The sequence below is a fragment of the Helianthus annuus genome, chromosome 11 (genome assembly GCF_002127325.2).
Source record: "Helianthus annuus cultivar XRQ/B chromosome 11, HanXRQr2.0-SUNRISE, whole genome shotgun sequence".
Lineage (NCBI taxonomy): Eukaryota > Viridiplantae > Streptophyta > Magnoliopsida > Asterales > Asteraceae > Helianthus > Helianthus annuus.
The window spans coordinates 108615970-108688058 of record NC_035443.2 but is presented as its reverse complement, the minus strand read 5'-3'; the positions used below and the strand labels follow the sequence as shown (position 1 = coordinate 108688058).

At 39.5% G+C, this 72089-nt stretch overlaps 1 protein-coding gene, 1 long non-coding RNA gene and 1 pseudogene across 3 annotated transcripts; 1 reads left to right on the top strand and 2 right to left on the bottom strand.

Annotated features, from left to right (window-relative positions):
* Positions 1–31163: 31163 nt before the first annotated feature.
* Positions 31164–33146, top strand: LOC110890409. Its single transcript, XR_002564484.2, has 2 exons — positions 31164–31501; positions 31738–33146. It is a non-coding gene; the product is annotated as an uncharacterized LOC110890409 (long non-coding RNA).
* Positions 33147–33302: 156 nt separating this feature from the next.
* On the bottom strand, positions 33303–35535 carry LOC110890408 (annotated as a pseudogene).
* A 19735-nt stretch (positions 35536–55270) lies between these two features.
* LOC110890407 (putative protein phosphatase 2C 76) lies at positions 55271–59423 on the bottom strand. Of its 2 annotated transcripts, none has more exons than XM_022138013.2 (6): positions 59108–59423; positions 57343–57520; positions 56593–56695; positions 56393–56507; positions 55970–56126; positions 55271–55784 (listed from the first exon to the last, which is right to left on the bottom strand). In XM_022138013.2, exons 1-6 carry the CDS (start codon positions 59388–59390, stop codon positions 55487–55489), a joined length of 1134 nt encoding a protein of 377 aa, XP_021993705.1. In that variant the 5' UTR covers positions 59391–59423; the 3' UTR covers positions 55271–55486. The 2 variants fall into 2 exon arrangements, with proteins under 2 accessions (XP_021993705.1, XP_021993706.1); XM_022138014.2 differs by lacking the exon at positions 59108–59423 and adding an exon at positions 58895–59093.
* Positions 59424–72089: the final 12666 nt, after the last annotated feature.

Here is a 72089-nt window from a genome sequence, read left to right as displayed (position 1 = left end):
CCGGAAAAGGAGATGTGTTATCCTTATACCTGGCGGTATCCTCAACCGCTGTAAGTGCTGTCCTTGTTAAGGATCACGAAGGTACACAACATCCTATTTACTATGTAAGTAAGAGTTTACTTGATGCAGAATCCAGGTACTCACACCTTGAGAAACTTATTCTCGCATTAATTATGGCATCAACTAAGTTAAGACATTATTTTGAAACCCACACTATTATTGTTAGAACTAATTTTCCTATCAAGAATGTCCTCAGGAAACCAGAGATGTCCGGAAGAATGGCTAAGTGGGCAGTAATGTCACACCCCGAAATTATCAGAGCATTGGCATGACTGGACTGGTATCTTCATTGCACAGCGGAAGCAAATAAGCTAAGTCTTTTAGAAAATGAACGCCACTAAGTACTCGACTCTTCATGGTCATCCTATTCCAACCGCGCCTTGTCTTAGAATGCGACCTGAGAAAGAACATGCGAAAAAGTCAACATAAAGTTGAGCGAGTCCATAGTTTGTTTGTAAAAGATTTGAAATAAATCTTTTGAGTTGTGAAAGGTTTGAAATAAATCTTTGTAATATCCGGTTTTCGAAATGGTATCGAGAAAACGAATTTAAAAATCATTTTCTTGTCCAGTTATATGAGGACTTTGTATTTGTAACGATCTATGATCGTAAAACCATGTTTTTGTAAAGTATGTATAACCGTCAATGCCCACCCTGACTTTGACTCTATGCCCGTATAATCCAATACTTTGAATTTGTATAAAGCATGGTTTTTATTTTGTATAAATCAAGCATTTTGTAAGTGTGTACGATAAAAATCCCTGGTATGTAGCAAATAAGGAAAAAGAGATCACCAATGGTTTGCAAGGCCATTGATATGTGTGAAGTGCAAGTAGGAAGACTCAAACCTAGCGGATTTTGCGTTGGGCACAAAGTCACCCCAAGGTCCGTTCTGCTGGGCCTGGGATTGGGCTCGCTACACCCAGATAGATCTACCGCTTACGTCCCTCGGTCCTACAATGAGGATTAATGGCCTCCAGTTCCCGCCTACCCACTCACATGATCTAAATAGTAACCCTCCTTACGCTAACCATACCATGTAAAAAGTATTCGTAATTACTGTAACATATATTCCACCCCAGCCACCCTGGCTGAACCTCCCCAGCCACCCTGACTGAACCTCCCCAGCCACCCTGGCTGAACCTTCCCAGCCACCCTGACTGAACTTCCCCAGCCACCCTGACTGAACCTCCCCAGCCACTAAGGCTGACTCCTTAGTTATGAAAAATCATTCATATTTCGAAAATAAGCATTTGTTTTGTAAAAACCGGTATGTTTAGTATAAACGTTTCGTAAATCATTTGAGTTCCTCGAAATCCATTCGTGATATGATTTAGAAATACGAGTTTTACGTTTGTTCAAAACTTTGTATGTTTCTGAAAATCGTGCATGTCTTTCCACCCCGAAAACATTTACAGAAAGAATGTAAAACAGTAAAAAGTGGGGGTTATGAACTCGCCTGAATATTCCTGTGCAAAGCTAGCTAATTACGACTTCGTGATGTCGCTTCCAAGTTGAGACTTGCTAGCGTGCATTCTACAATATTCCTAACATGGAATATCTAATAAGTTTCTAAGTAAATGCGGTAACTACACTACGTGTCACCGAGCTCTACCGAAACGTTAATCGAACGATTCAACGATAAGTTGTTAACTTAATGGAAAAGATTAGGTTATACGTGTTAAGTCTCGTTTAATGTCAGCAGAAATTTAATAAGTCTTGAAAAAGACTTAGTTTCCGAGAGACTTAAAATAAATAAATATTTATATAAAAATATATAAATATATCGTTGTAAGTGTGTTAGTCGTCTCGAGTAGTCATACGTGTATAAAAGAATATTTCTATGAAAATATCATATAACAAACTCGTATCGCGCTTCGTATAATAACTTGTATTATATATATCACGTCTTGTGTATATTTGCCAAAAATATACGTATATGCCGTTTAGGCGTATAAAATAAATATAAAAAAAAGTTATATTTATTGTGCGAAAGTATCATCGCGTTGTTTGAAGTTTGAAATAAATATACAAACTATATTTATTTTATAAAAGGATTCGTGTCGTATATAACTTCAAATAAATATATAAACTATATTTATTTAGCGAAACAATCGTCGTGTCGTTTGATATGTGGAATAAATATAAACTATATTTATTTTGATGAAACGACTTCGTGTTACGCGATGCTTGAAATAAATATATATACTATATTTTTTTTTATAAAAGATTCGAGTTTGTTTGAAATAAATATAATAACTATATTTATTTTTGTTGTCAAAATAATCTCCGTATCGTTGTTGTCGTAGGTTGTAAGTTGTTGATAAAGAAACTTTATATTTGTATCTCGTTTTATAAAAGTCGCTTTATAACAATAATCGTCGTTTTACAAACAAGACGCGTTTTGTTTTATAAAAACTCGTTTTATTTTACGGGTTTTCTCGAAAAACGGACAGAGTTTCCTCTGTTTTTGGACGCCCCGACAACACAAGTCGTCTTTATATTTTCAAAATTCAATCAATACTCAAACAAGATCCATTTACTAATGTATAACTTTCGTAGAAACGTCAAAATAAAAGCTAAAACTAATATGAATCGGTTCGAGCTCGTTCACGAAATTATATAAAATTATTAAAAAATATAACGAAACCGCATCTTTAAACCATTACCAAAACTCTTGTGTCGAAAAGCTGAGTTGACCGAGTCGACTCACCGAGTTGACTTGGTTTGACCGAGTCAACCCAAACCGCTTCACACCCGACCCGTGCCGACTGACTCGAACCCCACCGTCAACTGAGTTGACTCGGTTTGATCAAGTCAAACCGAGTTTAGCCAACATTAGCCCGAACACCGAACCCGAGCCGCACCGAACCACCATCCAGATTCTGACCGGGACCTGTGCTTGAACCGTAGTGAGTCCGAAAAAAATTCATTAGCCGCTTATGTACATCGTCTCTATCATCAACAGCAGCCAACATAAACAAAATCATCATCATCACCTTCAGTTTGCAAGAAGTAAGGAGAATGAGAGGTGATTACCGGGATATTCGTCGGACCGAGACAAGGACCGCCGGTCCGAGTCAAGGACCACCGGTCCGAGAAGCAACCGCCGCCGTACTCCACTGCCACCGCCGTCACCGCCGGTCGCCGCCGCATACGGTGGCCGACACCTCCGTCGTTCCATCTCCTCTTTCTCTCTCTCATCTCCATCTCTTCTCTCTTACTGTCTCTCTCTCTCTCCTGTTTGTGGCCGCCGCACCACCACCGGTTAGTGGTGGTGGTGGTTCGTTTCAGAATCAGAAAGCGGGTGGGGGTGTGAATGCTTGCCGACGGGAGTGGTGGCGCCGGAGTTCGGTCGGACCTCCGACTCCGGTTGCCTGGTAATATGTCGAGAGAGAGAGAGAGAGCTCATGTGGGTGAGTTTGTTGTCTGTGAAGAGTAGACATGTTGTTGTTCTTTATGTGGGTGTTTGTAGCAAAGGAATTGAGAGGGAAAAAAAAGATGATCGAGATGAAGGCTGTGATATATCTGTGATTTCAACAAAAGAGGATAGAACTTGTTGGTGTATGTGTATATACAGTATATCGAGAGAGAGGGGGGAAAGCCCACTGAAGTCTGTGTTTTTGATTTCTCTGTCTTTGGTTATGTAAGTGAGAGAGAGTATATGTTATGTTTGTGTGTATATGAATGTGCAGGCAATTGGGGTCATTTAAATAGAGATTTGAGGGTTCAAGTTTCTTTTATGTATTTATTTTATATGCAGGTCATATATGTTACCCTTTGAACTAAAATCTTATAAAGAGATTTTGCAAGATTATGAGAATCTTGTTTAGATTATGTAAATCTTAATAAGATTTTGATAAGATTTTCAGGGGACGATCTAATATATTATGTGCAAGTTTAGGCTTGTGGGTTTTGGGCTTGAGCCCAGGGCCCACAAGCCAATTTCATGTGTTAATGGTCCGTAATTACAACGAGACCCGATATTGCAACGCAAACCCCATAAGCATGTGTAACATCCATATTTGTCGGTGTCGTCTGTATTTTGCACGGTATCAGTTCGTTGTCGCGTAATATTTAGCAGATTTTCAGTAAATCACCACACGCGCATTGTATAGCTGAACAAGCGTTCTAGGGCACACCAAGGGCCTAAATTAAGTTTATTTGCGCTGTAATCACTATTTACTATCGCGTTAACACCTGTTAATCACGTAATTAAGAGCCGTAAATTACCGGTTGTCACATTCTCCCCCTGTTACAGAAATTTCGTCCTCGAAATTTAGATTGTGTTATCTCTTCAGAATTGTGTTTCAAGAGTTGATGTCAAGGGAAACAAGATGTATAGATACAGTCACTATTTTAACTAAGTTAACAGGATCCAACAATGAACAGGAACTCCGACCAATCGAATTCCATACGAACGTTTATAACATGTAAACGAGTTCTAGCAGCAATGACATCCACTGGATGAACTTAGAATCAATAATCTCAAATATAATAGTTTGCATGAAACGCTCGATCGTGATCAGCACAAGCTGCAAGTTATACCGACGGCTCAAGGTGTCGTAGTGAACGAAACAATTCAATAATATTGGTGATCGAACAAGTATCACCTGTGTTTTGCATGAAACGATCGATCATGATTAGCCCAAGCTACAAGTTTGTACCAACACCACAAGGTGTCGTAGTGATTTAAACAATCCGATAATGGCGGTGATCAAACAAATTCACCGTGTTTGAAGTCAAATGAATGCGCAGTAATGGGAATCTGAAAGTTTGTTTCAAATGACATCATAGAATTTTCAATTGAAAATGAAATCCAAGAATAATGTTCTCGATCGAAGATGAAGAAGCAATGAATATCGCAAAACATTCGATCGATGTTGAAAGGACCGTTAGGAGGTACACAGGAATATAAAAAAATGAATTGGTGTACCATTGTCTTAACACACTATTGTATCAAGACAGCTTTGATATAATAAATCGAAGTGGATTTAAAGCAATCAATAAATAAATATTTAAATCCGTGCATGAGATGTCTAAACGAGTTTAGCGCAAGCCTCAAATAAGTGAAAGATACCACCACAAGGTGTCGAAATCAACAAACAATTTAGTGGAGTCGAATGTCAAACAAGTTTACTTCGACTCGGAACAAATAAAACATTTGTTAAAACGAATTTTGAATATGATGCCCTCAACACATCATATGATACTCTGAACTGAATATGTGTAATGGACAAGTTCAAACAATTGAACTTGGTTTTAGCGCAATCCGACAAAAATATATATGTTCCAAAGAGGAAATTTCGGCATGGTGACGACGAAAACCATGTGTGTAACTTGAAGAGGAAAGAAAATTTCAAGAGAATTTGTTGACTTGATAACAAAGGAGCCAACAGTTGCGATAATGCGGGTCATTCGAATCACAAATCGATAATTAGATTTAGCGAAGCAATATTTGAACTTTAATGAAACGCTTATTCGAAACGAAACCACATGCGTAGCAAACGATGCATGTGTAACATATAAATTTTCCAAGAAATCAAGCAATTAGTGTTCGCTATACTGAAAGAAATGATCGTGACACAATGACCATTAAGAGGGGTAGAGATACGAAAATCTACTCAGTAAGTGTGAAAGTCGAAATTTCAACAAAAGAAATTTGAGGACTTTACCTGGGGTTTCGTGTGACGACCAATTGTTAGGTGACATTACCATGGAATGTCGAACATATCGTATTCATCGTTAACCGAAATAGGGGGATGTGGAGACATACGTCTTTCCCTTGGAGTGATTCGTGTCGTTGCAGGATCGCGTGACAAGTTGCCGTTTTCCTGGCCGTTAGTTCTCCTGCTGACAGGAATCTAGCGTTGTCGTTGAATTGCGCCATCGTGTCTTTTCAAAGGCCTCGCCTTGATAGACGTATATGACGTACTTCAACCTCCGTTGGTGTAAGCTTAAGTTTCACGTATACCTGTGCACCAGCGTCGTGTGCCACGTAGAAGGTGATGTACCCCGACATCCGTTGACGTAAAAATTGAGTTCCATGTATTCTCGTGCGCTAGCGTTTTGTTATGCGTAGGCTGCCTGCTCGGGAAGTTAAAATATCATAGATAATATGGATAATAGTGTGTACCCGAGTTAATACTCGCGGTTCCTATGTGATGACCATGCATAAATAATCGATCATATAATCAAATAAGCATGTTAGTCACCAATAAGCAATCAAGTAATTCCCCTAGTCCCACTAGTCTATCCTCCCGGCCTCTCAGACCGAACTTCCTAGTCCCACTAGACTATCCTCCCAGCCTCTCAGACTGAATCTCCTAGTCCCACTAGACTATCCTCCCAGCCTCTCAGACTGAATCTCCTAGTCCCACTAGACCGTCCTCCCAGCCTCTCAGACTGAATCTCCTAGTCCCACTAGACTGTCCTCCCAGCCTCTCAGACTGAATCTCCTAGTCTCCCGACCAGATCCAGCCACCCGGCCGAATTCCCCTTTCCGAAGGTCTTAAATGCATGTTTCCTAAACTCGCAGAGTGTTGTGTACTGTATGTAATTGTTTTATGCACCGTGTATAAAACACCACTTTAGCGTGTGTTTGGAGACAAAATTTTGACTGTTTGTTTTTCGGCAACGGTTGGAGACCATATTCGAGTACTAGGCGTTCTATATGTGTTCAATGTCTCAATGATCTAAGTCCCCAGGGGGAAAGGTGAGGTTAGAGCCTAGGTATCACAACAGAAACCTAATTCGTTGTAACCTATAGCTCTGATACCAATCTGTCACACCCCGAAATTATCAGAGCATTGGCGTGACTGGACTGGTATCTTCATTGCACAGCGGAAGCAAATAAGCTAAGTCTTTTAGAAAATGAACGCCACTAAGTACTCGACTCTTCATGGTCATCCTATTCCAACCGCGCCTTGTCTTAGAATGCGACCTGAGAAAGAACATGCGAAAAAGTCAACATAAAGTTGAGCGAGTCCATAGTTTGTTTGTAAAAGATTTGAAATAAATCTTTTGAGTTGTGAAAGGTTTGAAATAAATCTTTGTAATAACCGGTTTTCGAAATGGTATCGAGAAAACGAATTTAAAAATCATTTTCTTGTCCAGTTATATGAGGACTTTGTATTTGTAACGATCTATGATCGTAAAACCATGTTTTTGTAAAGTATGTATAACCGTCAATGCCCACCCTGACTTTGACTCTATGCCCGTATAATCCAATACTTTGAATTTGTATAAAACATGGTTTTTATTTTGTATAAATCAAGCATTTTGTAAGTGTGTACGATAAAAATCCCTGGTATGTAGCAAATAAGGAAAAAGAGATCACCAATGGTTTGCAAGGCCATTGATATGTGTGAAGTGCAAGTAGGAAGACTCAAACCTAGCGGATTTTGCGTTGGGCACAAAGTCACCCCAAGGTCCGTTCTGCTGGGCCTGGGATTGGGCTCGCTACACCTAGATAGATCTACCGCTTACGTCCCTCGGTCCTACAATGAGGATTAATGGCCTCCAGTTCCCGCCTACCCACTCACATGATCTAAATAGTAACCCTCCTTACGCTAACCATACCATGTAAAAAGTATTCGTAATTACTGTAACATATATTCCACCCCAGCCACCCTGGCTGAACCTCCCCAGCCACCCTGACTGAACCTCCCCAGCCACCCTGGCTGAACCTTCCCAGCCACCCTGACTGAACTTCCCCAGCCACCCTGACTGAACCTCCCCAGCCACTAAGGCTGACTCCTTAGTTATGAAAAATCATTCATATTTCGAAAATAAGCATTTGTTTTGTAAAAACCGGTATGTTTAGTATAAACGTTTCGTAAATCATTTGAGTTCCTCGAAATCCATTCGTGATATGATTTAGAAATACGAGTTTTACGTTTGTTCAAAACTTTGTATGTTTCTGAAAATCGTGCATGTCTTTCCACCCCGAAAACATTTACAGAAAGAATGTAAAACAGTAAAAAGTGGGGGTTATGAACTCGCCTGAATATTCCTGTGCAAAGCTAGCTAATTACGACTTCGTGATGTCACTTCCAAGTTGAGACTTGCTAGCGTGCATTCTACAATATTCCTAACATGGAATATCTAATAAGTTTCTAAGTAAATGCGGTAACTACACTACGTGTCACCGAGCTCTACCGAATCGTTAATCGAACGATTCAACGATAAGTTGTTAACTTAATGGAAAAGATTAGGTTATACGTGTTAAGTCTCGTTTAATGTCAGCAGAAATTTAATAAGTCTTGAAAAAGACTTAGTTTCCGAGAGACTTAAAATAAATAAATATTTATATAAAAATATATAAATATATCGTTGTAAGTGTGTTAGTAGTCTCGAGTAGTCATACGTGAATAAAAGAATATTTCTATGAAAATATCATATAACAAACTCGTATCGCGCTTCGTATAATAACTTGTATTATATATATCACGTCTTGTGTATATTTGCCAAAAATATACGTATATGCCGTTTAGGCGTATAAAATAAATATAAAAAAAAGTTATATTTATTGTGCGAAAGTATCATCGCGTTGTTTGAAGTTTGAAATAAATATACAAACTATATTTATTTTATAAAAGGATTCGTGTCGTATATAACTTCAAATAAATATATAAACTATATTTATTTAGCGAAACAATCGGCGTGTCGTTTGACATATGGAATAAATATAAACTATATTTATTTTGATGAAACGACTTCGTGTTACGCGATGCTTGAAATAAATATATATACTATATTTTTTTTTATAAAAGATTCGAGTTTGTTTGAAATAAATATAATAACTATATTTATTTTTGTTGTCAAAATAATCTCCGTATCGTTGTTCTCGTAGGTTGTAAGTTGTTGATAAAGAAACTTTATATTTGTATCTCGTTTTATAAAAGTCGCTTTATAACAATAATCGTCGTTTTACAAACAAGACGCGTTTTGTTTTATAAAAACTCGTTTTATTTTACGGGTTTTCTCGAAAAACGGACAGAGTTTCCTCTGTTTTTGGACGCCCCGACAACACAAGTCGTCTTTATATTTTCAAAATTCAATCAATACTCAAACAAGATCCATTTACTAATGTATAACTTTCGTAGAAACGTCAAAATAAAAGCTAAAACTAATATGAATCGGTTCGAGCTCGTTCACAAAATTATATAAAATTATTAAAAAATATAACGAAACCGCATCTTTAAACCATTACCAAAACTCTTGTGTCGAAAAGCTGAGTTGACCGAGTCGACTCACCGAGTTGACTTGGTTTGACCGAGTCAACCCAAACCGCTTCACACCCGACCCGTGCCGACTGACTCGAACCCAACCGTCAACTGAGTTGACTCGGTTTGATCAAGTCATACCGAGTTTAGCCAACATTAGCCCGAACACCGAACCCGAGCCGCACCGAACCACCATCCAGATTCTGACCGGGACCTGTGCTTGAACCGTAGTGAGTCCGAAAAAAATTCATTAGCCGCTTATGTACATCGTCTCTATCATCAACAGCAGCCAACATAAACAAAATCATCATCATCACCTTCAGTTTGCAAGAAGTAAGGAGAATGAGAGGTGATTACCGGGATATTCGTCGGACCGAGACAAGGACCGCCGGTCCGAGTCAAGGACCACCGGTCCGAGAAGCAACCGCCGCCGTACTCCACTGCCACCGCCGTCACCGCCGGTCGCCGCCGCATACGGTGACCGACACCTCCGTCGTTCCATCTCCTCTTTCTCTCTCTCATCTCCATCTCTTCTCTCTTACTGTCTCTCTCTCTCTCTCCCGTTTGTGGCCGCCGCACCACCACCGGTTAGTGGTGGTGGTGGTTCGTTTCAGAATCAGAAAGGGGGTGGGGGTGTGAATGCTTGCCGACGGGAGTGGTGGCGCCGGAGTTCGGTCGGACCTCCGACTCCGGTTGCCTAGTAATATGTCGAGAGAGAGAGAGAGAGAGAGCTCATGTGGGTGAGTTTGTTGTCTGTGAAGAGTAGACATGTGGTTGTTCTTTATGTGGGTGTTTGTAGCAAAGGAATTGAGAGGGAAAAAAAAGATGATCGAGATGAAGGCTGTGATATATCTGTGATTTCAACAAAAGAGGATAGAACTTGTTGGTGTATGTGTATATACAGTATATCGAGAGAGAGGGGGGAAAGACCACTAAAGTCTGTGTTTTCATTTCTCTGTCTTTGGTTATGTAAGTGAGAGAGAGTATATGTTATGTTTGTGTGTATATGAATGTGCAGGCAATTGGGGTCATTTAAATAGAGATTTGAGGGTTCAAGTTTCTTTTATGTATTTATTTTATATGCAGGTCATATATGTTACCCTTTGAACTAAAATCTTATAAAGAGATTTTGCAAGATTATGAGAATCTTGTTTAGATTTTGTAAATCTTAATAAGATTTTGATAAGATTTTCAGGGGACGATCTAATATATTATGTGCAAGTTTAGGCTTGTGGGTTTTGGGCTTGAGCCTAGGGCCCACAAGCCAATTTCATGTGTTAATGGTCCGTAATTACAACGAGACCCGATATTGCAACGCAAACCCCATAAGCATGTGTAACATCCATATTTGTCGGTGCCGTCTGTATTTTGCACGGTATCAGTTCGTTGTCGCGTAATATTTAGCAGATTTTCAGTAAATCACCACACGCGCATTGTATAGCTGAACAAGCGTTCTAGGGCACACCAAGGGCCTAAATTAAGTTTATTTGCGCTGTAATCACTATTTACTATCGCGTTAACACCTGTTAATCACGTAATTAAGAGCCGTAAATTACCGGTTGTCACAAGTAAAGCTTAGTGCCCATGATATAAGATATGAGCCTAGAACAGCCATTAAATCCCAAGCACTAGCTGACTTTGTGGCTGATTTCAGTAGTGATCTACAAAAGGAAGCAGAATTGGAAGTCCAGCAGCTGGATGAGACCAAGGATCCTTGGATACTACACACTGATGGATCCTCAAATGTCAAGGGCACAGGGCTCGGGATACTACTAAAATCGCCACAGGGGGACATAATACCCCACTCCATAGCCTGTGAGTTCCAAGCAACCAACAATGAGGCTGAATATGAAGCCTTAATTGCTGGTTTACAAATTGCTAAGGATATGGGGGTCAGATACCTTAAAGTATACGTAGACTCATTACTAATCACTAATCACTTTAATGGATCCTATGCTGTTAAAGGAGAAAAACTAACCAAATATTTAGAGATAGTCAAAGAATTGGCACTCTCTTTTGTTTCCTTCAGTTTAACACAGGTACCAAGGGAGGAAAATACAGAAGCTGATGCATTGGCCAATCTAGGATCATCCTTGAAGATCCCAGAGGATATAAGTATCCCCATCATCCATATCCTAGCTCCTGCTATTGAAAATCAGGTGGCCATGGAAATAGAAGAGGATACTGCAATGATCCCTAGTGAAGAAACTCAATCTTATTCAGGATCATGGATCTCACCAATCATGAGATACTTACAACACGGGGAGATTCCTGTGGGAGAAAATCCTAGAGCTTTCAGGATTAAGGTATCTCAATTCACAATCTTAAATAATGTATTATATAAACGATCTCTTGCAGGACCATATTTAAGATGTATCGAGGATCCTGAAATTCAAGAAGTGTTGAGAGACTTCCATGAAGGAGATTGTGGAAACCATACTGGGGGCAGGGCATTGTTCTCAAGGATCCTTAGAACAGGATACTACTGGCCAACTATGAAAAGGGATGCTGTAGAATATGCTAAGAAATGTGATCCTTGTCAAAGACACAGCAATATCCTTCATCAGCCAGCTGAATTTTTGCATCCAATACCATCCTCTTGGCCATTCATGAGATGGGGGATGGATATAGTTGGCAAGCTCCCTAAAGCACCTGGTGGAAAAGTATTTATGCTTGCCATGACCGACTACTTCTCCAAGTGGATAGAAGCTGAAGCTTTTGCTCAAGTCAGAGAAAAGGAAGTTATATCCTTTATTAAGAGAAACATTATAACCAGATTTGGCATTCCCTCTGAAATTATATGTGATAATGGTTCCCAATTCATTGGGAGCAGAACCACTAACTTTTGTGACAGTTGGGGAATTAAGATGATAACGTCAACACCAGTCCATCCACAAGCCAATGGTCAAGCAGAATCATCCAACAAGATCATCATCAACAACCTGAAGAAGAAATTAGGATCCAAGAAGGGGAAATGGGCAGAGGAATTGCCTTATGTGCTGTGGGCTGATAGGACAACTCCCAAGAATGCCACTGGTCAAACACCCTTCTCTTTAGTATTTAGGGCAGAAGCAGTGATCCCAACAGAAATGGTGATTCCAACTGCTAGAACAAGTACTCGTGATCCTGAAGAGAATGCTGCAAACCTAGCTCAAGACTTGGATACTATTGAGGAAACCAGGGATCTGGCTAGGATAAGGATGGCAAGCTACCAACAAAGAATGGCTGGTGCCTACAACAAAAATGTCAGGATAAGGAAGTTCCAAGTCGGGGATATGGTGTTGAGAAAAGCATTCCAAAACACCATCAATCCTGCTGACGGAAAATTGGCACCAAAATGGGAAGGCCCTTACTTGATTGAAGCCGAAGCAGGAAAGGGGGCATACAGATTGCTAACCATGGAAGGAAACTTGTTACCAAGAGCCTGGAATGCTATTCACTTAAAGAAGTATTTCATGTGAACAGGATCCTTCAAGCATATGATCCTTACATCGGAAGCATCCTCGAAGGATCCCGGCGACATCAGTGATCCTTTACTCTGGTAAAGTCCTTATCTCAAAACTTTTCCATTTTCTTATTTTTACCTAAGGATAAGGATCACGTATCCTTCATCCTTCTCTCACGAGAATTTGAGTTCTGATAGTCCACGTATCCTCAGCATATTATCGATAGTCTTCAAAAGCATCTCAGATCCTTGGGTTCAACCCCAGTTATCCTTGGGCTTGTCCCCAGTTTTCGCCTGTAGCGCACGATGATCCTGGTATAGTTCACGTCTTTGGGACCAGTACCCACTTTAGGGGCTGACAACCTCATCGTACTGGCTATATCTAGGATCCTACGTATAATGGTAGACGTACCATACATCCGTTCCTAAGGTTTCTAACGTTTTCACGTTAGCTAAGGTTTTGACATTTTCATGTCACCAAGTTTGGATAGTCGCCAGTAAGGGCCATACTCCAGTTTACATACGATCCTTGGGCTTGTCCCCAGTTACCCTTTGGGCCTGTCCCCAGTGATCCTTTGGGCTTGTCCCCAGTTATCCTTTGGGCTTGTCCCCAGTGATCCTTTGGGCTTGTCCCCAGTTATCCTTTGGGCATGTCCCCAGCTATTAATTTATCTTTTACATTGGCTTAGTCCCAAGTTATGTTCCATTTTTCAGGTTTTCGAAGTTAAACAAATAAGGATCCTTAATCCTTATTATCCGTTAAAATTTCACTTATGGTTATCTTGATTAAAGGTTAGGATCCTAACTTGGATTCTCAGGTATGATCCTTGACTATTTTGATTATACTCACTATTCTGAACAACCCTTACACTGTGACAACTAAGCCTATGATCCTTGAAATAAGCTACCCTGAAAATTTTCAATGATAGGATATTTGATCTAGGATCATATCCTAAATTTCTTAAACATGATTTGCTCAGCTTTTGTCACTTTGACAAATATGTTTCTAAAATAATTGGACAACAAGAGGATAAATAAAGGATAACGAAACAAGGTAAGCCAGAAAGATTAAAGTTATTTTATTAACAAAGGATTTTAAACCCTTTCAAAAAAGTTGTCAAAATTGCCAACCCACGTCTCTACCAGCAAAACGTGGCCCGTCCACATGGGTTGGCAAAGGGTGTCCATTGTCTATGCGGTCATAGCAGGTGCAGGAAATTAAAAGCGGCAGGATCACAAAGGCTTCATCCCCCAAACAGAGGATCCCTCCACCATTTGCGATCCTACCTGTTGTCCAGAGGATCCAGGATCCTTAACCCTAAAAACTATTGTTTGAGTTACAGACCATAAATTGTTTCAAAACATCACAACCACAAAAAACCACTACCAAAACTTAAAAAATTGGGCTCCGGCCTAGTCTCGAAATATCCATCATCGCCCAATCCTGCAGCTCAAACCTTTGCTGCTCCATCACCACCGGCTCCACTAGCCTCTCCACCCTGATCCTTGCCAGCCTCACCACCTTCCAGCATTGGGATCTCCTCAGCTTCGTCCTCATCCTCCAGCTCTGCCAATCTTGCCTTCCAACCCTCCACGTCCCATGAGCTTTTATCAAAGGCAGGATCCTGAGCCTCCGCAGCCATCTGCAGTTGTATCTTATACATAGCTATTGTGGCAGAGACCTTGGCATCCTGGGTGATCTCCTGCTTCTCACCATCCATGTTGACCAGCATTTGAGCAGCTTCATCCTTTGTAGCCCGGAGTTCCTTCTCAAGATCAGCTATCTTGAGATCCTTCAACACGCCCATTTGTTGGAGGTCGGCGATTTGGCGATCCTGATCCTCGACGTGGCCAAGGTAGGTTTCTATTTCAGCAAGTTTCTGCAGAAAGGGAAAAAGGTAAGTTCAGGACCAAGTGATCCTCAAAGAAGCAGGATATACAGGCAGGATATTCAAGCAGGATATTCAAGTAGGATAACCAACAGGGGCAATGATCCTTACTTCATTAACATAATCAAGAAACTGCTGGCGGAGCAGGGGAAACCCTTGAAGATCCTCAGAAGCCTTTCTCTTCTTTCCCTTACCCCTAATAGGAGCTTTAGGGGCTGAAGCAGAGGGACTAGCAGCAGGGGTCTTCTTCCTTGAAGACTTGACATTGGCGAGATCATCAATACCAAACTTGGAGGCGGACTTGACAGATTTCCCAGCGCCTACACAATCAAAACAAGATAAGTACCCTAACTAATTTAAAATCTTACATAGAACTGCTTTTTAAATAAAGATACTTAATTGACATTGTAGCAGATGCGGAGGATACTTCCTGTGAATCCTGGGTGGCAACTTGAAAACTTCTGATTTCAGGATCAAGCTTTCTGAAGGCTCTCTCTCTCTCTTGCAGCAGGGGTCAACTTGAGATGAGCAACGGATATAGCTGCACAAAAGACAAAGAAGACATTAGTGATCCTCATCATAAGGAACAAGTCTGATGGTGATCCTTCCAGGATCCTCTATCCTACCATGAGTAGCCCACTCCTTGGGCAGATCCTTCCCATTAGGGATGGTATCCCTCCTAACAAAGAAGAATCGTCGCTTCCAGTTCGTATCATTTTTGGTAACCTTAAGAACAGGGTGATCCTCCCCAGCTTTCCGTTTCAACAAATATCGACAGGATCCAAACGTTGTGAGATCATACATCTCAGCCAGCTCCGCCATTCCTAAATCAATCCCTTCTTGCTCAATGATCCTTTCCAGGGTATACAGAACCCTCCAGATCATCGGCATGGCTTGAATATAAGACATGCCGGTCAGGGAAAAGAAAGATTGGGTGAAAGCTGGAAAGGGATACGAATATCCTATGGTGAACGGAGTTGCAGGAAAAGCTACCCATGTGTCAGAAACAAAATCGCTTAAAGCAGTGGGAGTGAAAGACTTGAAGATAGCATCCGCCGGAAAACAGTGACGGATCCTATCGATGTGAGCATCGGTGAAGCAGCACCTCTCGGTGGGAGAGTCTTTAATGATCCCTTGACCTTTCAAAGGGCTATTCTTCTTGTGATCCTTGTGAGGAGAATTCCGGAGCAACATATTCGCGGTGGAATGAAAAGAGAAAGAAAAACAGAGAAAGAGAAGGAAAGAAGAGAGGAAGAATACCTGATCGATCTTTTGGACGAGATTATAAAGGGAGTAGCTCTTGAATTTAAATGCAAATTGATCCCAACTCTATCTCCTATTTATAAGGATGATCTGCAGGATTGTCACTTCAATGACGTAAGGATTGCAACGGCTAGTCCGACTTTAACGGCTAGTTATCCGAGTCGCCCGTTGCAGATAAGATCAAAGCAAAATATAACTCGTCAATTTACAATATAACTCCTTATATTTTGGGGGCAATTGTTAGGGCTGGATTTTTATAATACATGATCCTTACATGTGATCCTAACCAGTGATCCTTGTTTCTTTGGCAGATAGTGATCCTCAGCAGAGTTCCAGGATCAGGATCACGGACCATCATAGGATCCTCATGCTAACAGTTGCTTTCATTGAACTTAATGTCATTTTGCAGGAATGTCTAGCAGGATCCGCTCTTAGCATCACAATCAAGGGACGCGTCTTTACAACTTTGGCATATGCTTAATCAGAGATGAACGTTGTGAAGGATATGGAAACTTGGCATGATTTAAGGGCGATAATTTAGGCTAGATTTACTTTTATTTCTAAAGGGGTAATGAGCTGATTATTAGTTTGTTTACCTAAAATAGGCCACTCACACTTGTATATATAACACTCTTCCCCATTCGGAAGACAGACAACACAATTCTCACACGCTTAGACACTCGAAACTATAGTGATCCTTGTACTCAGCTCATTATCATCCGAAGTTGTAACCATTTTTCTTATATTGAAGTTTGGTGATCGGTAGTTGCCATCACCCGAGGTTTTTTATGCCGGAGATCATACATTGATCAAGGGCTTTTTCCTCGTATAAATCCTCGTGTCACTTGCATATTTCTAACTAAAGTGATCCTTTACTTTTTTCAACTAACCAAGCATCATTCCCCGTTTACATAGAGTTTGGTTGTATTATCCTTGTGTGATTTTTGACCAAAACAATAGCAATATAGTAATATAAACCGGTTGGGGTCATAAAAGCCGTATCCTCTTGGTCAGATGGTTCCATCTGAATTTGTTGGAATCCAGATGATGCATCCATAAAGGTTAACAGTTCATGACCCGCCGTTGCATCCACCATGGAGTCAATGTGGGGTAATGGGAAAGGATCCTTGGGACATGCCTTATTCAAATCAGTGAAATCGACACATACCCTCCACTTTCCATTTTTCTTTTGAACAACAACCACATTGGCCAGCCATTTTGGATACTTTACTTCTCTGATCATACCTGCTCGTAGTAATCTTTCTACCTCTTCCTGGATAATGGCATTTCTTTCTGGTGCAAACTTCCTCCTTTTTTGATGGATTGGTTTAACTGACCTGTCAATGCCAAGTTTATGAGTGATAATATCCTTAGATATACCTGTCATATCCTCATGTTTCCATGCAAAGGTAGATTTTCTTCTTTTGAGGAAGGATACGATGTCTTCTTTCATTTTCCAAGGATCCCTGATCCGATATAGATTTTGGATTCAGGATCATCAGGATCCAAGAGGATTTCGTCCACATCCTGCTCTCTTGCCTCCAAGACACCCCTTGGAGGATACTTTAATTGCTATTGCTCCCTTGATCTCGAGGCTGGTTTCATTGACGAGGTGTAACAATCCTTAGCCTCCTGTTGATCACTATCGATCTTGATTATTCCCCAAGGGCTAGGGAGCTTCACACATTGATGGTAGGTGGATGGGACTGCCTTCATATCGTGTATCCAGGGCCTGCCAAGGATAACATTACAACAAGACAAACAGTCAATAACATAAAATTTCTGATAATTATGTAATCCTTCCACGTAAATTGGGAGTTTGATGTCCCCCAGGGTTTTCTTAGTTTCTGTTTTGGTCAAAAATCACTTAAAGATAATGCAACCAAACTCTATGTAAACGGGGAATGATACTTGGTATGATGAACAAAGTAAAGGATCACTTAAATGTAAAATGCACAAGTGACACAAGGATTTATACGAGGAAAAAGCCCTTGATCAATGAATGATCTCCGGCATAAAAAACCTCGGGTGATGGAAACTACCGATCACCAAACTTCACTATAACAAATAATGGTTACAACTTCGGATGGTAACGAGCTAGGTACAAGGATCACTATAGTATCATATGCTAAAGCGTGTGAGAAATGTGTTGTGTCTTCCGCATGTTCAAGAGTGCCATTTATACAAGTGTGTGTGGTTCTATTTTAGGCAAATCACCTAACTATTAGCTCGTTACCCCTTTAGAAATAGAAGTAAATTTAGCCTAAATAATCGCCCTTGAATTGTGCTGAGTTTCCATATTATCCATAACGTCCATCTTTGATTATGCATGTGCGAAATTAGCGTGACAGATTCCTTGTTTTCGTTGCTAAGATCAGGTCCAACTCGTAATTCCTGCAAAAAAACATTAAATTCAAAGAGAACAATCGTTAGTACGAGGATCCTTAGGATGATCCGTGATCCTGATCCTGGAGCTCTTCTGAGGATCACTATCTGCCAAAGAAACAAGGATCACTTGTTAGGATATCATGTAAGGATCATAGGTCATAAAAATCCTGCCCTAACAATTGCCCCCAAAATATAAGGAGTATTTATCTAATATAAACGAGTTATATTTTGCCGAATCTTATCTATAACTAACTCAACGGATATATAGCCGTTAAGAATGAACTATCCGTTGCGATATGACGTCATGGAGATGACATGTCACACCCCGACCACGTAAAACAACAAAACGTGGCGGAAACGTCGGGGAGTGTTGTAACAGAATCATTGTTTCACAACCATGGATTGAACAAATTTCGTTATATTGAATTAAATGAGTTACAATGTCTTAACAATAAAGAAACATAACAAAATTAACTAGTCTTGCATCTTTTAATGTCACTAAGGCCTCGTCCAATCCTATGTGAGCAGACATCGATATCATCATCAAATATCATCAACTATTGTACCTGAAACACATGTGAAAGTACGTCAGCATAAAAATGCCGGCGAGTACATAGGTTTTATTGATTTAGGATTCATGACTTATAAGTTTAGAAAAAGTTTGTTTATCAAAAAGTTAGTCATGATCCTTATAAAATGTTTTGTTTTATAAATCATTTGAAAAGCGATGATAGATATATATAATTAAAAAGAATGATGTAAGGTTAAATGAATAACCAAGTAAAAAAAATGAGTTTATATATAACAAGCTGTTTTGTGGAACAATGTCTTGTGGAAAGTATGTTATTTGTATAAAATGTATAGGTCCAAATTGAATGATTTAAACAACGCTGCGACGTGTAATATCATACAAACACTTATATATAGGAAGTACCAGCGGCGTATCCACCATGCTTGTATCATATTACACACACACCTCGTTACTCAAATCACTTACCCAAACAAACCACCAATGTAAATTGCCCATGTCTAAACCAATTGTCAAATGTCATTGTGAAAACCATGTCAAAATGTTTATGAAATGTATATGTCAATACCAAAATGTCTATGTCAGTGTCAATCATGTAATGTGTAAACAAAATGTCATGTATGGCAAGTGATATATGTATCAACTAAACCATAGGTAAAAATGCACAAAACAATGTATTGAAGTAAAACGTGGTTTAAATCAACGTTATGTTTTGTGGAAAATGCATGCTATAATGAATACAGACATTTATGCGGTATTGTGAAAATGCATACATCCAAGCCTTGCAACTGTGGTGATAAACCTTTAAGCAAATTAAAGGTCTATCTGTCTAAATGTTTTAATCGAATTCGGTCATTCCTTCCAATCCAAACATACCCAGGATTTCAGGAACGGGAGTTGTCAATTCCTATGGTACCATTACCTACTAACGAGCGGCGTGATCAATGTTAATGAATGTATATTGTCCCACTTAAACAAACCAAATGTCATACCCAAAATGTAAGCATGAAAATGTCATGTAAAACAAATGCACTAAGTATGATGAACATACATAGCGTGAAAATGTCATGTAAAACAATGCACTAAGTATGATAAACATACATAGCGTGAAAATGTCTTGTAAAACAATGTACTAAGTATGCGCTAAACGAACATACGTAACGTAAAATGTCATGTAAATCGATGTATTAATGAACATAGCAAGTATATGATATAAAAGCATGAAATCATGAAAGTAACAAGTAGGCACATGTGTTTCACCCCAAAATGTTTGGAAAACAGTAAAAGAGGGGACTATGTACTCACATGAGATTGCTTAGAAGTCGTAGGATAACCACCAAGCAATGCTAGAAGATCACGGAATCAAACGGCACCCTATATAGATAACTACATAATTAACCGGACCTAAATCGGGGAATTGGATAGTATGAGGTTTCGTAAACCAAATGAGTATGGGAACTCATATGATATGGTTTAACAAGGCCTACATACTAAAAGGAAACCTAACCTTAGTGCTTTCGACCTATTACGACCCGTTTAGGTAGCTTATGCTACTTTAACGCGTCGTTTGCGTAAAACGCGTTCGGACCGTTTAACTAGTCCTATGACAAGTATTATATGCCTAAACATGCTTAATTATGTTGCTTAATCAGTTAAGTGACAAAAGTTTGGGTTACATATGCTTAATTACCAATTATGTATGAAAAGGGCATTTTGGTAATTTACCTAAGGCATATAAACTACTTATCATACAACTACCTAAACTAGGTTACCATAAGATATAACCTCGGAAGGTTATTTCCTATGCAACTATGGTCCCTAAATATGTTTGGTCGGATCCTAATGATCGACCAAACGGGTCGTGTCCGAAAGTCTAAGCGGGTGTTTAGTCCGCTTGACTTACGACTCTACACAAGCACTAAACTAAAAGTGACGAGCAAAACATGTCGAAACATGTTTAACAAAGTTAGAAAACAGGTTTGGTATCAAAACAAACGGTTTTGACACCTAAAAGTAGCTTGGTTACAAAATACGCGAGAATGCGCATTCTGGCCGAAGCTACGGCTCGTCACTGAGCCTAGATAACGTGGTAATCAGTAGGTATAGTCACTGGGGACTATAACCATCGTGATTACGCTCACGTTATGAAGTTCAAACGAACTTCGCATTGACCATAAACTGGTCAATGCAGAAAGTCAAACAAAGTTTGACTTTCGGACTCGAAAAGCAATAAAAGAACGAAGGAATACTTACAACGGGTCCCCGCAAGATTGAATTCCGAGTACTCTCAGGTATGAAGTGTCAAAGCACCCCAACTTAGAGAGCAACCTCAGAATTCAAGTGTGAGGGAAATGGGCAAGGCATGGAGGGGTATTTATAGATTTCGTTGAGCCGTTAAGATCGTTCCTCGCAAAGCGTGCTTCGATCTTGGCCATCCATGTGTACCCATAGTTTTTAAAAACCATTTGAGCCCATTGTTTCAGTCCCCTGATTCGAAAATACCATTTGCAATGGGTTTTTGAGTGCATAACAGCTGTTAGCAGCTGTTAAAACTGTTTTTGCAGTTCTGGGGACCTCACGCGGCCCGCCTAAGGATTGCATGAATGTTCACGCGGGCCGCCTGGGCAAAGTTTGACAGATTTGTCAGTTTTGGTCCCTGCAGCTTAGAAACATGCGTTTCGGCCCATTTTTGACACGTTTAAGCCCCGTTAACCTCATTTCAAGGCTCTAAAATGAAGTTAAAGTATAGGGAACTCAAAACATGCTCAAAAATATCTCGGATGTCGGTTTGTTTGGTCGTACGATCGCGATGTTCGCTTAATTACGACGGAATGCGCATAAGCGCGAAAAACGATCCAAATTTCGCGACGAATGGATTTTTCTCATGCCAAACACTAAAACATAATATTTTAATGCTTACATAAATTTTTGGATGTCCGGAAGTATTCAGAACGTAAGTTATGCGCGAAAGTGCAAACTTATGCACTTTTTGACGCTTTTAGTCCCTGAATGACCAAAAAGTTTATTTTAGCACACCGAATACCTCAAAGCCTATTTCTAGGCTATGCAAAGGATATTTAGGGTATGTTTAACTTATGGTCAAGTTCCGGAATGTTCGTTACAGTTCAAATTGGCATACTTTCGCAGTTTGTCATATTTAGTCCCTATAAGTGAATAAACTTGATTTTGGCATACCAAACCACCCAAAACTTATTTCTAAGTTATGTAAGGGTTATTTAAGGCATGTTAAGCCAATGTCACTATTCCGGAGTGTTTGTTGCATTAAACTGGATATATTTACGAATCAGATCGCGTATAACCTTCCAGAAAGTGATTTAAAGCCCGAAATCGAACAAGAATCAATATGTGCAAACGATACACATATTTATACAAATCCCAAGTATGAAATACAATATTTCATTGGTTTGGTATTTGTTTGATGGCTTAAGTGACACAGATGTCACAGTCTCCCCTACTTCAGGAAATTTCGTCCCGAAATTTATTTAGAGGAAACTTGTGAGAGCTTGAGACATGAAGTTGAAAAGATCGAACAATCACTGGTTAGAGTCCTGAACTTCTAGTAACTTTAATTAACATCATGCTTGCAATGTGAGAGGGTCACTTATATACAAGTATATAAAGCGTTATTGGTGCGTCCACCGTACCTCTATTACATTGTTCACATTTTGTTATGGTTGCCACTATTGGTTCTTACACATAATAAGTCTTACCGCGGTTTCCGTGCACTGAACTTCATAATTATGTATGCATCCATAATTACGTAATTCCTTGCATAGTCACGTAGTGCATCTTATAATGTGTAGGGGAGGAAAACGATGAACGAGCCTGTGATGATTGTGATTAGACCATAATGGGGTCCTTTTTAATTGAGTCAATAAATGATCTCCAGACCGCCAAGGAGTCTTTTCAGCTTATATCATCGCATGTCATTCTCAACCAGAATTTGAATCAATCTTTTGACCTAGACCACTAAAAGGGGTCTCTATGAATGATGGAGTGGCACTTATAAAATCCATGGGTCTTAACTATCACGTAGAAGCCCAATTAAGGATTCGAGATAGTACCTTCGAATATCCTACTACGAATCTCTCATATAAAAATACGAAAGGTTCTATGAGGATTTGGATAACGAATTATCCAGAGTATACAAAATCACAAAAATGCATAAAAGGAAACACAAAATGCATAAACACATAGTCACATAACCACAAAATTGTTTATCTTGATTTTAAATTTGTCATGATTTAATTTGTTCTGTTAACTGAGCACATGCATTTAAAGCACACCAGGTATCCAATCAGTGGATTCTGATTGGGGCTTTAAACATTATCAAGAATCCAACTATGAAGATAGAAAGATCTTAAATAGAAAATTTGATTTCGATTGCAAGGAACCAAAATGTTCGAATTGAGATACACAAGGAATCCAATTAAGGACTCTGATTTGAATGATAATTAACCACAAGGGTCTAATTGTAAAGATAAAAAAGATCCCATATGGATTTTAGAAGTTGAAGATGTTTTGAAACCTTGCACAGGATGTGCTTAAGTCAAAACGTGAAGTAAAAATGCTTATGAAGATGGGATGCTGGATATGTCAAGGTGACATATGAAGTAGAATTTGAAGGTTAAGTCAATGAATGAAGAAAATATTTTTGAAAACTATGCATGGGGTTCTAAAATGTGTTTAATGTTTTTGGAAACCTTATATATAATACTTTTGAAATCATAAAGTAGGTGTATTAGGTAGGTATATTTATAAAAATGTTTAAAAATCATGCGGGATGAATTTTGAAATTATGTATAAGGTTTTTGAAAACATGAATGATGTTTTTGAAATCATGCACTTGATATAAGTAATTATACTGTATTAATAATATTTTGAAATCATGAAGGTCGTTTTTGAAAATACAGACAATGTTTTTGAAATTATGCATATGATATGTTAAGTAAATACACTATATTAAAAACTTTTTTTTTTTTGAACTATATATAAAATGTTTTTGAAGTCATGAAGGTTGTTTTGAAAACTTATGTTATGCATGTTGAAAAATCAGAACATAATGAGTATGAGATTTGAAAATACCCTTAGTTATCTTACCAAGGATTCAATGGCACAATGTGCAGAAGCACGATTACCCAAAATTTTGCTTTATTTCTTGCACTTTGTCTCATAGAACGAAACGAGTACTTAAAATTTTTGAGGAAATCATGAGCGATCACTTGAAAGGGAGAATCACAAGAGTAGTTCGTAAGGAACATAGTTCCTTGATGTAGGTATCATAGGAAAATGCCATACACACATGTAACTACATTTGTAAATCAGAATTGCAAATAACAACTTTCATTTATAAACAAAACGGATTGTTTCACACTACAAGAAAACAAAAGAAACAGAAGCATAAGACAACAATATCTTCTAATCAGCCAACTGCTTATTCGTGGGTTGGATTTGCCTTAGCAAGCTTTGGGCATTTGTTCCTGAAATGGCTTGTCTCGCCACAGTTGTAGCACGATCCACGGGGAAAGCGAGCTTGAGCAGAATTGACTTGTGGTTGATTTGGACCACCCTGGTTTGGGTTAGTTCGACAAACACTCGCCAGGTGACCAACTCGCCCACATGATTCACATAGACGACACTGTAAGTGAGCTTGGTGATGCCCATTACATTTGTCGCATAGTGGTGCCGTTCCCTTGTATTGCTTCTTAGCAGGTGGTGTTGCCTTTTGGCTAGGTCCTGCTGGATTAGGTGCAACTGCTGCGGGTTTCTTTGAAGCCTTACGCTTCCTTGATTTTGGTGCAGGTTTGACTTCTACTTTCCTCAGTGATTCTTGAGTGGCTCCATTTTTGAGGCGGGACATGGCAATACCTAAGTCCACGGTCTTCAGAACTACTTCGCCTATTTGCTGGGCAAGTTTGGCTGCTTGCTTGGACATCTGACCGTTGCTGAGATAAAGAGACATTCTAGAAGAAAATGAAAGACATAGGAAGAAAAGATTGAAAGGTTATCGGTTGATCAAAACAAAATGACAACGCATAGAAATTGCGATCATTTGTTTGTTACTTAAGGCAAACAAATGAGATGGTGAAGAATCAAAGTAAGCGGGTCATAATAATGTATTGCTGAAGACATGCTCGCCTATAAGTGAACACTCACCCCAAGAGTTCCCAGGTAAGAGTGACTGGTCCGATACTGCGGATTTGTACGAACACTCTAGCCTTAGATAGAAAACTCAGAGTACAGGCATTCACTCTTCCAGTTTGCACGTGTTCACATCATTTAGACCCAAACTTTGACGGGATTTTGAAAACTCGAAAGGCACTAAGCCAAATATGAGTTAAACTGGGAGGGTTCAAAACCTTACATCAAAGGGTTCAAAACCTAGTAATCAATCATCCTAGAACAAATGATTAGTTTTCAAAGCGGATCAAATTTATGTTCTTGTTGTGGTTGTCACCTAAGGATAAGTGACGGTATTGTTTTATGACTAAACGCAAGTAAACTCGCGTTAGGGTCCTAGGAAGGTTATAGTCTAGGTCAAAGCATTACTAATAACCTAATTCCCTATAACCATGGGCTCTGATACCAACTTTTCTGTCACACCCCGACCACGTAAAACAACAAAACGTGGCGGAAACGTCGGGGAGTGTTGTAACAGAATCATTGTTTCACAACCATGGATTGAACAAATTTCGTTATATTGAATTAAATGAGTTACAATGTCTTAACAATAAAGAAACATAACAAAATTAACTAGTCTTGCATCTTTTAATGCCACTAAGGCCTCGTCCAATCCTATGTGAGCAGACATCGATATCATCATCAAATATCATCAACTATTGTACCTGAAACACATGTGAAAGTACGTCAGCATAAAAATGCCGGCGAGTACATAGGTTTTATTGATTTAGGATTCATGACTTATAAGTTTAGAAAAAGTTTGTTTATCAAAAAGTTAGTCATGATCCTTATAAAATGTTTTGTTTTATAAATCATTTGAAAAGCGATGATAGATATATATAATTAAAAAGAATGATGTAAGGTTAAATGAATAACCAAGTAAAAAAAAATGAGTTTATATATAACAAGCTGTTTTGTGGAACAATGTCTTGTGGAAAGTATGTTATTTGTATAAAATGTATAGGTCCAAATTGAATGATTTAAACAACGCTGCGACGTGTAATATCATACAAACACTTATATATAGGAAGTACCAGCGGCGTATCCACCATGCTTGTATCATATTACACAAAAAACCTCGTTACTCAAATCACTTACCCAAACAAACCACCAATGTAAATTGCCCATGTCTAAACCAATTGTCAAATGTCATTGTGAAAACCATGTCAAAATGTTTATGAAATGTATATGTCAATACCAAAATGTCTATGTCAGTGTCAATCATGTAATGTGTAAACAAAATGTCATGTATGGCAAGTGATATATGTATCAACTAAACCATAGGTAAAAATGCACAAAACAATGTATTGAAGTAAAACGTGGTTTAAATCAACGTTATGTTTTGTGGAAAATGCATGCTATAATGAATACAGACATTTATGCGGTATTGTGAAAATGCATACATCCAAGCCTTGCAACTGTGGTGATAAACCTTTAAACAAATTAAAGGTCTATCTGTCTAAATGTTTTAATCGAATTCGGTCATTCCTTCCAATCCAAACATACCCAGGATTTCAGGAACGGGAGTTGTCAATTCCTATGGTACCATTACCTACTAACGAGCGGCGTGATCAATGTTAATGAATGTATATTGTCCCACTTAAACAAACCAAATGTCATACCCAAAATGTAAGCATGAAAATGTCATGTAAAACAAATGCACTAAGTATGATGAACATACATAGCGTGAAAATGTCATGTAAAACAATGCACTAAGTATGATAAACATACATAGCGTGAAAATGTCTTGTAAAACAATGTACTAAGTATGCGCTAAACGAACATACGTAACGTAAAATGTCATGTAAATCGATGTATTAATGAACATAGCAAGTATATGATATAAAAGCATGAAATCATGAAAGTAACAAGTAGGCACATGTGTTTCACCCCAAAATGTTTGGAAAACAGTAAAAGAGGGGACTATGTACTCACATGAGATTGCTTAGAAGTCGTAGGATAACCACCAAGCAATGCTAGAAGATCACGGAATCAAACGGCACCCTATATAGATAACTACATAATTAACCGGACCTAAATCGGGGAATTGGATAGTATGAGGTTTCGTAAACCAAATGAGTATGGGAACTCATATGATATGGTTTAACAAGGCCTACATACTAAAAGGAAACCTAACCTTAGTGCTTTCGACCTATTACGACCCGTTTAGGTAGCTTATGCTACTTTAACGCGTCGTTTGCGTAAAACGCGTTCGGACCGTTTAACTAGTCCTATGACAAGTATTATATGCCTAAACATGCTTAATTATGTTGCTTAATCAGTTAAGTGACAAAAGTTTGGGTTACATATGCTTAATTACCAATTATGTATGAAAAGGGCATTTTGGTAATTTACCTAAGGCATATAAACTACTTATCATACAACTACCTAAACTAGGTTACCATAAGATATAACCTCGGAAGGTTATTTCCTATGCAACTATGGTCCCTAAATATGTTTGGTCGGATCCTAATGATCGACCAAACGGGTCGTGTCCGAAAGTCTAAGCGGGTGTTTAGTCCGCTTGACTTACGACTCTACACAAGCACTAAACTAAAAGTGACGAGCTAAACATGTCGAAACATGTTTAACAAAGTTAGAAAACAGGTTTGGTATCAAAACAAACGGTTTTGACACCTAAAAGTAGCTTGGTTACAAAATACGCGAGAATGCGCATTCTGGCCGAAGCTACGGCTCGTCACTGAGCCTAGATAACGTGGTAATCAGTAGGTATAGTCACTGGTGACTATAACCATCGTGATTACGCTCACGTTATGAAGTTCAAACGAACTTCGCATTGACCATAAACTGGTCAATGCAGAAAGTCAAACAAAGTTTGACTTTCGGACTCGAAAAGCAATAAAAGAACGAAGGAATACTTACAACGGGTCCCCGCAAGATTGAATTCCGAGTACTCTCAGGTATGAAGTGTCAAAGCACCCCAACTTAGAGAGCAACCTCAGAATTCAAGTGTGAGGGAAATGGGCAAGGCATGGAGGGGTATTTATAGATTTCGTTGAGCCGTTAAGATCGTTCCTCGCAAAGCGTGCTTCGATCTTGGCCATCCATGTGTACCCATAGTTTTTAAAAACCATTTGAGCCCATTGTTTCAGTCCCCTGATTCGAAAATACCATTTGCAATGGGTTTTTGAGTGCATAACAGCTGTTAGCAGCTGTGAAAACTGTTTTTGCAGTTCTGGGGACCTCACGCGGCCCGCCTAAGGATTGCATGAATGTTCACGCGGGCCGCCTGGGCAAAGTTTGACAGATTTGTCAGTTTTGGTCCCTGCAGCTTAGAAACATGCGTTTCGGCCCATTTTTGACACGTTTAAGCCCCGTTAACCTCATTTCAAGGCTCTAAAATGAAGTTAAAGTATAGGGAACTCAAAACATGCTCAAAAATATCTCGGATGTCGGTTTGTTTGGTCGTACGATCGCGATGTTCGCTTAATTACGACGGAATGCGCATAAGCGCGAAAAACGATCCAAATTTCGCGACGAATGGATTTTTCTCATGCCAAACACTAAAACATAATATTTTAATGCTTACATAAATTTTTGGATGTCCGGAAGTATTCAAAACGTAAGTTATGCGCGAAAGTGCAAACTTATGCACTTTTTGATGCTTTTAGTCCCTGAATGACCAAAAAGTTTATTTTAGCACACCGAATACCTCAAAGCCTATTTCTAGGCTATGCAAAGGATATTTAGGGTATGTTTAACTTATGGTCAAGTTCCGGAATGTTCGTTACAGTTCAAATTGGCATACTTTCGCAGTTTGTCATATTTAGTCCCTATAAGTGAATAAACTTGATTTTGGCATACCAAACCACCCAAAACTTATTTCTAAGTTATGTAAGGGTTATTTAAGGCATGTTAAGCCAATGTCACTATTCCGGAGTGTTTGTTGCATTAAACTGGTTATATTTACGAATCAGATCGCGTATAACCTTCCAGAAAGTGATTTAAAGCCCGAAATCGAACAAGAATCAATATGTGCAAACGATACACATATTTATACAAATCCCAAGTATGAAATACAATATTTCATTGGTTTGGTATTTGTTTGATGGCTTAAGTGACACAGATGTCACATGACAGCCCTGCACAAATCATCACTATAAATAGAAATAGGGATAGGATCGTTTGCATTTAAATTCGAGAACTCTTCCCTTTATAACCGCGATCAGAGGATTAAACAGGTATTCCCCTTCTCCTTCTTTCTTGCTTACTCTGTTTTTCCTTCTTTTTCCATTGTCTTGCAAAAAATGTTGCTCCGGAACTCTCCCTGTAAGGATCCTAAGAAGAGCAGCCCCTTGAAGGGTCAAGGGATCATCAAGGATTCCCCCACCGAGAGGTGTTGCTTCACCGACCCTCAAATCGATAAAATCCGTCGTTATTTCCCGGCGGAAACCCTTTTCAAGTCTTTTAGTCCTACCGCTTTGAGTGATCACATCTCAGAGACTTGGGTAGCTTTTCCGGTCACTCCTTTCATGATAGGATACTCATATCCTTTTCCTCAGTTTACCCAATCCTTTTTCTCCCTTACCGGCATTTGTTACATCCAGGCTATGCCGATGATCTGGAGGGTGTTATACACCCTTGAAAGGATCATTGAACAAGAAGGGATTGACCTTGGCATGGCGGAGTTGGCTGAGATGTATGATCTCACCACTTTTGGATCCCACCAATATTTGTTCAAGCGGAAAGCTGGAGAGGATCACCCTGTTTTCAAAGTTACCAAAAATGACCTGAACTGGAAGCGGCGGTTCTTTTTTGTAAGGAGAGATACCATCCCTAATGGGAAGGATTTGCCCAAGGAGTAGGCTACCCATGGTAGGATCCTAGAGGGATCACCACAAAACTTATTCCTCAGGATAAGGATCACTGATATTTTCTTGTTTATTGTGCAGCTATATCCGTTTCACATCTGAAGTTGACACCTGCTGCAAAAGAGAGACTCTTGGCCTTTAAGAAGCTTGATCCGGAGATAAGAACTTTCCAGGTTGCCACCCAGGATTCTCAAGAAGTATCCTCTGCCTCTGTCACAATGTCAAGTAAGTATCCTCATTTAAAAAGTAATTCTATGTAGGATTTTCAAGTTTAATTAGAATACTTATCTTATTTTGGTTGTGTAGGTGCTGGAAAATCCTCTAAGTCTGCTTCAAAGTTTGGCATCGATGATCTTACAAATGTCAAATCCTCAAGGAAGAAGACTCCTGCTGCTAGCCCAACTGCTTCAGCCCCTAAAGCACCTATTAGGGGTAAAGGAAAGAAGAGAAAGGCCTCTGAGGATTTACAAGGTCTGCCCCTGCTCATCCAACAGTTTCTGGATTACTTCAACAAGGTAAGGATCACTGCCCCTGTTTGTGTATCCTGACAGTTTTGAGGATCACTTGTTTCTGATGTTATGCCTTGTTTTCCTTGCATAAATTTGCTGAGATAGAGACGTATGTTGGCCACGTCAAGGATCAAGTCCGCCAGATTGCTGACCTCCAACAAATGGGTGTGCTGAAGGATCTTAAGATAGCTGATCTTGAGAAGGAGCTCCGGGCCACCAAGGATGATGCTGCCAGGATGCTGATCAATTTTGATTATGAGAAGCATGAGATCACCCAGGATGCCAAGGTCTCTGCTGCAATAACCATGTATAAGATCCAGCTGCAGATGGCTACGGAGGCTCAGGATCCTGCCTTCCACAAGAGCACATGGGATGTAGAGGGTTGGAAGGCGAGGCTGGCAGAGTTGGAGGATGATGATGAAGCTGAGGAGATCCCGATGATTGAGGGTGGAGGCGCTGGCAAGGATCTGTTAGAGCATGTGAGATCGTTGGTACTTGTACTGGATTAGTTTAGTTGTAGTTTGTATGCCTTTTGAATGTTTAGGGGGTTGTTTTGTAATTATCTAGAAGTAATATTCCTGACCTAGTGTAGTTAAGATTCCAGCAAATTTATAAATTTGCTGGTTAGTCAGGATGCTAGTATAAATACCCCAAGCATTGTAACACATTCAAGCTTTTGGCTCTTGGTGGAATCAAGTGTTGTTTACATTCTTATTGAGCTTTGATCTGATTTCCAAGGTTGTTTATTGTTATATCATTCTGTTTGGATTCAATACAACACTAGTTGTATTCCTCAATCCATTAGCTTCACCTTCATCTTCATTCTTGATATTTCTTGACTAGTCATAGTTCAAACACTTAATCAATAGGTGTTTTGGACTAAAACAACCAACCACTGTGATCCGGATACGTTTTGGGAACTACAACTTGGTATCAGAGCCTCGGTGGCTCGTTTCAGTTTTCGGTCCGGTCGGGTCTTTACCGGAAAACCGCTGGAGACGTAAAACATTTGTAGATCTATGTGTGTTCAGTTATTTTCGATCTGGCGGGTTTGTTTAGCTGTGAATTTATTGTTCCCAGCGTGTTTGTTCTTTAAGAATGGTGAAGAGACAAGCTGGTGTGGTTGAAAATCTGGGTTATTCACAGCAGCGAATTTATGGTATGTTTTATTTGTTCTTCGAGCGACTTTTATCCAGTTGAGTAGAAATAGAGATGAAATTCTTTTTGGCTCCATGGGTTTTAAAATATTATTTGCCAGGAGTTGTGAAAGTAAGGTTATAGATCTGAATGATTTTGTTCGAGATATCATAGAAATGGATCTGGGTGCGTTGGTTTGTAAACTCGGTCAGATATCAATGATTTATTGATGTTTTATTGGATCAATTTTGTTGTCAGCGGTTTATGGTGAATGCACATGGTGTTTACGGTTATAGATATCAGCGACCGAACCAGGGTTTGCAAAGAAGAAGACATCGGGTTTGGGTTTATAAACTTTGGCGACCAGAAGAGGTGGTCTTTATCGGCCGATGACGGTTGTGTCTGCCGTGTTTCCTTTTTAACTGGAATTGGTAAACGGCCGGTCGTTATTTTTCCGATCAAGAGTGGTTGACGGTTTGGGTGATGGCAGAAAATGGTCTATGGTAGGGATTGGTGGGATGATGGTTCACGGCGGCGCATTTTGAGCGATGCGCATGGTTGATGATCAGAATTTATTTCGTTGGTGATAATTGTTTCCGGCCGGCGAATAAATTCCGATGAAGACGGCTGGTGCACATGTTTGCAACTAGGGTTTACGTTTGTATGGGCTTGAGTGCATGATGGGCCAATGATTGGCATAAAATTTTAAGCCTGAATATTCTTTAGGCCCACCATGTTGGCTTGAAACAATTTTCTTGCACAACTGTCAGAACAATACAAGTTATATTTTTATTGTTTTTCTCTGATTGAATGGGTGGCGGGACCCACATGAAGACACAGCATGGATTAATTTTTATTGGGCCCACGAATACATCAGATTTATTTCAAGGTCGGGTCTTAAAGAAGTTCATTTGTGGGCCTAGATATTTGATGTAATTTTGGGTCGGAGAGTTAATGATATATTTTTGGGCCGGGCGTACAAGATCATTAAATGGGCAAAAAGAAAATTTGGGAAGTATAAGGGAAATGTTGGACCAACTCTTTTTTGCAACAATGGGGCTTTAAAGTTTTGACCGAGTTGAATTTTTTTTAATGAAGCTAGTTATCCTATTTCGATCATTGGAGGTTCGAGCCTTTATCACATGCCAATTATAGTAGAGATGATCAATCAAGCGTAAAGCTTATACATAGTGGAAGTTGCTGATTGAGTTTGAGTCTTGAATTAATTTGGAGGGTCTATATTTGCGGGGGAAAACGACAATGAAAGATTTGGGATATTTAGCCGATTTGAGAAGATTCAAAGACAAAGTCAGATATACTTTAGAAGATCAAATGAAGAATTGATAGCATCATTCTCGGGGGAATATTGTTGGGTCAAATTGGAGAATGATGCTATCAATTACGGCAAGTTTATTAGCGACGTTATTGTTCGTATGGTGTAGCGAGTTCATTTGATATGTTTTGTATGTTTTAGCGTCTTTAGGAGGTTTTCCAAGCAAGAGGTGGCTTGCTTGGAGGACAAGGCTCAAGGGGCTATATATAGATTACTACACCTCATTTGTGAGGTGTGCATTTTGTGAGCCACCACCCCGGGGGAGCTCACCCGGGGTGGATTATCTTGTATGTTCTTATCAAATCAATCAAATATCTATGTTACAATCATTAAAGTTTCCATCTTTCTTGTTTATTATCGATTGTTTTTGGCTCGAATCACCCGTCTCACTATTTTTCACCGAACCGAGACTGAAATCGGATCGTTACGGACCTATCACTTTTTTTTTTTTTTTAACTTTAAAAAAATAAACAACCCAACAGAATTTATATAAATCCCAAACAAAATAACCAACAATCTTCAAATCATAAAAATCCACCTAGCCAAACACCCAAACCAAATCAATTTAAATATCTTACTGCCATAACATACTACATAAAAAGTCATACCACAAACCATCCCAATAACAAGTCAAGATCATTCTATTGAGAGACCCGCCAATTGGTTAGCGGCACCACCAGCTGCCGCCTGCTGCTGTTGAGAAACATTCCTCAAAACCTCCTTAGCTTCTGCAACCTTTGCTTTGAGAGCATCAGGGGATTCCAACAAGTGAAGAACTTCAGTTTGATCCATTTCCAGAAGCATCCCTGTTATCTTTGCTGCTGACTCCGGCTCCAGCTGTTCCACTAGTGGATATAGATTTTCTCCCAACATCGTCCTCTGCTCAGATGGGGAAGCATTTGCAAGTGCAGAAGCTAAAGCACCGATAGGAATTGGTTGGGAGATTGCAGTGTCACGCAATGGAATGACTCCACTCATGTCATATGGAACAGACACCATGCCTGCACCACTCATGGAAGGATCAGGTGCATTGCGTCCTGGAGGGTACCGGTACACCCTTCCCCGTGGCATCATCTGCTGATGCATAAGGGGAACAGGCTGCTGGTTTTGCTGAGCAGGACGTCTGCCAGCTGGGCGTTGACCTTGCTGAACCATTGGCATAAAGAAGTTGGGGATTGGAGCCCCACCAGGCCTCATACCTGGTACAAGTTGCTGCTGATACCCAAATCCAGGTTGGGGAGGAATGAATGTAGGCTGTTGACCATAGAATATTTGTTGACCAAGACCTGGGCCACCAGGGGGTACATTGGCATACGAGGAGCTACAGTAGGTGCCATAGCAATTGGCCGCATTTGTGAGAACTGTGCCTGCAACCTTGCCCTTCTATCTTCCTTGCGTTGTGCAAGTGCAACATAAAGAGGCTTGCTACCAACCATCTTTCCATTCATCTCAAAAAGTGCTCTAGATGCTTCTTCAGAAGTTGAAAATGCAACAAAACCTGATCCTTTGCTTGCTCCATTAGGATCTCGCATAACCTTGCATGAAGTTATGGTACCAAAAGAAGAAAACAATTCCTTGAGGTTTTCATCATCAATCGTGTCATCTAAATTCTTTATGTACAGATTTAGCCCTTGTGATTTATCAACTGCCTCCTTCATACTCTGCTCAAATCTTTGCTTCAACTCCTGTTCCCTTTCATGTTTTTTCTGTGCTTTTCCAACATACCATTCTTTATTATCAAACTTTTGACCATTTAAAGCATCAACCGCTTTAGCAGCATCCTCAGCATTCTCAAAATTAACAAATCCAAAACATTTGGAGTTCCCATCAGCATCTTTCATCACAACAGCACTGGTAACAGTTCCATATTCACTAAATATTTTGTTTAAATCCTCATCAGTTGTTGATTCTGACATATTTTTGACATAAATATTTGTGAACTTTGACTTGTCAACAGCCAATTCTCTTTCTTGCTTACGCAAAAAGGGCCCCACGTATACTTGTTTGTCATTTAGAAGCATGCCATTGAGCTTTTCAATAGCTTTTTGTGCAGCTTCTTCACTGTCATACTGCACAAAACCATAGCCCTTTGATTGACCAGCTGAATCTGTGGCTATCTTGCATGAGAGAATGTTTCCAAATGTAGAAAAGGTGTCATGTAGTGCTTTCTGGTCAATCGCCTTATCCAAATTCTTGATAAATATGTTTCCAGAACTACTTTTGCGTACACTAGGATCCCGATGGGAATACATTATTCTGATTGGCTTTCCGTTCAGAGGTGTGAAGTTCAGCACCTCCATTGCCCTTGCAGCATCTTGAGCATTGGCGTAGTTGACATAACCGTAACCAAGCGACCGCCTAGTGGACATATCCCTGCAAACTCGAACAGAAACCACCTGCCCTAGCTGGTTAAACAGATCATACAGCTGTGAATCCGTCACATTCCACTCCAGATCCCCAACATACAACGACGTCGGCACAAACTGCTGACCACCACCACCACCAACCGCCTGAGCTTGAGCTTGAGCCTGAACCTGAGCAGCCATCTCAAAACCCTAGATAAACTATTTTTCCCCAAACAATTTTTAAATATTTTTTTTTGGATTTTTCAACTTCCCTCTCCCCTTATTGACGTAAATCCAGACTCAAAAATATAGATAAATAGACGAAATTTGAAGTCCGAACGAAGCGAACCCTAATTTTTTTCAATTTTGTGCTTTTCTTCGCTAGCGAACATAGCGAAGACAGCGTAGATATCAAGTCTTGAACGCGAGTTCAAGCACCGTGTCATTTGATCTAATTCGCCCGGATGGCGAGAAAGATCGTGATCTCCGCTGACAAATCAGTTCCGGGTAAAAACCATGTTTTCGTTAAATTCGCTAGCGGATTTAACTTGTCTTTCCGATAATCTGTGTCTATGGCCAACATTAGCGAAGAAAATATCTGATCAGGCAGCGAAGTTGTTATATATTCAATTTTTTTAATTTATTTCTTTTTCATGTTTAAATTGAATATGTCTTATGTAAAGTCAATTTTGTACATAGTCTATCTGGTATCCGCACACTCTAACTTGCCTCGTTTTCTGTGCAGTATGGTGAAAGTACTCGAATGGGATAAAACCCTCAAGCATAACCAGAGTATAAATCTTAATCTAGTTCCAACCGACTTCGAGGACGTATCTAGATGGGTTCACGATAGCAGAATTAGTTATGCAGTGGAGACTTCCGTTCCTGTCTACCCTCTTCACATTCGAGAATTCTGGGAGAACGTAAAGCTGGAATCAATTAACAACAAACCGGGAATCTCTTCAACAGTACGCAATAAAAGAGTTGAAGTGACAGAGGAAAGGGTACGTAAAGTTCTGAAGTTCAAAGACAACAGTAATGAACCACAAAGCATGAGTCAAGACGATATTCTTGACGGTTTCAAAGGAATGGGATACGCAGGGGATTTTAGAAATAAGAAGGAGATTAAAAGGGGCGGTCTAACTCAGGATTGGAGGTTTATTGTTTATGTAATTTCGACAAGTCTAGCGCATCGAAAAGGCGGGTTTGATGGCTTAAATTTGGAATGGTCTGCAGCTATGCTGAGCCTATGCACAAATCAAAAATTCAATCTCTCTGGATTAATTTTCAATTATATGAGAGAAAATGCAAATGGAGCGACTTGGGCGATGTATCCGAGATTTATTCAGATGCTCATAAATGATCAGCACAAAGAAATCCCCAATGACGGAAATACCTACAAATTCCACGTGCCCACAAGTAGACAATATACTGAAATCAAAACCAACGAATGGGTTTTGTTGCACGACTGGATGTACAGAGCTGAAAGACTACCCATCATGAAAGCTGCATATCAGAGGTACAAAGAAGGGGTCAAAGCTAAACAACAGAAAGCAGCACAAGCACAGGCCGAAGCAGCCGCCAAAGAAGGAAGTAGCAAAGAAAAACGAAAGGGCAAGCAACCTGCAGATGAAGAACCTCCTAAGAAGAAAAAGACAACAGGAGGTTCTGAACGTTTGATGAGTTCTGCAATCAGGGCGGCACAAACTGAAGAGCAACGCAAAAATATTCAAGATCTGAAAGCCATTCATGTAATGCAGGAGAAAGAGAAACGAGAAAAGAGCCTGAAACGTAAAGAAATATCTTCTTCCGAGATGCCCGAAGTAGTTCCTGAAGAAGTTCAAGACCTCAATGATTTCGTTGATCAAATTCTTGTTGATCCTGACGAGGCACAAGCAGGCGAAGGTACTTCAAAGGTTTCCCCAGTCAAACCCACCAGAATCTCAAAACCACCCGTTGTTCCACAAAGGCTACGACCATTTCAAGACTTGTTCGATCGATTGATAAAGGACACCGGGCCTTCCGTGGCGAAAGAAATTTGTTTGTTAAAGAATCAAGTCAATGATACAAACATCCTGAGAGAGAAACTTAAGGATCAGAGAAAGAAGAACAAGGAAATGACGGCATACATGGCCAAGCAAGCCAAGTTTGTCAGATTTCAGCAAGCCAGTTTGGAGAAGATCTACAGGATGATGCGGGGAATATGTGAAAAAGCGAACATTGAGCCGATGTTTACATTTGATGAAATCTTCAATTTTGAAGCTTTCATTCAAGAAGAAACGGCTCGCAAAGAAAAGGAAGCCGAAGCAAAGAAAAAGAGATTAGAGTCGGTTGACAAGGCATTGGAGGGAAACGAAAGCGAAGAAGAGGAAGCAGATCGAGAAGTCATGCCACCAACCTTTGTTGAGTGGGGGCTAGAAGACGAGGTCTTATATGAGCAAGAAGACGACAAGACATTTGCTCCTGAACATCCCGAGTGGTTCAGAAAAGAACGAGAAAAGCTCCCTGATCTTCATCAAGTGATAAAGGTCGTTAAATCTGAGGAAACTGAGAAAATAATTAGCTGGATGTATGATAACCTCAGGGGCATGTTTGTAGTAAAGAGACGGGGTGGTGTGATACAATATTTCGCAACAGGATTTGATCTTTTCTCGCTCCCAAGGTGGGATTTAAGAGAGCTTGGGCGTATGAATTTGCTCAATCATGGTGACAGAGGCATCGGAAGAGACTTTGAACGTCTAATTACAAGTGAATGCGACAAGAACTTCCCGAATCATGCCCCACAGCGCCCAAGACGCCGAGTGTCCAAAACTTCTTTCGATCCAGTAACAGGCAAGGGAAAGGTGACGTGGGTTATTAACCCTGCTAAAGTAGTCACCAGAGTCAAGCTTCCGGAAGAAATCCCTGTGGCACTTAAGGATTTCAAGAAATGGTTCTACGATAGTCAAACCGGTGAAGCTGTAATAAGGTCGAACGACAATGTTGATATTCGAATACTGGATCCTATGGACGTGTTTCAGTTCGGGCTGTCTGATCTCACCATGCTGAATGCGAGTCGTATCAATGTCGGAGCTGGAAATGCAAATCTTGAAGAGGCAGCACTGTTTCAGCGAGCAGTGGAGCGTGCCTGGAGATTGAAAAGGGAGATGCTCGACATGGTAGACAAAATAGAGAAGCGAAAAGAGAAAGAGCAGAAAAAGAAAGAAGGTCGAAGGAAAAAGAAACACGAGAAAACCATGGAAGGAAGCTCTGCCTCAACTGTAGATCCATCCACCACCGACTCTCAAGCCACACCAACACCTCCGGCCTCATCCACATATGAGGCCACTAAGGAGGACCCAAAATCAAGTGAAGCCGTCATTAATCAGGAACCTCCGGTAGCACCAACGGAGATTGTCGCACCACCAGAAACGATCGTTGTAGAAGAAAATCCAATCGAGCCAGAAAAACAAACTACAGAAGATCCAGTGGTTACAACAGAAGATCCAGTGGTCACCACGGAAGAATGAGAAGACAAGCACGCAACGATCTAGGGGGGATATTGTTAGAGCATGTGAGATCGTTGGTACTTGTACTGGATTAGTTTAGTTGTAGTTTGTATGCCTTTTGAATGTTTAGGGGGTTGTTTTGTAATTATCTAGAAGTAATATTCCTGACCTAGTGTAGTTAAGATTCCAGCAAATTTATAAATTTGCTAGTATAAATACCCCAAGCATTGTAACACATTCAAGCTTTTGGCTCTTGGTGGAATCAAGTGTTGTTTACATTCTTATTGAGCTTTGATCTGATTTCCAAGGTTGTTTATTGTTATATCATTCTGTTTGGATTCAATACAACACTAGTTGTATTCCTCAATCCATTAGCTTCACCTTCATCTTCATTCTTGATATTTCTTGACTAGTCATAGTTCAAACACTTAATCAATAGGTGTTTTGGACTAAAACAACCAACCACTGTGATCCGGATACGTTTTGGGAACTACAGGATCATGCTGGAGAGGCAAGCGGAGCCGGTGGTGATGGTGCAGCGAAGGATTGAGCTGCGGGATTGGGCAATGATGGAAATTTCTAGACATAGCCGGAGCCCAATTTTTTTTTGTTTGGTGGTTTGTGATGTTTTAAAACAATTATGGTCTGTATTTGAACAATAGTTTAGGGTTGAGGATCTAGGATCCTGTGAACAATAGGTAGGATTACATATGGTGGAGGGATCCTCTGTTTGGGGGATGAAGCCATTGTGATCCTGCCGCCTTTTAATTTCCTGCATGCTATGACCGCACAAACAATGGACACCCTTTGCCAACCCATGTGGACGGGCCACGTTTTGCTGGTAGAAACGTGGGTTGGCAATTTTGACAACTATGAAGGGTTTTAAACCTTTGTTAATAAAATAACTATAATCTTTTTGGCTTATCTTGTGTTGTTATCCTTTTAATTTCCAATTGTTTTGACATATATTTGTGAGAAAAGCTTAACCAAATTATGTTTAAGAAGTTTAGGATACGATCCAGGATCAAGTATCTATAGTTGAAAACTTCCAAAAAGAAATTCATTTTAAGGATCATGGGTCCAGTTGTCAAGGTCTAAGGGTTATTCAAATGACTAATGAATGAAATTAAAAATAGTTAAGGATCATACCTGAGGATCCAAGTTAGGATCCTAACCTTTAATCATGATAACCATAAGTAAAACTTTAATGGATAATAAGGATTAAGGATCCTTAATTGTTTAACTTCGAAAACCTGAAAAATGGAATATAACTTGGGACTAAGCCAATATAAAAGATAAGTTAGTAACTCGGGACAAGCCCAAAGGATAACTGGGGACAAGCCCAAAGGATCACTGGGGACAAGCCCGAAGGATAACTGGGGACAAGCCCGAAGGATAGCTGGGGACAAGCCCAAGGATCGTATGTAAACTGGAGTATGGCCCTCACTGGCGACTATCCAAACTTAGTGACATGAAAATGCCAAAACCTTAGCTAACGTGAAAACGTTAGAAACCTTAGGAACGGATGTATGGTACGTCTACCATTATACGTAGGATCCTAGGTATAGCCAGTACGATGAGGTTATCAGCCCCTAAAGCGAGTACTGGTCCCAAAGACGTGAACTATACCAGGATTATCGTGCGCTACAGGCGAAAATTGGGGACAAGCCCTATGATAACTGGGGACAAGCCCAAGGATCTGAGTTGCTTCTGAAGATTGTCGACATTATGCTAAGGATACCTGGACTTATCAGAACTCAAAATCTCGTGAGAGAAGGATGAAGGATACATGATCCTTATCCTTAAATAAGAAGATATGTAAATAAGAGTTCAAGCTTAGGACATTACCAGAGTAAGGGTCATTGATGCTTCAGGAATCCTTGAAGGATACTTCCAATGTAAGGATCACTCATGCCAGAAGGATCCTGCTTACATGAAATATTTTTTCAAGTGGACAGCATTCCGGGCTCTTGGTAACAGATTACCTTCCATGGTAAGCAATCTATATGCCCCCTTTCCTGCTTCGGCTTCGATCAAATAAGGGCCTTCCCATTTTGGTGCCAATTTCCCATCAGCAGGATTGGTGGTATTTTGGAATGCTTTTCTCAATACCATATCCCCAACTTGGAATTTCCTTATCCTGACATTTTTGTTGTAAGCACCAGCCATCCTTTGTTGGTAGCTAGCCATCCTTATCCTAGCCAGATCCCTGATTTCTTCAATAGTATCCAAGTCTTGAGCCAGGTTTGCATTATTCTCCTCAGGATCACGGGTACTTGTTCTAGCAGTTGGAACCACCATTTTTGTTGGGATCACTGATTCTGCCCCAAATACCAAAGAGAAGGGTGTTTGACCAGTAGCATTCTTGGGAGTTGTCCTATCAGCCCAAAGCACATAAGGCAATTCCTCTGCCCATTTCCCCTTCTTGGATCCAAGTTTCTTCTTCAGATTGTTGATGATGATCTTGTTGGATGATTCTGCTTGACCATTAGCTTGTGGGTGGACTGGTGTTGATGTTATCATCTTAATCCCCCAACTATCACAAAAGTTAGTAGTCCTGCTCCCAATAAATTGGGAACCATTATCACATACAATTTCAGAAGGAATGCCAAATCTAGTTATAATATTTCTCTTAATAAAGGATATAACTTCCTTCTCTCTGACTTGGGCAAAAGCTTCAGCCTCTATCCACTTGGAGAAGTAGTCAGTCATAGCAAGCATGAATACTTTTCCACCAGGTGCCTTAGGGAGCTTGCCAACTATATCCATCCCCCATCTCATGAATGGCCAAGAGGATGGTATAGGATGTAGAAATTCAGCCGGCTGATGAAGGATATTGTTGTGTCTTTGACAAGGATCACACTTCTTAGCATACTCCACAGCATCCCTTTTCATAGTTGGCCAGTAGTATCCTGTCCTTAAGATCCTTGAGAACAATGCCCTGCCCCCAGTGTGGTTTCCACAATCTCCTTCATGGAAGTCTTTTAACACTTCTTGAACTTCAGGATCCTCGATACATCTTAAATATGGTCCTGCAAGAGATCGCTTATATAGTATATTATTTAAGATTGTGAATTGAGATACCTTAATCCTGAAAGCCCTAGGATTTTCTCCCCTAGGAATCTCCCCGTGTTGTAAGTATCTCATGATTGGTGAGATCCATGATCCTGAACAAGATTGAGTATCCTCACTGGGGATCATTGCAGTATCTTCTTCTATTTCCATGGCCACCTGATTTTCAATAGCAGGAGCTAGATATGGATGATGGGGATACTTATATCCTCTGGGATCTTCAAAGATGATCCTAGATTGGCCAATGCATCAGCTTCTGTATTTTCCTCCCTTGATACCTGTGTCAAACTGAAGGAAACAAAGGAGAGTGCCAATTCTTTGACTATCTCTAAATATTTGGTTAGTTTTTCACCTTTAACAGCATAGGATCCATTAAAGTGATTAGTGATTAACAATGAATCCACGTATACCTCAAGATACCTGATCCCCATATGCTTAGCAATTTGCAAACCAGCGATTAAGGCTTCATATTCAGCCTCATTATTAGTGGCTTGGAACTCACAAGCTATGGAATGGGGTATTATGTCCCCCTGTGGCGATTTTAGTAGTATACCGAGCCCCGTGCCTTTGACATTTGAGGATCCGTCAGTATGTAGTATCCAAGGATCCTTAGTTTCATCCAGCTGCTGGACTTCCAATTCGGCTTCCTTTTGTAAATCACTACTGAAATCAGCCACAAAGTCTGCTAATGCTTGGGATTTGATGGCTGTTTTGGGCTCATATCTTATATCATGGGCACTAAGCTTTACTGCCCACTTAGCCATTCTTCCGGACATCTCTGGTTTCCTGAGGACATTCTTAATTGGAAAATTAGTTCTAACAACAATAACATGTGTTTCAAAATAATGTCTTAGTTTAGTAGATGCCATAATCAGTGCAAGAATAAGTTTTTCAAGGTGTGAATACCTGGATTCAGCATCAAGTAAACTCTTACTTACATAATAGACATGATATTGTGTACCTTCATGATCCTTAACAAGGACTGCACTTACTGCTTTTGAGGATACCGCAAGGTATAAGGATAACACATCTCCTTTTTCTGGTTTCATCAATGCTGGGGCTGAGGACATGTATTCTTTTAGGGCTCGTAAAGCATTCTCATGCTTTTCAGTCCATTCGAATTTCTTGTTCTTTCTTAGGATATCATAGAATTCTTTACACTTTTCTGAGGATTTGGATATGAATCTGTTTAGAGCTGCTATCCTGCCTGTTAGCCTTTGCACATCCTTAGCGTTGGCAGGGGATTTGATATTCACCAATGCTTTGATTTGTTCCGGGCTTGCTTCAATGCCCCTCTGGGTTACCATATATCCTAAGAATTTACCTGCTTTAACACCAAAGTGACATTTTGAAGGATTAAGCTTCATGTTATAATTATCAAGGATATCAAATGCTTCCTCCAAGTCCCTTAGGTGATCCTCAGCTTTTTTGGATTTCACCACCATATCGTCTATGTACACTTCCATAGTTTGCCCAATTTGATCTTTGAACATCATATTCACCAGCCTTTGATATGTTGCACCTGCATTTCTTAATCCAAAAGGCATAGCAATATAACAATATAAACCGGTTGGGGTCATAAAAGCCGTATCCTCTTGGTCAGATGGTTCCATCTGAATTTGTTGGAATCCAGATGATGCATCCATAAAGGTTAACAGTTCATGACCCGCCGTTGCATCCACCATGGAGTCAATGTGGGGTAAGGGGAAAGGATCCTTGGGACATGCCTTATTCAAATCAGTGAAATCGACACATACCCTCCACTTTCCATTTTTCTTTTGAACAACAACCACATTGGCCAGCCATTTTGGATACTTTACTTCTCTAATCATACCTGCTCGTAGTAATCTTTCTACCTCTTCCTGGATAATGGCATTTCTTTCTGGTGCAAACTTCCCCCTTTTTTGATGGATTGGTTTAACTGACCTGTCAATGCCAAGTTTATGAGTGATAATATCCTTAGATATACCTGTCATATCCTCATGTTTCCATGCAAAGGTAGATTTTCTTCTTTTGAGGAAGGATACTATGTCTTCTTTCATTTTATCAAGGATCCCTGATCCGATGTAGATTTTAGATTCAGGATCATCAGGATCCAAGAGGATTTCGTCCACATCCTGCTCTCTTGCCTCCAAGACACCCCTTGGAGCATACTTTAATTGCTATTGCTCCCTTGATTTCGAGGCTGGTTTCATTGATGAGGTGTAACAATCCTTAGCCTCCTGTTGATCACTATCGATCTTGATTATTCCCCATGGGCTAGGAAGCTTCACACACTGATGGTAGGTGGACGGGACTGCCTTCATATCGTGTATCCAGGGCCTGCCAAGGATAACATTACAACAAGACAAACAGTCAATAACACAAAATTTTTGATAATTATGTAATCCTTCCACATAAATTGGGAGTTTAATGTCCCCCAGGGTTTTCTTAGTTTCGCCACTAAATCCTACAAGCACGGAGGATCTTGGTGTGATATCTGATTCAGGGACACCCATTTTCTTCAGAACATCAAGCTGGATAATGTTTACTGAGCTTCCTCCGTCAATAAGGATCCTGCGGACAAAGTGGTTAGAAATAAAGAGAGTAATAACTAAACTATTATGATGAGGATCCTGGATGTCAACTCGATCATCCTCATCAAAGGTTATCACTTTTCCTTCCGAGACACTTGATGTTCGAATAGGTCTTTCTCCGTTATCCATTTTAGCTTCCTTTGCATGCCTTTTAGCTGCTGAGAAGGATGTACCACAGATGTCTGATCCTCCAGAAATGAAGTTGATCACTTGTGCATCTGCCGGAGGAGCTGGAGCTCTTTCAGGGATCCTTTCAGGATCCTGAGTCCTCTGCTTTTTTCTTCCCAACAATTCTTTCAAATGCCCCTTGCTCAGCAGATATCCAATTTCCTTTCGTAATGCGATGCATTCCTCTGTCAAATGCCCAAAATCCTCATGGTATGCACACCACTTTGATTTATCTTTAGCTGTGGCTGGTTTGTCATTTTTCTGGGCCATCTGGCTTTTTCTCCTAGATTCTGCATTGCAAGGATTAGTTCATGGTTATCAACGGAAAACAGTATTCAAAAATTGGAGGATAATCTTCATCATCCTCTTCTTGGTCAACAGCATGCACGTTCTGGTTGTCAGTTCTGTTATAGGATTTGAATTTGTTGCTTTTGAAAGAGGATCCTTGCTTTTCTTGTTTTGAGGATCCTACTTGTCTCTCTTGGATCCTCTTGTCATCCTCTAGCCGGATGAACCTGAGTGCCCGAGTTCTTACCTCGTCTAGGTTCCTGCATGGTGTCATAACAAGATCATCATAGAACAATGAATCCTTAAGCAATCCCATCTTGAAGGCCTCAACAGCTGTGGCCACATCCAAGTTTGGAATGTCCAAGGATTCTTTACTAAATTTGGTTATATAATCCCTTAATGATTCATTATGACCCTGAGTTATCCTATATAAATCACTAGTCAATCGTTCAAATTTTCTGCTACAAGAAAATTGATTATTGAACAAGTTAATTAAATTAGCAAACGAAGTAATAGAGTAAGGGGGAAGACTTAGCAGCCATTTAAGAGCTGATCCAGTAAGAGTGGATCCAAATCCCTTGCACAGGCATGCTTCCTTTAACCTTTCTGGAATAGGATTGATCTCCATCCTCTCCCTGTATTGTGCTATGTGTTCCTCAGGATCCGTTGTACCATCATACAGCTTCATAGTAGGGATATAGAATCTTTTGGGTATCTCAGCATCACAAATTGGTGGTGCAAAACGAGATACCTTATGGCTTCCATCTGCAATCTCCGGGATAGGTTTGACTACCCCTGGAACACTTGATATCATATCCTTCAGTTTCTGCAGTTCTCTGGCCATAGCATGATTGATACCTGTATCCTGCATGAATCCATGGTTAGTGGTAAGAGAATTATTAAAAGTGTTACCTCCCATCGGGTTCAAGTTAGGAACATTGGATGTGAATCCATATTGCTGGGATTCTGGGATGATGGAGGGACCAGTGGAAGCAATGGTCTGCATCGGAATAAAATCTCCTTGATGGACATCTGGACTTCCTGTTTGCAAATTCTTCAAGGATCCTGGTATCTGAAGGGATCCCTGAACATGGGATGATCCTGGAACGAGGGAGGATCCTTGGACCTGGGGTGATCCTGGAACGAAGGAGGATCCTTGGACCTGGGATGATCCTGGAACGAAGGAGGATCCTGAGTTCATGAAGGATCCCATATGCTGAGCATAGGATCCTGCCAGTTGGAAATATGATCCTGATGCCTGAGTCACTACTGCTGGGCCGAAACGCACTCCTCTTGATCCACACATGTGTTGAATGTCTGGGACCTCTGATGGCTGAGAAGTAATCATCGGAGTATCAAAATTCAAAGATTTGGGCATAAGTGGGGAATGATCCTCTGCCGTTTTCTTTTGCTTTTTGAGATCTCCGATTTCTCTGAGGATCCTGTCATTAGTTTCATCCTGCTGCTGCATACGATCCCTCATCTGCAAAATCAAAGTAAATATATCACTAGTACTGGGAACAGAAGAAGTCAGAGCAGAAGATGATGGTTTAGAGGAGATAGGAGTTGGTCTATTCTCAGCATTTTTCTGAGATCCAGCTGGTAGTGGAGGCAAAGGTGGAATGCCATTAGATGAATTGACTGCAGACATCGCTGTGGAGGTATTCTTCACCGATGAAGCCATGCCACACTCCGGAACGATCACCAACAGAAAAACTTTCTTATGAATGAAGCACCAATTGCCCCACGGTGGGCGCCAAACTGTTTTGGTCAAAAATCACTTAAAGATAATGCAACCAAACTCTATGTAAACGGGGAATGATGCTTGGTATGATGAACAAAGTAAAGGATCACTTAAATGTAAAATGCACAAGTGACACAAGGATTTATACGAGGAAAAAGCCCTTGATCAATGAATGATCTCCGGCATAAAAAACCTCGGGTGATGGAAACTACCGATCACCAAACTTCAATATAACAAATAATGGTTACAACTTCGGATGGTAACGAGCTAGGTACAAGGATCACTATAGTATCGTATGCTAAAGCGTGTGAGAAATGTGTTGTGTCTTCCGCATGTTCAAGAGTGCCATTTATACAAGTGTGTGTGGTTCTATTTTAGGCAAATTACCTAACTATTAGCTTGTTACCCCTTTAGAAATAGAAGTAAATTTAGCCTAAATAATCGCCCTTGAATTGTGCTGAGTTTCCATATTATCCATAACGTCCATCTTTGATTATGCATGTGCGAAATTAGCGTGAAAGATTCCTTGTTTACGTTGCTAAGATCAGGTCCAACTCGTAATTCCTGCAAAACAACATTAAATTCAAAGAGAACAATCGTTAGTACGAGGATCCTTAGGATGATCCGTAATCCTGATCCTGGAGCTCTTCTGAGGATCACTATCTGCCAAAGAAACAAGGATCACTTGTTAGGATATCATGTAAGGATCATAGGTCATAAAAATCCTGCCCTAACAGTTTCGCCACTAAATCCTACAAGCACGGAGGATCTTGGTGTGATGTCTGATTCAGGAATACCCATTTTCTTCAGAACATCAAGTTGGATAATGTTTACCGACTTCCTCCGTCAATTAGGATCCTGCGGACAAAATGGTTAGAAATAAAGAGAGTAATAACTAAACTATCATGATGAGGATCCTGGATGTTAATTCTATCATCCTCATCAAAGGTTATGATTTTTCCTTCCGAGACACTTGATGTTCGAATAGGTCTTTCTCCATTATCCATTTTAGCTTCCTTTGCATGCCTTTTAGCTGCTGAGAAGGATGTACCACAAATGTCTGATCCTCCGGAAATAAAGTTGATCACTTGTGCATCTGTCGGAGGGGCTGGAGCTTTTTCAGGGATCCTTTCAGGATCCTGAGTCCTTTGCTTTTTCCTTCCCAACAATTCTTTCAAATGCCCCTTGCTCAGCAGATATCCAATTTCCTTTCTTAATGCGATGCATTCCTCTGTCAAATGCCCAAAATCCTCATGGTATGCACACCACTTTGATTTATCTTTAGCTGCGGCTGGTTTGTCATTTTTTCTGGGCCATCTGGCTTTTTCTCCTAGATTCTGCATTGCAAGGATTAGTTCATGGTTATCAACGGAAAAACAGTATTAAGAAATCGGAGGATAATCCTCATCATCCTCTTCTTGGTCAACAACATGCACATTCTGGTTGTCAGCTCTGTTATAGGATTTGAATTTGTTGCTTTTGAAAGAGGATCCTTGCTTCTCTTGTTTTGAGGATCCTACTTGTCTCTCCTGGATCCTCTTGTCATCCTCTAGCCGGATGAACCTGAGTGCCCGAGTCCTTACTTCGTCTAGGTTCCTGCATGGTGTCATAACAAGATCATCATAGAACAATGAATCCCTAAGCAATCCCATTTTGAAGGCCTCAACAGCTGTGGCCACATCCAAGTTGGGAATGTCCAAGGATTCTTTACTAAATTTGGTTATATAATCCCTTAATGATTCATTATGACCCTGAGTTATCCTATATAAAATCACTAGTCAATCGTTCAAATTTTCTGCTACAAGAAATTGATTATTGAATAAGTTAACTAAATTAGCAAACGAAGTAATAGAGTAAGGGGGAAGACTTAGCAGCCATTTAAGAGCTGATCCAGTAAGAGTGGATCCAAATCCCTTGCACAGGCATCCTTCCTTTAACCTTTCTGGAATTGGATTGATCTCCATCCTCTCCCTGTATTGTGCTATGTGTTCCTCAGGATCCGTTGTACCATCATACAGCTTCATAGTAGGGATATGGAATCTTTTGGGTATTTCAGCATCACAAATTGGTGGTTCAAAACGAGATACCTTATGGCTTCCATCTGCAATCTCCGGGATAGGTTTGACTACCCCTGGAACACTTGATATCATATCCTTCAGTTTCTGTAGTTCTCTGGCCATAGCATGGTTGATACCTGTATCCTGCACGAATCCATGGTTAGTGGTAAGGGAATTATTAGAAGTGTTACCTCCCATCGGGTTCAAGTTAGGAACATTGGATGTGAATCCATATTGCTGGGATTCTGGGATGATGGAGGGACCAGTGGAAGCAATGGTCTGCATTGGAATAAAATCTCCTTGATGGACATCTGGACTTCCTGTTTGCAAATCCTTCAAGGATCCTGGTATCTGAAGGGATCCCTGAACATGGGATGATCCTGGAACAAAGGAGGATCCTTGAACCTGGGATGAAGGAGGATCCTTGAACCTGGGATGATCCTTGAACGAAGGAGGATCCTGAGTTCATGAAGGATCCCATATGCTGAGTATAGGATCCTGCCGGTTGGAAATATGATCCTGATGCTTGAGTCACTATTGCTGGGCCGAAATGCACTCCTCTTGATCCACCCATATGTTGAATGTCTGGGACCTCTGATGGCTGAGAAGTAATCATCGGAGTATCAAAATTCAAAGATTTGGGCATCAGTGGGGAATGATCCTCTGCCGTTTTCTTTTGCCTTTTGAGATCTCCGATTTCTTTGAGGATCCTATCATTAGTTTCATCCTGCTGCTGCATACGATCCCTCATCTGCAAAATCAAAGTAAATATATCACTTGTACTGGGAGCAGAAGAAGTTAGAGCAGAAGATGAAGGTTTAGAGAAGATAAGACTTGGTCTCTTCTCAGCATTTTTCTGAGATCCAGCTGGTGGTGGAGGCAAAGGTGGAATGCCATTAGATGAATTGACTGCAGACATCGCTGTGGAGGTATTCTTCAACGATGAAGCCATGCAACACTCCGGGATGATCACCAACAGAAAAACTTTCTTATGAATGAAGCACCAATTGCCCCACGGTGGGCGCCAAACTATTTTGGTCAAAAATCACACAAGGATTATGCAACCAAACTCTTTGTAAACGGGGAATGATGCTTGGTATGATGAACAAAGATAAGGATCACTTAGATGAAAATTGCACAAGTGACACAAGGATTTATACGAGGAAAAAGCCCTTGATCAATGAATGATCTCCGGCATAAAAAACCTCGGGTGATGGAAACTACCGATCACCAAACTTCAATATAACAAACAATGTTTACAACTTTGGATGGTAACGAGCTAGGTACAAGGATCACTATAGTATCGTATGCTAGAGCGTGTGAGAAATGCGTTGTCCCTTCCAAATGCTGAAGAATGCCCTTTATATAAGTGTGTGTGGTCGTATTTTAGGCAAGTCACCTAACTACTAGCTCGTTACCCCTTTAGGAATAGAAGTAAATTTAGCCTAACTAATTGCCCGTAAATTGTGCTAAGTTTCCATATTCTTCGTAACGTCTATTTTTGGTTATGCATGTGCGAAATCAGCGTGACAGATTCCTTGATAACGTTGCTAAGACCAGATCCAACTCGTAATTCCTGCAAAACAATATTAAATTCAAAGAGAGTAATCGTTAGTATGAGGATCCTTAGGATGATCCATGATCCTAATCCTGAAGCTCTTCTGAGGATCACTATCTGCCAAAGAAACAAGGATCACTTGTTAGGATATTATGTAAGGATCACAGGTCATTAAAATCCTGCCCTAACAGTGTCATGAAAGCTGTATCCTCCTGGTCTGAAGGTTCCATTTGAATCTGCTGGAATCTTGAGGATGCATCCATGAAGGTTAACATTTCATAAACGGTAGTGGCATCCACCATTGAGTCTATATGAGGCAGAGGGAAGGGGTCTTTTGGACAAGCTTTGTTCAGGTCTGTGTAGTCTACACAGATTCTCCACTTCCCATTCTTCTTTTGAACCACTACCACATTTGCTAACCATCTAGGGAATTTGACTTCCCTAATCATCCTGGACTTCAATAATCTTTCAACTTCCTCTTGGATAATTGTATTTCGTTCAGGGGCGAATTTCCTTCTCTTTTGTTGTACAGGCTTGTATGACCTGTCAATTCCAAGCTTGTGAGTGATAATATCTTTGGATATACCTGTCATATCCTCATGCTTCCATGCGAACGTTGACATCCTGCATTTCAGAAAGTTAGTTAATTGTTCTTCAATATCCTGAGGGATATTGGTTCCTACGAGCACCGAGATATCAGGATTATCCTGGTCCAGGATAACTTTCTTCACATCCTGCTCCGAATTCTCCATGATATCCTGGGCCCGCATCTTTAATTGCTATGCTGGATTCGGTTTGGTCGAGGATTTCATTGAGGATGAGTAGCATTCTTTCGCCTCTTGTTGATCACTATCGACTTTGACAACTCCCCAAGGGGTAGGGATCTTGATGCATTGGTGATATGTTGATGGTACGGCCTTCATATCATGAATCCATGGTCTCCCCAGTATGATGTTATAGCAGGATAGAGAATCCATCACACAGAAACGTTGTATCGAGTTGACTCCTTCAACGTATACTGGCAATTTTATCTCTCCCACTGTGTTTCTAGCCTCTCCACTGAACCCAACAAGCACGGTAGACTTTGAAGTGATATCCATCGGAGATACATTCATTCTCTTCAGAGTTTCTAGTTGGATTATGTTGACGGAGCTGCCATTATCAACCAGTATCCTGCGTACAAAATGGTTAGCCACATATAACGTTATTACCAGAGCATCATGATAAGGATCCTGGACAGTATCCCTGTCGTCAGCGTCAAACGTGATCATTTTGTCAGTTGTGAGGGTAGTCATCTTGACAGGTTTGTCTCCCCTCTTAGCCTTAGCTTCTTTTGCATGTCTCTTTGCCGCCGAATACGAAGTCCCACAAATGTCGGATCCTCCCGAAATGAAGTTGATTATCTTGGCATCCGCAGGAGGTGAGGGTGCTCTTTCAGGATCCTTCTCGGGATCCTGCCCTTTATTTTTCTTCCTTCCTAGCAAGTCCTTCAGATATCCTTTGCTGAGAAGGTAGCTTATTTCCTTCCTCAAGGCAATGCAATCTTCCGTAACATGTCCGAAATCCTCATGGAAGGCGCACCATTTGGATTTATCCTTCCAATCAGCTTTTTGTTGATTTTCCGAGGCCACCTGGCTTTATCTCCCAGACCCTGCATAGCATACATTAGTTCAGGTATATTAACAGAAAAACAATATTCAGATAATTCAGGATATTCTTCAGGATCCTCGTCTTCAACAGCATTCACTCTCTTGTTATCATTTCTGCCATATGGCTTGGAGCGATATGGCTTATATGAGGATTCTGATTTCCTGTTGGTTGATTCGTAGGTTCAGGTAGAATTCATTTTCTCTTGCATCTTCTTGTCATCTTCCAAACGGATATATCTCAAAGCCCTGTTACGAGCTTCGTCGAGATTCCTGCAGGGATTCATTACAAGATCCTGATAAAACTGAGAATCTTTTTGTAACCCCATCTTAAAAGCTTGCACAGCTGTTGCAACATCAAGATGCGGGATATCCAAGGATTCTCGACTGAACTTGTTCACATAATCCCTCAAGGATTCCTGAGGTCCTTGAGTTATCCTGTAGAGATCACTGGTTAGTGTTTCAAAACTCCGACTACAAGAAAATTGACTGTTAAATAAATTAACCAAATGAGCAAACGAAGTAATTGAGTGCGGAGGAACGTTTAACAGCCATTTTAAGGCTGATCCTGTTAGAGTAGAACCAAATCCCTTGCACAAGCACGCTTCCTTGAGCTCCGGAGGGATAGGGTTAATCTCCATTCTTTCCCTATACTGAGCAATATGCTCCTCAGGATCCGTAGTTCCGTCGTAAAGCTTCATGTTGGGGGTTTGAAATCTCTTTGGGATCTCAGCATCACAGATAGGATGTGCAAAACGAGATATCTTATGGCTGTCTTGGGACACTTCCGGGATCGGCTGGACCACCCCAGGTACACTGGATATCATGTCCTTCAACTTTTGAAGTTCCCTAGTAAGTGCTGATGTCACACCAGTATCCTGCAAAGATCCACTATTGTTAGTAGCATGAGTATTATTATTATTTGACACGTTACCCGTTGGAGGATTTTGCCCATATCCTGAAGCATATCCTGAGCTCCTCATGGTTGACATCCTGACCGAGGAGGGTATCTCAGGAGTATGATTCTGAGGAAGACTGGGCACAATATTCCCCCTGTTATCCTCAGTATACACAGCTGAACTAAAATTCAATGCTCTGGGGTGTAATGGAGTGACATTATCCTCAGCAGATCTGCTCGAGCCAGACTTCAGGAGTTGTATTTCCCTTAAAAGCATTTGGTTTGTTTCCTGTTGCTGCCTCATTTGTTCCTGCACACTTCCAAATAAAGTAAGAATTTCATCATTAGAAGCTAGAACGGGAGCAGATTCCTGAACACTGCGGGTAGGGATAATATCCTGAGGTCGTGAAGAGGCTGGCGTCATTGGAGGAGGTGGTGGACGCACCGAACCAGTAGTAGCAGAAGTCATAGCAGACACAGTAGAGGAACTCACGTTTGATCTTGAGGCCATTATGGACAATGTGGCAAAAAGTTTTGAAAATAGAAAACTGATTAGCAATTTGACAAAAATTTTTAGTAAAGAGAGCACCACTTGCCCCACGGTGGGCGCCAAATTGTTTTGGTCAAAAATTACCGAAGCAATTAAGTGATCAAATTAGTTAAGTGAGGTAGTGTGCTAAGAGAATGTGTTCAAAAATATGTCAATTGAGTTATTTGTAAAAACAGTTTGGGGATACGGCTCAGGATATAGAGTCGTATCTGCGATCAAACAATGAGCAAAAAAGTAAAGTAAATGACACGAGATGTACGAGGAAAGCCCTTGATCAATCTAGATCGCCGGCATAAAACCTCGGGAGCTGACAATCGCAGCTGCCTTGTTCTTCTATTGCTTCAAATATCAGGATACAGTGCAGGATGTGGTGCGGATTGACTAAGTGTTACAACGTGAATTGGGTACAAGTGTGGTGATTGCAGTAATCTAGAGAGCAAGAGTGTTAGCGAAAAGAGTGTGTGCCTTAAACTGATCCGCCACATCTATTTATAGTAAAGATAAATTAACAAACTATCCTAAACTTGCGGGATCCACCGAATATTCCTTCATCGAACGTTGTAGACCTGGTCTTTCGGGCTCAACGTCTCTTCTTCAACAAACTCGTCCGAGTCCTAAGGAGAAGAAGTCCTCTTGACCGTTAGTAAGCCTCAGCCTTTAATCTGCACGTGGTTAATTAATAAACCTCAGGATATCACCCAAGATGTTAGCAATATCCTCTTCCAGCATCCTGGTCACAAATAAACAAACAAAGGCAGGATATTGGTCAGGATATGTATGCTTAGAAAATGACCCATAACAATTATGATGTCGTATCTAACATATATAAAGTCACCTAAAAGTTGAAACATAAACCATAAACCTGATTGAAAATTAACAAATAATGGGAAATGGATAAACAAGTCAATGGGCCATATTTGTGGAGAGAACCCAACATGATCTTGAATATTTTAAACAAATAATGGATTTAAATAATTCTAATTATTGGTAATTAGCTACCATCGGTTTCAACTATAAAAATCACCAATGACAGTCTCAACTATTAACATATTGGCCTCCAATAGACCCTGACTAACAAAACTCTAATGTCGTTAGTCGCCGGAAAAAAGTTTTTGACGGAAAACTATTTTTTTGGCCGGAAAACTTAACATTTTCGTCCAAACCTCTTTGTAACATTATATTGGATCTTTAGAAACTTTTTTCTTGTAAAAGCCCTAATTATTAAGGTCACTGAAAAAACTTTTTGTATGGCCGTAACACTCCTTTTTGGCCAAAAAAACTCAACCTTTTCGTCCCAAACCTCTTTATAACCTTAGATCGGACATTTAGAAACATTTTTCTAGTAACAGCCTCAATTATTGAGGTTGCCGGAAAACTCCTTTTTGGCCGAAACACTGAACATTTTCGTCTCAAATCTCTTTGTAACCTTAGATCGAACCTGTATGAACCTTTTTCCGGGCAAAAACGTTATTACGGTAACCTGCGACTAACGCCATTAGGGTTCCTTTAGTCAGAGTCTATTGGAGACCAATATGTTAATAGTTAGAATTGCCAGTGATGATTTTTGGAGTTGAACCGGTTGCGGGCAATTAATAATAGTTGAGATTATTTAACTTCATTATTCCTATTTTAAACGAATCCAAAAATTGTTTTTGGCACATGTATCAAAAATGGCTTGGCATCCCGTTTATGTATTTGCGGGTTGCCAAGGCATTTAAAGTTAAAGGGCTTTATTTTATTTTTGAATATGTATTACAAATTTACAAATATAAATACAAAGTAGTATAAAACAGTTGTTTAATTAATTATTATACATGATCTCAATTCCTGTTTTAACTTTTAGATTTTGCCATCAAATACCCACAGTTTAAGTTATAATACAAAATATTTATTAAAAGAAAATGTACATAAAAATAAGGGATATTGGATTTAAATAACCTTAACTTTCACCAATTGGCCGATAGCACTCTTATCTTTCGACTTGTACTACACTACTCCCTACTTTTAACTTATTGACCGATAGCACTCACAAACTAACCCAACACTAACGTTATTTTCACAAAATTAGTAAGACAACGTTAAAATTAGTTCACTTTCACTTTCTCTCTCTAAATAAAAATACATATTCAGAGTCGGGTCACATGAAACAGACAGCATATGGCTTGCAACACACGTGGACGAGAGTGACGACAATATTATAGTTTTGAAAATAAGAATTCTAAAAGGTTAATGCAATTTTAACCAATATACTTGACTATAACTTAATCAACACTATATAGCATTGTCACAACTCATCTTTGTGCACTCCACCAGGTGCTTGTGCCAATGGAACCACAATAGCACTCAAATTGTCACTACTACCCCTCTCCAATGCTGTCTTCACAATGCAATATGCCAATGAATACGACGGTAAAAACGGAAATCTATCGTTTGTGGTACCGGTTTCTTGATCTTCAATAAGTTGACAAACATTCTCAAGAGTCAAACTCTCAAAAACACCATCACTTGAAATAACCAAATACGCATCTTTGGCAGTCAAGTTTCGCCAAGATACCATTTCTGGTTCTGCAATCACACCATACCTAACCGAATCCAGCCAAGATCCCAAAACAATGAGGGGTATAATGGTCATTTTATCACTTTTGAGCATTTTTATGGTCAGATTTTATATAAATGGACACTATTGCATAGTTGAATGGCCTCTATATATGTTTGTTAAACAGGCAATTAGCTTTATAAAAATTTGTTAAAAGTAAGTGAAGTTCACCTCTTCAGAGAAACATCACCAATGGCTCGAGAAACGGCCAGTATGCCATTGACACGTGGCACATCCCAATCAAGAACGAAACCACCAGCACCTTCTATTCGGGCCCATTCATCATCTCTGTCTGGATGATGATCATGAGTCAATTGCTCAGCATACCCTGCAGATTTTAAACAACACAAACCAGTTGACTTCTAAAATCTGATCATTAGAGGCAAAAACTTCGTTATGGTCGTACAAAAGAATCCGATCTTTTATACTCTAGCTCTCGTAAGTCAAACAAGCCGAGCTCGAGCATAGGCAAGCTCAGTCTTGGCTCAGCTCGTTTACACCCCTATGTTTATTTACGCATCTGATTATAGTTCTTGGTGTCACAATAAAGACTTCCAAAATAAACATCCAAACACCTTGTAAGAGGGATCTTACCTGCACATAAGATCACTCTGGAATCGCCAACATTGCCAACCAGCAATTCTTCATCATTCAACAAAAGAACAACACTAGCCGTTGATCCTGCACTATACTTCTTCTTAAATGCTTCCTGTATACACAAGTGAAGAAAACATGATTAGGAGAATAGCTTTAATAAAATCTTGAAGAGCATAGGGGTTAATTACAGTACTTGCCATTGAAAATTTCTGATCAATATCACGAATCGCGCCCAGTAATGCTTCTTTTAAGATGTCATGTAAAGATTTGTCGTCAACGGCTGGTAAAACTCCATGAGAACTACCCCAAAGTCAAAGAAACAAGTTGGGCAATTTATTGCATACAACATCTTAGATCACTTTATTCAAAATGATATACCGATTTCTATAAGTAACATATACTTTTTTTTTTTTTTGAACGGCAAATTTGGATCACTGACGGACCACTGGAGTATCATCGTGCCACCAGCGGAACCACCCTTCTCCACTAGGCATAATGCCTATACACCAATTCAGGAGGAAACCCAGTAAATATGGGAAAAACCCCCATTGTGGGAATCGAACCCAGGACCTATTGGTCACAAAGTCTTATCTCACCCCCAAGATGCCACTAGGCTATAAAGCCATGGACGTAACATAACATATACTTTTTTAATCATATGGTCAACCTAACTCCACAAATTTCCCTTGTTATCCATTCTACCCACCCAACCCATCCATTTTACCAAAGGCAAATTGGATTTTAATAATCTAAACTACGACCCATTTCCCAGTAATAATCCATATTGCCAATGTGACCAATGACAGCCCTAACTTTCACTTGCATTGTGAAGGGCAATCCCACTTAATAGAAAGGTAACTTGGTTTGCCATAATGAACAACCGACTATTTTTTTAATCCCAGTGAGAATGTCGTGAATTGTTTTGAAACGACATAAATGAAGCTTACCGTTGTGTCGATGTGATTGAATCATGGTGATGATCAACAACTGATGCTTTTTTGAAAGCGCCCGCAATGATATGAACAAGAAAGTAATCTAGCAAGTGCTGTTTAGCCATTTCACTAGCTTCTATGCCTCCATGACCATCAAATACTGCAAGTAAATCGATCTTAGCCTCATCTTTCCCTGCAATCACGTCCTCTTACATTAATCATTAATATTTATATATACTTGTACAATATTATTTAGGCGAATTGGAAATAAATAATCCCACCTAACTTAATTTGGCCGATAATAATCCGAACTGGTCAATTTTATTTGTAAAATAATCCGCTATTAAAATAGCTTAATGGAGTTAAGTTTTTTTTCCGAATTACAAACCGATGTTTTAGGGCTTTAAATAACAATGAATTTCGAGGTAAGTTTTACATCAATCGACTCCTATCCTCGTTCTGATCAAAAGCCCTAAAACATCGGTTTGTAATTCAGAAAAAAAAAAAAAAAAAAAAAAAACTTAACTCCGTTAAGCTATTTTAACGGGGACTATTTTACAAAAAAATTGACCAGTTCGGATTATTATCGGCCAACAACTGACTTGGGATTATTATCGGCCAAATTGAGTTAGGTGGGATTATTTATTTCCAATTTGCCTATTATTTATCTATTTATAGCAAGCATGAATGAGATAATGTAACATTTAATTTTTGTCTCCACAATCAAAGAAATTCTTATCCAATATGAAAATACACTAAAGAATTTGACTTCTGAAAGTCAACAAATATGTCAAAAAATGCATGAAATACAGATTTATGCTAAAAAGACAAACAAATCACTAACCAAATCTAAGTTGAGATTTCCATGCTCTTAATTTCATAACTAAAAGATGATTTCAACCAAAGGTGTAAATTCTTAATCCAAAACGAAATTCACAGGTTTGGGTTTAGTCAGGTGAATCCCACCAAGACATCTGGTTGTGTTCGTGTTAACCAAAGGGTTGAATCCATTTACTTATTTTATTAGTTTAAAAATGAGAAAGCACATTGCGTCGTCAAACGAAACAAAAATAATAATATGTAAATTTAGAAATTTTCATGGGTCGTGTAAAATTTTGGAATTCATGAGCAGAGCTAGGGCTGTTCATGAGCCAAAGCTCAGGCTAGGCTCGATTATAAACCGAGCTGGCTTGGCTCGGATTTGAAACCGAACTGAAAATCTAAGCTCGGGCTCGGCTTGGTTTGGCTCGATTAAAAATAAAAATTAATACATAGCTCTCAAAATTCAGTATTCTAAAATATTATTTAATACATCATAAGAATATATTCAAAATAAGTTCAACCTAACACATTACAAGCCAAAATCACGTTCAACAACACAAAATAAGTTTTATATTTCAAGTAAATACAACATTTGTTCATTAGCACGGAAATCAACCTTTAAATATGTCACAGATATCAAACGACAGGCCTAAATACGGGTAAATAATAATCAATTTTTGGTAATATATTATATGTATAAAAAAATAAAATATATTATAAGTAAAATAATTCGAGTTAGGCTCACTTTCTAATCGAGCCGAGCTGGCACGGCTCACTTTCAAACCAAGCCATGTCGAGCGAGCTTTTTCCGAGCTAAATTCGAGCGAGCTCCGAGCCGCGAGCTTTTTGGAAAGCCCTGAGCAGAGCAGCCCAGATAGATTCCAATTCCAACACAGCCCAAACCAAACAACACATTTGACTGATAAAAGTCAAAATAGCAGAAATCACCCATTCTTACCGATTACTGGTACGCGTATACCAACATTACAAGACACACGATCCTCTTGATACTTTCTATGCCCTTGAAGACTTGCGAATTCACAAACTTCACTCGAATTTTTCAGCAATTCGACCATCAAACCCCATTCGGCAGCACAATCTGGAGACTGAACAACACCACCGTTGTTGTAATTGATCATACATGGAGATGAAGTTGCTGAGGATAATAATATTATTATCATTATTCTAGAAACAAGTAAGAATGTTGGGACCGTATTCTTGAATCCTCTCATGAGTAACATAAATGGGAGAATGGGAGTTTTTGGGAAGAGAAGATTACCAAAAGGTATGAATTTATATGTTACCAACATGTATAATTCTTTTATGAGTTAAATGCTTGGTTGGTCTTTGTGGTTTTCAAAAATTACAGATTTGGTCTTAGTGGTTTACTAATTACACGTGTGGTCCCAAAACTTGTCAAAAATGCATTCGGTTGGTCCCCAGCCCTAATATCAGTTAAATTTCTCAGTTAAGTCCATGTTAAATGACCAAAATACCCTTGCTTATTAACCAAGTCAAAATAATAGTAAAGGACCAAAGTTTGCAAATTGTTAAAACCAAAAGGACCACTTACACAAGTTCCTTAAAAGATAAAAATACGTGACGAGCCGAGTGAAAGAAAGAAATACAGAATCTAGACTTTTCATTTCTTCAACCTCTCTTATTATTATTAATCTAATAATAAAATCCAGATTCTTTTTCATCTTTTTCCTTACAAATTTCCTCTTTTTCACACACATATCATCACTCCCTTCTGAATTTGGATTTTGGTTTCATACCCAAATCGATTTTGGTTTCACCACCTGAACTAATTTTGGATTTTGGTTTCATACCCAAATCGATTACTCAATTTTTAGGGGATATGGGTCGAATTGAGAGTGAATCTGAGAAGATATTGAAAGCAGAGGATCTTGTTAGCAGATTAGAATCGGAGGTTAAGAAGATCGATGCGTTTAAACGGGAGCTTCCTCTCTGCATGCTTCTTATGAACGATGGTTTGTTTCTTTTGTTTGTTTCAGTTCTTTTTTTACAAGTTTGATTGATTGGTGTTTGTTTTTTGATGATTTTGTGTGATAAACAATGTATATGTTCACTTTGATTGCTTGATTAGATAGGGATTGTTGAGATTTAACTAAGTGAAAAATAAAACTAAACAAAAAATATAAAGAGAGTTAATAAGCAAGGGTATTTTGGTCATTTAATATGGACTTAACTGAGAAATTTAACTGATGTTAGGGCTGGGCACCAACCGAGTGTATTTTTGACAAGTTTTGGGACCACGCGTGTAATTAGTAAACCACTGGGACCAAGTCTGCAATTTTTGAAAACTACAGGGACCAACCAAGCATTTAACTCTTCTTTTATTTTTAAACGCATTTTCAGGGCGATGAGTTTTGTACTTTATGTTTTTAAATCATATATATTTTGTCCTTTTGGCTATAGGGTATGGGGCTTGGGTTGGGGGAAAACGTCCAAGCCACCATCCCGGGTGAGCTTGGGTTGAGGCGTGACCCTTGGGGCTTGGCTTTCAAGCCGGGCGTGGGACAGTCTTGACAACCTAGCTGGCTGCCTCCCATTCGCTCACCCCACCATGTCATAGCGGCCATTCGAAAGTTTGAATTTTAAATTCAAACCGTTTGGGGGAAACCAAACCGCCACCCACCCGAGTCTCCCAACAACCCCTATAAAATGTAACCCCCAACCCACTGGTCCCCCCATCCCACGAACCCGTTACCCCACCGGCTACCCACTTCTCTCTAACCCGCTAACCCACTGGTTCCCCCCATCCCACGAAGAACATGGCATCTTGGACTCACGAGGAAGAATTGGCTCTCGTCACAAGCGTCATTGACGCTATGAAGGGGCGGCAACCGGGCCAAACAAAATATTGGCCGGAAGCATTCGCAACCTACCGACATAACGTCGGTAACGACCGCCACAACCTCAACGCGTGCCAACACAAATGGCGCGAGCTACGGCCCAAGCTCGATCGTTTCAAGGCTTACTACGAAGCCGTTCCGAGCATCGAGTTAAGCCACGAGGACCGGGTGGCGGTGGCAAACATAAAGTTTCGAGGCAAAGAGTGAAAGGCGTTCGACAAGATCGCCCTTTTTGAAATTTATCTAACGCTCTAGGTTTGTTATTTTGTAATTTTTAGAAATTATGTAATTTTTAGGATTATGTAATTTTTTAAAATTTTAACGAAGTTGTAGGTTTTTTTTTATAAATGTTGTGTGAATTTTATAAATTTTTTTTAACAATCTGCCACGCGGTGCACCCAACCCAAGCCTAACCCACGTCCCGCCATACCCCGTGGACACATCACTAGGCGGTGGGGGGCTCCCATTCCACGTGTCAACAAATGCCCCAACCCAAGCACCACCATACCCCACGGTCTTAAGCCAAACTCAGTTAATTTTTTCTGTTAAATCTGATCATGTGCTTTGCACTTGATGGCATTTTTGTCAATTCATATTTACAGGGACTAATTGTGTAGATAATATAAATAACCAACCTTTTTTAAAAATAAAAAAATACTTTAAGAAAGGTGGCCCACCTTCTTCATCAAATATAAATAACCAACCTTTTTTAAAAATAAAAAAATACTTTAAGAAAGGTGGCCCATCTTCTTCATCAAACACCACCACCAACACCTGCCACCAGCAACTCTAACCACTGCTAACTCCGGCCACCACCAACTGAAACAGAGCTATGTGTATGGCGGTTTGGTGGGATTATGCATCTTGAGACTTGAATAACTTGACATTGGTGATTTAAGGGGCACAATAATATTGTTGCTTGCCCCTTAACTAAATAACCAGATGCTAGCATGTAAGGTTCCACTTTGTTTATACTTTATTGCGCTGTTTCTTTTGTTTTCGTTGTTAAATTGATTGCTGGAATTTGAAAAAGTCCAGATGAGTGTGAGAATTCAATTACAGTCCCTAGAGATGAACTTCCCTAACTTGAATTCGATTTTTACCGGTCCTCTAATTCTTACTCGGTTCGTCCAATTTTTTATCAGATTCTCTAAATGTACTATTTGATATTTATATGTATGTCTAGATTTTCTTATGGTACCATTGCTAAAGTTACTAGTAAAAGGCATATGAACTCATATGCGGTTCCGTCTCGTATGTCACAAAGTGGTCGATTTGCAGTTCCCTTTGCAGCCAAACCAGATGTAACGCCCTGCTCCTCATACTTTCCATAATTAGAACGTCTTGCTTGTAATTCTATTTTTTGAAGTCTTGTGTTCTTGTAATCGTCCTTTCGTTGTAATCATAGTAAAATCCGAGACTTGAATAATAAATAAAAATTCGTATTTCTTTAAATTCGTGTTATACATACTTCATACATGTTCATACGTTTAATTTCGTGAAACAAATGATACATATTCGTAATTCTTGGAAACTATGTGTTAAACTTGCAAATACGTGAAACATGCTAATCATACATCTTTTGAATGCATACGATACTTAATTACGATGTTCGTACGCTTAACCATACTTACTTATACTTGTTTTATGTTAATTATACTTGTTACATCCCTATAATATGCCTTTATATCATAAATAATCCTTAAAAACCCTAAATATAAACTTAAGGGGGGCAAATGTCAAATTTTAAAACTTAAACTCGCACCAGGCTAGGCCTGGCGGGCCGCGACCCGCCCCTCAACCACCTTTGCGGGCCGCGAGCCAGGTGGATTCGAAGACAACCTCAACCAGCTCGTGTATTGGTCGATTTTCTTGGGTTTTGATTGGTTTTAAGTGTGTTTCTTGCATTTAAACCTCACCAACCCAACCCTTATCCATCCCCTATAAAACCCAAGCCTCCTTCAAGCATTTTTCACTTTCTAAACACTCTCTATTCACTCTCAAACTCTCAAAAACGTAGCTGAATTCAGGAGCTAAGGCATATTGCTATCTTCTTACAAAAATTAGCATAACTCACTCATCTCTTGACCTTTTGCTTTGATTCTTTTTCCTACTTACTTGGATTGACCTTAGGAACATTTCCATAGGTTTTCCATGGAAAACCAAGGTCTGGAATGTCACCAAAAAGGCTCCAAAGTGTACTGCAACTTTCTGTTTTGATTCATACTTTGTTAATCTTAGTTAAACTTGAGTTATCTCATCTCAAACCTATGTCCTTATGCTCATAACCACATCTATGGTTAGTTAGGCTTAAAAACAAGGTTGAGACATGTAAAATCAGAGGTGTAAACCTCACAAACTTTCTGTTTTGTTTAGGGTTTTTACCCACAAGTAGTGTTCAAGCTTGAAGCTTGATGTTGTCTGATTAAAGGACAAGCTTGGGCTATCCTACTTAAAAATCCACACACTATTTGATGTTTTCCATAGATTAGTTGTTCTTATTTCATTCTTTACTTGTATGTTCTTGACCCTCCTTGTTGTTCATAACAATAAGTGTAGTGGTGAACAAAGAGGTACCTAAATGGAAGACTTGTTCTTCCTACCTCATGCATGAATTATATGATACAAAAGAGGTTCCTAAATGGAGGATTCATCCTCCTACCTCATGCTTGAACTATTGGACATATTGATATATTACATAACCTATATATTACCTAAATAATCAAACCTTTGATGATGAACTAGTGGTCACTTGTCATAGTGTTTGGTTACATCATCTAAAAACATTATGTGTTAAAGATGATTACTTTCATATGTTTATGTTCATACGTTTTTAAACTCTGAATCTTTACTCCGCCGTTATAATCCAATAATCATATGCCTTTGTTTCTTCGTGTAGAAGGACTTGGTGTTCCAACCTCCCATAACAACAACTCCCTCTCGGATTCACAAGTGGAAAGCTTGCAAAACCGTGAGTATACTCGAACCCCCTTTTACGTGTGACATCTGTGCCTCTACGACCATCATACAAATATGAATCCAATGAAATCTTGTGTTTCAACATCTGTGCCTCTACGACCATCATACAAATACGAATCCAATGAAATCTTGTGTTTCAATCTTGGGATTTGTACAATTACATGTGACATTTACACATATCAATTCTTGTTCGATTTCGAGCTCTTAATCACTTTCTTGAAAGTTATACGTAAACTATTGCTTAAACGTGATCAGTTTAAAGTGACAAACACTCCAGAACAGTGACACAAGCTTAACATACCTTAAATAACCTTTACATAACTTAGAAATAAGTTCTGGAGGGTTTGGTATGGCAAAAACGAGTTTATTTGATCACAGGGACTATTTGCGTCAAACTGCAAAACTCTACCGATTCGTATAGCGACGTACACTCTGGAACAAGATCATAAGCTAAACATACCCTAAATACCCTTAACATATCTTAGAAATAAGTTTTGAGGGGCTCGGTATGCGAAAACACGCTTGTTTGATCACAGGGACTAAAAGCGTAAAAAACTACATAAGTTTGCATATACGTGCATATCTTGCAATCTAACCATATCCGGACATCCAAAAAATTTTGTAATCACTAAAATATTTTATTTTAGTGATATGAATGCAAAAATACCATTCGTCGCGCAATTTAAATTATTTTCGCGTTCGTTCGAGTTTTGTCGTAATTAACCGAAAAGCGCGATCGTACGACCAAGCGAACCGACGTCCGTGATATTTCCAAGCATATTTCAAGTCCCCTATACTTTAACATCCTTGTAGAGCCTTGAAATTGGGTTAACGGGGGTTAAACACGTTGAAAATGCATTAAAACAAGTGCAGGGACCAAAACTGCCAAAAATTAAACAACTTTTGGTGGTTCAGCCAGGAGTGTCGCGACAGGAACAGGGGTCAGCTCCGCGTGTCGCATGAGCAGTCACTGGGCAGAATTTTTAAAACAGCAACAACAGGAGTTTTTAACCTTGGTTTTTGGAACTTATGGGCTGGTTTATGTATTCCCCAAGTTTCCTAATCAGTCTTCAACAAGTGTAGGGCTAGGATCTTTCCTTGATCACCACATAAACACTTGTAATGATCCCAAGGGTTCATGAAATCCTATATAAACCCAAGAACTTTCGTTCACAACTTACTCATCTTCATTCTCTTTCACTCTTGCTCTGATTTGAGGCTACCACATTAAATTGGAGGCCTCATACTTAGCATTCTAGTTCATTTTTACAAGCTTAGGACTCTTGTAAGTGTTCTTTCATGCTTGTTTATTTATTTTAAGCAAGAAAGTCAAACAGTGTTTGACTTTCAGCTTTGACCATGATATGGTCAAGACAAAGTTCGTTTGAACTTTGCAACGTGAGCGTAATCATGATGGTTATAGTCTCTTGTGACTATACCTACTGATTACCACGTTGACTAGTCGAAGTGACGAGTCAAAGTTTCGGTCAAAATGCACGATTATGTGCATTTTGCGATGTAACTATTTTCGGGTATCAAAACACTTTGTTTTGATACCAAATCAGTTTTCTAACTTAGTTAAACATGTTTTAACATGTTTAACTCGTCACTTCTAGTTTAGTGCTTGTTTAGGGTTGTAAGTTAAGCGGTCTCGACAACCGCTTAGACTTTCGAACCCGGCCCGTTTGGTCGATCATTAGGATCCGACCAAATATATTTTGTGACCATAATTGTATAGGGAATAACCTTCCGAGGTTATACCTTATGGTCACTTTGTTTGATTAGTTGTATGATAGGTAGTTTATATGCCTTAGGAAAATGATCAAAATGCCCTTTTTACGCATAATTTGAATTTAAGCATATGCAACTTAAATTTTGACACTTAAACTGATTATGCAACAATATTAAACATATTAGGGCATATAATACTTGTCATAGGACTAGTTAGGCTATTCGTGTGCGCTTTTGCGCAAATGACGCGTTAAAGTAGCGTAGACTACCTTAACGGATCGTAACGGGTCAAAAGCACTTAGGATAGGTTCCAATTCAGAATGTAGGCTTTGTTAAACCATGTCACATGAGTTCCAACACTCATTTGGTTACAATACCTCATTCTAACCGATCTCCCAATTTAGGTATTGATTTATTAACATAGTGATCCGATACTAGGTGCCACTTGAATTCCTTGATTTACCCGAGCTTGTTAGTTCACTTAATCGAGGATACCTTGCAATCTCAAGTGAGTACATAGTTCCCCTATTTTACTATTTTCAATTATTTTGGGGTGATTCATATGTGCTAAACGATTTTGAGTTTTCAAAACAAATACTATGGTTTATATCAAACACAACGATTTCAATAATGTGCACGAACTTGTTGGGGCGTTGATCAAAAGACAATCGAATGACATTCATTAACTATGATCAAGCCGACCAGTAGTATGTTATGGTACCATAGGATCTGACAAATCCCGTTATCGGACTATTCCATGTTATGGGGTAATGTGGGTAACGACAGAAACTGATGAATGTTAACTAACCCTTTGGTGGTTTGTAAATACGCTTGAACGATGGACGAGTCACACGGATTTGAATGTGTTCAACGAGACGACCAAAAGTTAGTTTTCACAATTAAAACACGAACGATTTGAACGATTAGAACAATTTGAACGATTTGAACGATTGAACGATGGTTTATAACATGAACGAGTTGAACAAATGGAACAATTGGTTTTGATAACACGAACGATTGAGAACAAGTACAATGGAACGATTGGTTTTTGGTATGTGAATAGATAACGGGATGGGTGTAATGTGATAAAAGCATGGTAGATACGCCGCTGGTACTTCTTATATATAAGTGCTTTTATCATATTATATTTCGTGGCGTTATTTAGTTCACTTGGACGAATCATTTCAAACGATGACACACAACGATGTTTACTAAATAATATAAACCATACAAGTTTTCTACAAGGACGATTTACTATTGGTTTACGAAAACAAGGGTTTTAGTCAAGATTCATGGCAACGAGGTTTTGTAAACTATAACCAACTTGTTTTAAGTTGGTTAATCATATTGCAATACAAAACACTTTTCGAAACAAGGTTTTCAATTATCGACTCTAGTACTCGTACGAGGTGTTGCAATACTTATACAAGCCATGAATTTGACACACTCACAAAACCTATGTGCTCGTCGGCATTTTTATGCTGACTTTATTTTCACACATGTTTCAGGTGCTGTTGTTTGATGATGATGATTATGATGCATGCTCACATAGGATCGGACGACGCCTTAGTGACTTAATAACAATGAAAGACAATATGTTGTGTTCTACATTTAATTTCAAGACAATGTAATAACTAATTCAATAAAACGGAACTTTAATCCATGTGTTGTGAAACAATGATTCTATTACGACACTTCCCGATGTTTCCGCCGTGGTTTCGTTGTTTTAACGCGGTCGGGGTGTGACATTACGTTTACCACTTTTGGGGTGTAACATGTAAAATTATAAAACTACACTCAAACTTTAATCTTTATGCATCATAAAACAATCCAAATACATGAATGCTATGTTGTTATACTTGATACATATACTTGGGTGATTCTTATGTGATAGAATAGTCATTAGCTTTATACGACCCTCCATTTGACATGTATAGCGCTATAGGAGTAACGCACCACCCGTGAAAGAGAGGTCATGTTAAATTTCATTCTTTATTGCGTAAACAGAGGGTTGACTAGAAATATTGCGTGCCATGATATGTTGATCTTGAATAACCTAAGTTGCCATGTGGATTCGTTTTTAAACTTTGATACTTATACTTATACATAAACTTGTATACTCGCATTTGCTTTTGCATTGAACTTTATTTTAAACATGTTACAGGTTGAGGATGACGATGTTATGAAATGAAGTAGCAATGATGCCTAGATACACATTTAGACGTCTTAGGTTAAAATGTTGTATCAATTTCGTTCTCATTGTTATGTATTTCCGTTGAACTTGTTGTTATTTGAAATTCTATGTAACGTCTGATAATTTGATTTATGAAATGAAAATGGTTTGAATTAAATATTGTCACCAATAGTGTTATGAAGTCTGATGCGTGTTAGTGTATATATGTTTTAGATGTATATTTTAAGCCCTTTTTACACTTTTAGCCAAGTTTTAAATTTATAAAACACGATATTTACTAACACTAAACACACATATGGGCAAGTGCACCCATCAAGGACATAGTATAGTGTTGGTAAGATACCGAGGTCGTCCAAGGACACAAGAGCTTTTAGTACCGGTTTATCCTCAACGTCTAATCAAATCAAAATATTAGAAAAAGATTTTAAACTAAGAAAATAAAACTAATTAAAATGCTGAAAAATAAAATAAAAATAAAAACAGATAGACAAGATGAATCACTTGGATCCGACTCGTGTGTAGTGTAACCTTTGATTATTTTCGCACTTTTGCACTTGTTTAAGAGATTATCTTAGTTATTGTAGTAGGCCCCTCTTTTGAAGGCGACGTTACCCTCAACCCAGTAGTTTGAGTCAGCAAGGATACAATCCTAAAGGGTCGGATTATTGAAAGATAATTAATTAAGTTATTAATGCATAATGTGGTAGGCCCCTCTTTTGAAGGCGACGTTACCCTCAGCTAAGTAGTCTGAGTCAGCAGGGATACAGTCCTAAGTAGTTGGGTTAAAGTTTTAATAGTAGCTTAACTTATGAGGGGATCAAAGAGTTCGGACCCCCGCCATCCAATACCTTTGGGTATTGAAGGAGGTCCTACTAAATTTGACCCAGGTCCTTTGCAGGATCTATACACTGAACAATGGCAAGACTCTTACCAAACCGTTCCCTTAACCCCCGACCAGGTAGCCAACATATCTCCATATAGACCGTGGAGATATGAATGGTGAAAATCTTTTATTTTATATAGACAGTAAAATAATGCCAAGACACCACGGACAAACGATAAGGAAGAATCACCTTCAACATAAGAAACTAGTAATTAAAGTCATTAATACAAAACCAATTAAAAAGTGCAAAAGATTAAAAATAAAAAGTATTACACTAAACACTTGTCTTCACCAAGTGATGTAAGAGACTTAGGCAAACATGGCCTTTGATTGTCAAGAACTCTTATGATCAATATTGGATCCCGAGACGACTCACACACTCTATGATGGACAATGGATGATGGTGGTGGATGATGGTGTTATGGTGGTGGCGGGTGGTGGGTGAAGTGTGAGAGAGGTGGTGTGCCAAGGGATGAGTTGCAAGAGCTCCAAACACTCCTATTTATAGGCTGAACAGAAGCTCGGGCACGGCCCCGTGCCCGCTAGGCACAGCCCCGTCTCTATCTGACACTCTCTCTCTTCATTAATTGTAATTCGCAATTACAATAAATGCGCCTGCAGCAAGTTGACCACGCCCCCGTGTCCGCTGGGCACGGCCCGTGGTGGGCAGTAGAAGCTTCTATAGGTTTGTCTTTTCTGCTGCTTTTTGGGCACGGCCCCATGCTCGTTGAGCACGGGGCGTGTTCAGTCTTCTGTCTTCTCTGTTTTTCTTGGGAGGATGCTGTCGTGGAGGTCGGGCTTGTCACTTTTGTTCCTTTTCTTGTATTTATGTTAGATTTTGCTGTCTTTTTGCTTCTTTCGTTATTTTGAGCTCATTTAATCCTGAAAATACAAAAGGAAGACAAAAGCACACTTTTTCCAACATTAGTACTAAAAAAGGGTTAGTTTTAAGCCACAATTGATGTAATTTATATGTTACATTTTGTGCACATCAAATACCCCCACACTTGAATCTTTGCTTGTCCTCAAGTAAAACTCTTTATAATGTGGCTTTATTCACTCCCAAATGGAATGGGTAGAAGAGAAAGTTTTTGGGCTTGTTGATATTCGCTAATTTACACATATTTTAGTCCCCCGTTTTACCCCCATTTTATGCGTTTTCGGCCGTAAAACCGTCATTCAGATACTTAATTATCTACATTTTGGTTTACAGGCCTAAAACAGCATACCAGACGAGATGATACCAAAAACGAGGACTTTCCGGACAAAACGATGAAGCTGCGAAGATTCTGTGGAAAAAGACTGACCTGGGCGTTCGGCACGGTCATGCGGCCATATGCACGACCGTGCATATCCGACAAACCAAGAAGATCCGGCAGTGAACCAGGCGTGCAACTCACCGTGCAAGGCACTGAAGGCAAGCCCGATAAGGAATGACCGTTCCCGATCAAGAACGACCGTGCGGATCCGAGGTCAAACATAAACCCGGAAAAGAACGACCAAAGAACCGAGCGTGCAACTCAAACCTCGGAAAGGAACGGTCGTGCCAAACCAAGAACGACCGTGCGTGACCGAAGACCAGTCAACGATCTGTGACGTCATGCAGTATGGTGGCCCACCACCAATAATGCTTAAAGTGCACGGTCGTGCGATCGGAAGAACGGCCGTGCGACTTCGAAAAAGCATTTAAACAGAACAGCACCATTTTAGTAGTAACTCTAGACATTTTGGGAGCTCTGCAGGCGATTTTGAGGCTCCGAAGGCTGCTGCTTTCACTCGGATTCAAGCCACATTGCCCGGTTTTGCTCATTTACTATCCAGATTCTCATTCTTATGCTTGTTTATGGTTTGGTTTCTCAAATCTTTCCATACTTTTGTTATATTTCAAGCATTTAGACTGATTATTATGTATTAATGTAAGCCTTTGGGCAAAAACACAACAATTCCTTGCTTGATTAGTATGTTAATCTATGTTTGTAATGACATTTTGAAGTATTTTCTATGATTATCTTTGATGATTAGTTTGCAACCTTGTTATTGATATTGATTTCTTGATTATAAGTAATTGTGTTGGATGATTGGTGCTTGGTTAGGTAAGATAGTTGAAAAATGAAGCTTATTTAATCATGTATTAGTAAACTTTTAATTTGGTTAACTAGTTTAACTTGGTTAAAATGTAGGCACCATGATACTCTAACGGGTTAGTGGTTTAATAAAATGTAATTATTATTAATCAAGAGAGCTTGCCCTCACGGAAGGACTCTAACGGGTTAGATGGTGTTGTTACGAATTCTTGCCATGATTTGTTAGCTTAGTTAGTAGTTTCGGCCAAAATTGTTATCTTGGTGAATTTATGTGCAAGATTTGTAAAATGAACTCGGTTGTGATTTAATCTAGTTTATGCTTGTCTCGGTGGTTGCATTGTGTTTATCGGTGTTGCTTTCCTTGATTAAGTGAGGTTAGAAAACTCCTAACGGATGACTAACTTATTTTTAGGAGATTTTTGTAGACATTTATCAATTGCACGTTAAAGAACAATTTTAGGTGGTTAAAGTGTGTTTATCGTTTTAACTTTCCGAATGATTGTCATGTTAGGATTCCCGAAAGGGATACTAATTGTCTCGAAATGGAAAATTGACCGAATGCTTCTAAATGCCAAAACTGACTTAGTTGACATGCTGTGGTTGTGTATTAAGCAAGGCTATTTATATATAATTTATTATGTTTTATAATTATTTATTTATGCTTACTTTAGTTTAATTAAAAACCAAAACAAATTATGTTTTTACCGGTAATTTAGTGACAAAGGTCTAGTATTATTTCTCCGCCCATTTCCGTGGATCGATACTTGGTTCTTACCGATACTTTACTACATATATGACGGGGTACACTTGCCTCTTTCGTGTGTGTTTTGATGTAAAAGTAATAATCACTTTTATAAATTTAAAACCAATTCGTGTGTAAATTCATTGTAAAAATATGTATAGTCGCGCACGTACCAAGTTTTTGGCGCCGTTGCCGGGGAAATAGCGAGTTTTAGGAACGACCCGAGTCATTGTGTTATCGGTGTATATACTTGTTAATATTTGTGTATATTTTCGCGATTATTTATTTGTTGATTTATTTGTTAATATTTCTTGCTTTTAATTCAATTTATTCATTTTCGTGATTCTTTGTACACTTGTAAATTTTTATTCTTTTTATTTGTTCTAATCCGGATTTATTTATTCATTTATTCTTTGAGTTTTCGGCTCTTAAAAATCATTCTTGTACT

Coding starts and splice junctions, on each gene's coding strand:
- LOC110890407 (XM_022138013.2), bottom strand. CDS start 59,390: ATGTTACTCATGAGAGGATTCAAGAATACGGTCCCAACATTCTTACTT. Junction 56,696..57,342: donor TCAATCACATCGACACAACG/GTAAGCTTCATT, acceptor ACTTTGGGGTAG/TTCTCATGGAGTTTTACCAG. Junction 56,127..56,392: donor CAGAGTGATCTTATGTGCAG/GTAAGATCCCTC, acceptor TAAAATCTGCAG/GGTATGCTGAGCAATTGACT.